Here is a 65,954-nt window from a genome sequence, read left to right as displayed (position 1 = left end):
GCGTTTCCCCATCGTGATGATAATAGTCGGGTGTACGATTTAAAATCCTCCCCGTGCACTGCGACGCAGAAAGTGGAAAGCTAACGCTCACGTGCTAGACTTGCTATGATAGCTTATTTGCCCACCCTCCGTCTCGAGGAACCCGCATCGCAACTTGCCAGCGGCATACTGGACGCTATGCTAGACGGCCAGCCAGACAGAGTGCCAGCGACCTATGTCAACTATGCATTTGGGCATGAGTCGCTGGAGTCCGTGTACGGCTACGAGGCATGGCGGTTACAGAAGCTGCGAGCCGTCAAGACCGAGTACGATCCTGACAACAAGTTTTCCTATTATGTGCCCATTGTCCCAGTTGCGGAAGATAGTGCATGAGACTGCTACCTCGTGTACATCTGAGCTTTGGAGAACCTGGAATCTTGTCATGGAGGAATCGCTACCTTGGAAGTGGAGTTTCATTGGGAAGCGATTATCTTACTATACGCTAAGCACCACCGAGCTGGGTGGATAGGGATGGGAGGGGTCTATGGAAATAAAGGCTCGACTATTCCACTAGAAATCCTTACCCACCTCTTTCGCAGTCTTGTTTATTTGCTGAATAAGTTGATCGATATCTTCCTCGCTCAGTGGTCGAATTGACTAAGAAGGGGGGAGGGGTGCAATTTCATGTCCACCCAATATATACTGTTGTAAACTGTGATCTGGGGAGGAGAATTAGTAAGCGAAGAGGCAGGAGGAAGTGGAGATGATCGTGCGTGTGGCCTTGTGGGCAGCTCGCGCTCTGTTGACTACAGAGTTCCAACAGAATACTAAAATATGTATGCATTCAATATCAATTCCTCGATGGTCTAACGGTCATGATTTCCGCTTGTCACTCCTGCCAAGGAACAAGCGCGGGAGACCTGGGTTCGACTCCCAGTCGGGGAGATCCTCGTTTTTTAGTTCCCCGTGCCCTTCTTTGTTTTCTCCCTCTTTCCTGGTCCCCATTGTTTTCATTCCTTTGTTTCCAGTCTACCTACTTATCCACCGTCATTTCCTACCTTTCTTGTTCCCAAAGGCCTCAATACCAGGAAGCCCATGCATCACAACAAGAATGGATTAACGACATTCCCACTGTCCCTATCTACTATCTAGCGAAACCACAGCCAAGGGAACGGGCTTGGCGGAATCAGCGGGGAAAGAAGACCTTGTTGAGCTTGACTCTACGGGCTGACGCTCAGCGACTCGTAGCAACAAGGTGACGCCTTGACCTAATCATCACGGGAGGCACAATCTGGACAGTGAATAATAAAAGATACGCGATCCTTTGTCTCTATCAGCATCAAAGAGCAAACAAACATTGTTACCCTGACTGATGTGGGCTGACGGGTGAAGTTCGGAGTATATAAATGAACATCCGGATTGTCAGGTCCCCCCCGGCGGTCCCCGCAAGAGTCCAATCACTCCTAGCCTCGACTAAATAGTATACTGGGTGTAATAATGTCTGTCCCCGACTGTGCTTCGTCTGACGCGCCTCTCGACCTGGCTGCACTTTCCGCCGCGCAGGATGTCTTCATCGAACTCTAGTTCTTTCACTATTCCCAGCTTTATGATTCCGGGGTGGTCCGAAGGGAAATACCCTGGATCCGCATGTGGGGTGGGCCCCAGCAAGATCTGGCCTGCTTTCTGGAAGCCGTGATGTGGTCGCTGATCGGGGTTGAAGAAATGGAAGAGCGCCCGATGGATAGTAGTTCCGCGTGGGGGAGATACCCGTGGGGGCCTCGAGCTGGTCTCCTACCACTGGGGTCATTACGCGCCCACCTTGGCCCGACTCCACCGGGAGGGGAGGGAACGGGCGCGGAAGCTCCTGGATCCCGATTTCTGGCAGACCTCCCCTTGGAACGACTGGAAGCCGACTGCCACCTTGGCCATGGTCTACCTGGAGCAGGCCTTGGCGGCCCTGGGCGATCCGCAGATTGAGGCAACTATCCGTGCTATGATCCGGAAGTACGTAGGTGCCGCCGCCGTCGCTCGGATGGACACCGATAACACCCAGCAACCGCGCCATCCCACCCCGTTCAAACATGGCCACGAGTGCCAGGTCTGTTGCCGCCCGCTGGGGGACAATCTTCAGGCTATCTTCTGGTGCAAGCGATACTGTGGCTACGCCGCCCATGCCGTCTGTATCCGCAAGTGGTGTCGGGGACGGGCGAGCCCTGTGGCCCCGTATCGAAACACTTGTCTGCAGTGTCGCCAACCCTGGCTGAGTCCCTGGGGGGGGTTGTCTCAGGAGGGCCACCCCCGATGACGAGTGTCGCTGCCGTCGCAGAAGGCGTAATGACGCCGATCGCCAGGCGTTCCTCGCCGTTCCTCCAAATGTGCAGCGCCAGATCTCTCAGTGCCTGCGCGAGCAGCCTCGCCAGCCCCTTGAGTGGCATAGTTTGTATTAGGGCTCATGGTGGGCTACCGGTCGCAATTTGGCATAACCCCAACTTGGCTGGCGGATTGCCTTGCCAGTCATAGGGAGGCAAAAGAAGGAAACAAACTAGTGTTTTCGCAACGCCGCACGTAGGAAGGCGGGTGAAGTTCGAGAAGACGGAGAGGTAGTTGACTCATGTAAGAAAAATGTGAGCAGCGCCCAATGGCTCGACCTCTACATCAGTGGCACAGTTTGTATGAGTTCCCATTAGGCCCAAGGATGGGCGAGGGGGTCCAGATTACACTCTACTCTCCGGAGACAGTGTTGGAAATTCATAGGGACAATTTACCAATCGCTTGACCCTGGTCCAGTCCAGACTGAGATCTTGCTGCCCTCTGAGGGCAATTCCCCCTCTCACCTCTCCAGTCGGAGTACTCCATTCCCCGGACCAAGGGTGATCCTGCAATCGAAGGAGGTCAAGAGTGGACCGCATGATTGCTCCAAGATTCCAGGCTATTGGACCGTACTTCTTCGTAAACCGCAATTGCGCCGATGGTTATGGTCGAAATTCTGGGGGACTTGCATTACAAGCTCTAAGGTCAAGGTTCAAGGTTCCATCGTCCCCTGCCATGCCAATCCCGTCACGGGACGGTGCGTAGGTGCGGCAAACGCAGATCGCGGGCATCCGCACCTCATCTCCCATGCCCCCTTCGACAATCCCTTTGCCCTTTGGCACAATCTCCGGGGCATTTCCAGACCCTTCTCCCTCTTTTCGAAACATCTACTCCTTCTTTCTCCGATGCAACAGTCGCATTAGCTCTTCAATCCGTCTTCCAACAATTCTTCATGCTCTTTGTTGCTTACACAGGCCGTGGATGTGATCGTGCCCACTAGCCCTACTCACTGCCGAAAGCAGTGGGCAGTAGTGTGTCTGGCCAGCAATCTTCATCAATCAACTAGAGGCAACCATCTCTTCATCCATCTCGTTCCTATCGTCCCCTCACAATGCTACCTGAACACTAATGTGCCTGTTGCTTGCAGAGAAGCCCGCGGACGCCGACCGACCCGTTTATCTCAGTCGCAGAAGGGTATCACCGCCATATCGATGCGCCCAACAGAAACATTACCACGCCCGTAAACCTGATCCCCTCAACGCAGTCAGATCTCTGCCCAAGCCACCTACAAGGTCGGCATCATTTCACGGTATTCCGGTGCATTTCCGCAAGTTGTTGATAGCAGCTGCCATACAAGACCTCTCTATTCGACCAAACTACCTTCTGAGAAGACACACACACTTACACACATACACAAACAGGTCTCCTGCCCTTCAGAACCTGTACCCTCTTGATGCTTTGACAACAGAGCTGGCTCGATAGAATGAATAGATGGATGGAAAAGTACATGGTCCCGAAGGGCTATTGTTTGCGGCCCTGCAGCCTCAGTAGCCAGACTGCCGCCCACCGCCCGCCCACCCCGATGTTCTCGGTGGTTCTTAGCTAGTTGTTCAAATAGCCCCACGTAGTCTGGATTTATCTGAGTAAGTAGGTACCTAGTTGGCAGCGCTCACCACTTTGGCCACTGTGTAGGAAGTTTCTCCCGGATAGCCAGACTGTCCCCCATGTACATGCCCCCCGGCATATTGCAGGATGACGCACCTTGCAATAGCTATTGGGCGTCCGTATCCGATGATTACCTAGGCAGTTGCAATCATTCACGAAATTGTGTTCAATATAACTATACCTAACTTGTGGAATAAGAATAAAATAATGTGATGGGCATTCATGTACTTGTTTAGATAGCCCCACGTATAAGGATCGCAATTTTACCATAGAGATCAAGCTGGTAATCTGCATGGTTTTCTCGGCCTTTTACTTCTGAAGTATAATAGTTATTTTCTCCATAGTGGACGAGGTCCAGCCATCCTAAGCTTAGAATAGAATATTAACTGACTTCCGCCATTTATTGTTCTGGATTGGTTCTATTCCTCCCCACCCAGCTTCCGGCATGAGCACGAACGCTGGCAGGGCCGAGGAAAGGTAATCCACAGGGCCCGACAGTATGGGCAAGATGGCATATCCCGCAAACCACCCCTGAGCACATACTGTTGCTCAAAACACAGGGCGTGAAAGGTACTGCCACACTGCGGTTTACACCAGACAAACTCGCCAACACTGTCCGGCTCTAGCCCGCCCCAGCGAATGGGGCAAGTGGCGTCCTCGGACTGAGTCACCTTCATGAACGGGCGATCGAACCGGTGGACCGGTGGCCGGCGCTCGTCGAGTCGAGATACCGCCGCAGGGTCTAGATAAGGATGGACTGCAGCTCGCATTGTGGAATGCGCCTCTGGACTCGTTAATTGAGAGCAGGCAATGCAGTATTGGTGCACAAAAGCCTATGGAGTAGGCCTTCCAGTCCGGTCGATCCCATGACGGGCGATCCCAGGCATTCCGATGTATCACTCTACGGATCCCTTCGGTCAACATCTCTTGCAGCATTCCCCTATAGTAGCCCCAGTGATGGGAGACGAATTCGAGCTGATGCCGGTGATCACTCCCAGCGGTCGCATCCCAGATGTACACGCCGCGTTTGAAGTCGACGTCGTTCTCTTGCTTCGCCCTGAGCCTTTCCTGATAGAGGATGATATGCAGCGTAAGCCCGCCTAAGTCCATGAAGCCGAGCATATCTCGGTCCATGCCGAGCGCATGCGCAACCGGAGACCCCCCTTTCACCAGCCGCCAAGAAGTCCAATCTACATGGAGATTATGAGCAATGTTTTCCATTTTTTGAGCAAGCATTTCCAGTACGACCATGTCAAGAGTGGGTTCCGCGGACGGAACCATCTTGGCTTCTGGGCAACAGGGACGGGTTGAGACAGACATACCTTCAGCGTGGTAGTGGCAGGGAAGAGGAACTGTGCTTGCAGACCGGGGGCAGGAGGATGCGGGAGAACAAAGGATGACGAAGATGTTTGACGGGGTGGTGCTGATCTGCAGCTATTTATAAACCACTCTGACAATGGGAGGAGATTGATAGAGCGGGATTGACGGTGTGACTTCTCATTGTCTGATTGCTTTAGGAACTAAAGATTTGAGTCTTCCCGGTGTGGCCTTGTAAGGAACTATAAGAGAGAGTAAAAAGAATCAGGGATTGCAACAAAGGTCACATAAAGACAAGGTGTAGAGCAGTGCATCCCACCACTGCCAGCAGTCTGCTTCGCATCAAAGGGCTGTCCGGCTGCTCAACCAAGCGCAGAGACTCTGTGACAAAGCAATTGTCGAGTCACTGACTCTGTATTGCAAGCATCTCTTTCCACGTTATGTAGACCTCTCTGCCTGTATTCAGAAGTCTCAAAAAAGTGGCGGATGACCGCACAATGAAACCAAAGGGAAAGGATTTGGAAACTGTGAACAGACCGGGCACAGAGCAAAGATGCGTGGATCTATCATCATGGGTAACCTTTCGGGTGGCCTGCCGAAGAGATTGGAAGAAGCTATGTGATCTGTGCTCGTTCCTCAGTGCTGCTGTCCACTGCTTACCTAGCTGCGAGGGCTCGCAGCTTGCGTGCAAGAAGAACCTCGCTTGCAAAGAATCCTCCCTTGTATGAATTGCCAAACCTTGCATTCTCCATCATCCATTGTACGAGTATCTAACTACCATTGAACCAGCGTGAGTGGGGGACCATCGGTCCCCTACACAGTCTGTGTTTGGATGGGGTGCGGGAGTCCGTGCAGAGGACGGCAGAACAGCCTTGTAGAAAAGGCGGTAAGGCGGTAACCCCGCAAATCCCCATTGCCCTTGCCTACGGAGTACACATGGAAGAGAAAGGGATGGAAGAGAAGATGCAGTGGAAGAAAAGACATTGTCTGCTATATATATAGCAGAGCGAAGAGAGGAGAGGAAGAAAGAAAGATGTAGAGTATCCATACATTGTGGCATCTCGGGCCTCTTCATGCCACCTGCTTTGCTCCGCACCATTGATGTCGGGAGGATACTTACATATCCATTTCGAAGGGAATACTGACTACCACCGGCCACCTCATATGCAACCATTGCACGTCAAACTCCATCGTGTCGTCCTCATGGCCGAGTCTTCACCCGGAAAGAGCTATTTCACGCCAAGCAGCACCATTACCCGTGGGACTCTCATGACGAGCAGTGCTGCCTCTCTTGAAACCACGAGCAGTCGACCTTCTTGAAGGATGAGAATCAGGCTATCGTGTTCTCCATTCTGGAGCTTGTGAAGAGTCAGGGGTTCAGCATCTTATGGGTGTTGGGGGGAAAGGGGGGGGAGGGGGCGCGGTCAGCCAGCTCTCGTCCTGTCCATGGCTTGTGAACTAAGTGGAGTCGTTCTCTTGATATCCCGAAGGAACCACTCTCGTATGATGCCATTGTGCTTAGGGACCTTTCAATCTAGACACTCGTCCGAGTTCTACTCTTCCCACTGTACATTAATGGGCGTGGTGACCCAGAATTTTTCTATTGAGCCATAGAGACCAGATCACAATGAAGGTCCCAGAATCTCCCGATCGCGCACATGGTCAAACTCTCTGCTGCGCAATCTACAGCCAGGCTTTGCTGAGTGTGTGTGAGGCATATTGCGGTTCTGCGGACATTATCCAGTAATGCTAGCTTCTGACAAGCTCCGAACAAAGGAAGTCATTGCAAAAGAGATTCGCCGCCCTCGATGTTTAGGGCTAGCATCGGAGCTGGGTTCCGCAACGCGCCGTGCCGCCGACCGGAAGTCAATCCTTCCTGAAGGGCTACTGTAATCACCGCGGGTCCAGGATCAGATTAAGCGGCGCACATGATGCAGGTGATGCAGAATGGGCGGAGTGGGCAAATGTAACATCGGTCGGAATAGCCCAACTCCCCTTGCACGACCCCGCAATTCTAGGTGATGAAGTGTGACTGGCATCCCTGTTTATTTATCCGCCTATCATGGAGTATCATGACGCTCCCTACCAGCAGACCACCACACCCCTCTGCGGACGACAGAGGGGTATAAGTTGGTCTGCATTCTTCATCAAAGCCCACCAGCTAGTCTTCGCCTCGGTCCTCTTTTCATGAATCACGCCGCTTCGTCCCGGTCGCTGAACCAATATGTATCGCATTATCACGTTCCTGGTCGGCCTGATCCCCCTCGCGCAGCTCGTCCACGCCTCGCTCGACATCGTCTCCGGTGCGACGTGGACTGCGGCGGGGACCAACAAGCATATCCAGGCCCATGGCACCGGTAGGCAGATTCGTTTCAAACTATCGCCGAGAGCCCTCGCGCGCGCAGACTAACCTATGACCGCATGTGCATCTCAGGGCTCACCGAGGTGGACGGGGTGTATTACATAATCGGCGAGAACCACACCTCCGGCTCCAGCTTCCAGTCGATCAACTGCTACTCTAGCACGGTGGGAGGCCCTAAGACTGAATGCAATGCGTGGTGTCGTATGCTGATTCTGCTCTCGAGAATCTCCGGGACTGGACGTTTGAGAACGAGCTCTTGACGTTGCAAGCTTCCGGGGATCTGGGGCCTAGCCGCGTCGTCGAACGGCCCAAGGTGATTTACAACGACGACACAAGAAAATACGTCATGTGGCTGCACATCGATGACTCGAGCTATGCGGAGGCCCGCGCAGGCGTTGCTACGAGTGATACGGTGTGCGGAGCGTATACCTATCTGTATGTTCAATGCTTTAGCTGGCGATGATTGCAGGGTTCTGAGGAGTGTCAATTCAGCAACGCGTCGCGGCCGCTGGGGTTCCAGTCACGAGATCTCGGTCTCTTCAAAGGTAGGCGCTGCTCGACTTTGGTATGATGCATCATGGATTGATATTGTGGGCATCGGGCAGATACCGATGGAACGGGCTATCTTCTTACCGAAGACGTAGGTGTTGTTGCACCATGGGCCGCATCCCCCTTCTAATGTCGCCTCCAGAGGGCCAACGGTCTGCGCATCGACCGGCTGTCGGCCGACTACTTGACCGTCGAAAGCAACGTTCATCTCTTCACGGCGGACTACGAGGCGCCCGCCGTTTATAAGACGGGAGACACGTATTTCATGTTTGCCAGTCAGCTGTCAGGTTGGTTCACTCACCCAGATGATTGGTGATGATGCTAATTGCAGACGAGAGTAGGGTGGAGTACGTATATGCCATTCCGTGACTACTCGTATTGACGCAAGCACCAGGCCCAAATGATAACAAGTACACTACGGCGACGAATCTCTCTGGGGTATGCTACACCTCGAACACTTTTTGATGAATATAGGCCACGATGCTGACACCCCCTAGCCCTGGTCGGACTGGGCGGACTTTGCACCCTCGGGCTCAGATACTTACAGCTCACAGACCAGCTATGTCGCCGATGTGGACGGCCTGGTGATGTGGGTTTACTCCTATACACCGACGCGCAGAGATCCATCGCAGGCACTAATCGTAGGGCAGGTACATGGGCGACCGGTGGGTGTCGACCGACCTGGCCTCGTCCACCTACATCTGGCTCCCGTTGACGATCAGCGGAACCACCGCCACAATTGTACGCACTCCTCTGTTCATCCTCCCCGTCGCTCGCCTCCGCTTAACTGAGTGACTCTCGATCTAGACCTCCGACGCCGCCTGGACCCCCTCCTTCAAAGACGGCACCTGGACTACCGTCTCTAACACCACCACATACGGCGCCAAATCCGCCGGCACGATCGCGGGGTCCGCCACCTCCATCACCTGCTCCGGCTGCAGCTCCGAGATCATCGGCTGGCTCGGGGGCCCCGACAATGGGACCCTGACATTCGGCGCGGTGGACTTCGCCGCCGCCGGAGAGAATACCCTGCAGATCTCGTACGGGAACGGCGACAGCACCCAGCGCTACTGCTCCGTCACCGTCAACGGCAAGACGCACATCGTCGCCTTTCTGCCCTCTGGCGGGCCGCAGACGCTGCGGACCAGTGTGCTGAATGCGGATGTTGAGCAGGGCAGTGGGAATGTGGTCACCTTCTCTGCGTACAACGGGGGATACTGTAGGGATTCCTGCTCTTAAGCGGTCGAGCTTTATGGCTAACGTTCTGGGTGCTGCTAGGTCCTGACATTGCTGGCTTGGTCATCTCATAGAGATCGGATTTGGCTGGGGTGCGTTGACTGGCTGGAATTTGTCAGTGTGGGGTGTATGCTGGAGCCCTTGTCGATTGTGCGATTGCAGCGGAATAACTGTCGTCAGTTCGGAAATGCGTGGGGTTGATCACGATTCCTTTTTCTCGGGTGCGGAGTGTATTCACAATAACACGGGAGTGATAAACAGCAGCTTCCTCACAACCTTGATTCTGTAGCTCTGATGCTACTAGCTAGGGCAGTTGCAATTATGAGAATCCTTTTGAACGATTGTCCCACAAGCACGTGATAGCCAGGATTACCGTCCAGCTTAACTAGAGAGCTTCATCTCTCGATCATCTCCTATGCGATCAGGTCCAGACCACCAAGTCGTAGTGGGATAACTTGTCCAGGTTACAACAACTACAGAGAGACTCCAAAGCTAACCTTATGTACTTTCAAAATGTGTACACATGATCAACCTCTTTGTTGTTCCATGACGCTACTGACAACTAGTCAAGTCTTCACCATATTACCATAACAGTACCCTCGCCAATATCACACATTTCTTCTGGAGTAAAGCTCATTCACAGAATATTTGCCACCGCGCCCAGTCCGCCTAGCAAAATTCCACCGGCCGCAATCTCTCGGGCGTGTATAGCGCCGCCAGTGAACAGTCCAGTCGACGGGGTGGCGGTGGCGGTGGCGGTGGAAGACACAACAGGGGTGGAAGTCGGCACAGAGGACGGAGCGCCCGCGGAGGTGGTCGACGTTGTGGTCGGGATGACAGGAACGGAGGTCGAGCTGCTGCTGCTGCTGCTGCTGCTTCGTGTCTCATCGACGGACGTGGAGGAAGAGGATGGGGCGGAGGGCGCGGAGGTCGGTTGAGCGATGGTGGTATCGGGCACGTCCGCGGCACTCGACACGGTCGGAGTCAGGGTCACGCCATACTGCTGGGCGCAGGTTTCGCGGTCCAGACCCTACACTGGTTCAGTCTCGATGGTCTTGCATGGGAAGAGGAGTGGGTGAGCGTACGGTGGGACAGCAGTAGGGGTCCTGAAGGCAGAAGGAATCACCGGGGCAGGCCCCTGCATGGGTGTCGGTTAGCTAGCTGACGGTGGAATGGAGGAGGCTGATGCTGGGCGCATACAGGTCCCGCCTGGACAGCAGGTGTCACCCCGCGAGGGGAAGTAGCAGGTGTTGCTGGTGCCACACAGGATTGAGCCTTCCGGACAGTCGGAGACGGTCGTTGTACCGGGGATGAAGGCGCCGTTGCCGCTGCTTTGGCGCTTCAGGAGATGCAGAGCCTCCAGCTGAGTGAGGCCGTGCGCGGTGGTTGTGGCCACGAGAGGGGCAAGTACAAGCAAAGAGGGACGCATGTTGACCAACAGAGGGATACACGGATTGAACGAGTGGAGGTGAAGACAACGCAGGGTGGACAAAATCAATGGGAACAGGAACAGCAGGGGGCGTAGTGCCCAGCCTTTATAGTTCTCTGCCGTTGGCCTTGTTGGTCGTGCCAGTATATATCTCCAGCACCAGGATACGAGGTCCCTGCATCTCGTTTGCTTGTTCCTGGCGGCTAATCTGCGAATACGAGTCTCCTGGCCATTGAGGGTTGTGGCCAAGGAAGTCGGTTTGGCGAGTCCTGTCGATCCCCTCGTGCCAAGACCGGGGTGACTGGGTTGGCAGTCGTCGCAGAGTACGAGAAGCACAGCTGTTTGGCGGAGAGAAGACTGGTTACGTTAAGCAGCGTTTTGACGCCTGTCTTGGGCCGATGATCTCAATCAAGCATCGACGTGAAAGGGTGAATGGCTGTCTCATGAGGGGGGAGTTAGAGTTATCGGTAGCGGCGCATTGGCCCATTTTAGCGGCCTATCAGACTAGAAAGCCGGTAGTGCAATCCTTAGCCAGGGTCTCTAGTGCACCTCTGTCGTATGTAGGATCATTTGCCGCCTCGCTTCCTCGCTTTGGTCCCGAACTATTGAGCGACTATCCCACTGCCGTGCCAGCTATCGATGACAGCAGTTGCCTGCACTACTCAACCCTATGCATTAACCGAACTATCCTAAGTAGTGAACACATTCAAGATCCCCTGAAATATCCTGGTTGGCGGTGGAATGCGTGTATGATGCCAGCCACGCCAAGGATTGTGGAAATAAGGCCAGCCTCTCAACACGAGCCGGGGATGCAGCCCCAGGCCACGATTGAGAACTTTAGTGCCAGTCCTTCTGCACCCCGCATTCTCTACCGCTAGCCAGGCAGAAGACCCACACTACTCAAGGCAAATTCACCTGTAATAACACTACTCTGCATTTACTCCCCGTGACAGATCATGGATAGGGCAAGAGGCTCGGCTCGGATGAACTTCGCCCGCATGCCCGCCCCCACCAATGGCATCATAGCTTACTCACCCATTCACCATCCACCCATCAATTATTCCATCAATTAATCATTCATCACTGAAGTAATAGCAACATTAAACCGCAGTATCATCTCATCCACACAACACAGTCCATCATGACCATCACTAAAGAACTCTCCTCCTGGCTCGCTCCCTCCACCGTAGAGGTGTCCACCCCGCCGCAACTCGGCCACCCCGCCCCCTCATCGCCCGAGCTCCCCCTGCCCAACCCCAACCGTCAACCCACGATCATCCTCTTTCTCCGCCACTGCGGATGTCCAGGTTCGTCTACCTCCTCCCCTTCCTTCCGACCACGTTGACGAGATCACCAGTGGCGGAATCCGATTTCCGCACCCTCCGCCTAGCAGCCGCCCACCACCAGCAGCTCGACTTCGTCGCGGTCTCGCATAGTGATGCACCCTCCACGGCGCGGTGGCTGGAGGCGGTGGGTGGGGCGGCAGAGCCTGCGTCGGGGTCTCAATCCAATCCGGTGCGGGTGATCGTCGATGTCGAGCGGCGACTGTATGCGCGCTGGGGTTCGGGGGTGGCCTCATGGAGTCACGTGATGAACCCGAGCGCGCTGATGAATATCGTCAAGTTGGGCCGCGAGAAGGGGATCTGGAACCGGCCGACGGAGAGCGGCAGTCGGTGGCAGGAAGGGGGGTTTTGGGCCGTGGATGGCGAGGGGATCGTGCGCTGGGGCCGGCCGGCCAGGCGGGCGGATGATTTCATGGATGTTGAGGCGGCGATCCAGGCTGTTAGCTAGATGGTTCGATCGGATATTGGGTTGGTGTGGTTATCCTAGTCTAGTTGTCTAGCTGAATGGTTCGTACGTGGAATGGAGGTGCGTGGCTGGAGCTGATGTTACAGTACTTCATTGGTCTAATTTGGGTGTTTGTGCTCATCTGTGCACAGCGACAACGGGATACACCTCAAAAACAGCCCGCAATTCCGGTGGGAACTGCCGGCGTAGCCCTACGCTGGCCCGGTTGAGCAGTGCCCACAGTCGTTGGTCATCGGCTGCATCGCTCAGGGGTCGCGTGAATCGGTCCCGAGTAAAGTCCCACGAAATGCGCACGCCAGTGGTACGTTCGAGTTCCCACCAGTCCTGAAGCGTATCCTCCATCGGCTGTTCCAGATCCGGCGGTACGTCTTCGATCACGTAGACCGTTTGGATGTGCCGGAAATGCCGGAAAATGTCGTGGAATAGGCCGGCGCAGTTGACGAACAGCTCTCTGGCCAGCGCGATCTGTCGGACGGCCGGCGGTATGGTGGTGACGGATTGTCCCTCCAGCTCCTCCAGTCGCTCGAACGGCTCGAGGATGAAATGAAGGTAATCCTCGGATGCGCCTGAGGAGATGTACAGCGCATCGTGCATGGGGTCAAACACCCGTGCTGCCGTCAAGGATTGCTGCGCTGGATCGACTGTAATCGTTGCTCCTTGGCGCTGGAGCCATCTCAAGGCAATGGCCCGCGCCTCCCGATTCACAAAGACCTGTGGGAGGTCCATTTGTACGTTCTGCAAGAGCGTGTGGCAGAACTCGAGCTTAGGCTGCCCAGCCCCGGTGGTTGGGTCGCAGGGGCTCAACTGCCAACACCCCTTTTTCCACCGGTAGATAGGACGGCCAAATTTCTGCGGAAGACTGTCCTCCCAGATTTGTATTCGCAGTTCTGCTGGGAGATAGGAGAATTTGTAGAAGCCCATGATGTGGACTCGGGGGCATCGTATCTGGACGATAAATGATAGACAAGGAAGGAAGTCATATACCCAGGAATCTCAGCCTGGCTGGGCACCAGCAACAGATCATACTAGTACCGATGTCGCTTAGCTAGTGGGCCCGGGATGTGTCGATACGAGACGCTTCTATTACCGCATCAAATAGGCGTAAAGCACAACTACAACTTCGCCTGCGCCCTCCGCCGCAGACTGTCCTGGACCAACTGCACAGCCTCCGCCGCACAGCCAAACGAAGCCTGATATCCAAACCCGCCATGCCCATAATTATGCACCACCGCCACCCCTCCTATTGACTCCTGCTCCACCCGTGGTCCATCTTTCCGTGTAGGGCGCAACCCCACCCCATGCCGAATAATGTCCAGCCCCTCAATGCCCTGGCCTTTAGCCACGAGCTCGGGACACGCCGCAATCGCGCGCCGCATAATCCGTACCGCGAGATTCGGATCCGGCAGCGGATCCCACTGGTTCTGCTGGTAGCAGCCCCCCAGAATCGTTCCGCCCCCGGCGGCGCGCGTCATCATGTAGCACAGTTCCTCTTCCCCGTCATCTGTTCCGGACAGGGCGGCCATCTTCCCGGGCGTGTTGCGGACGACGACGATCTGTCCGCGGCCCGGGTGGAGCGTCTCATCGCGCACGCCCCCGAGGGTCTTCGAGGAAAGACCGGTGCAGTTTACCACGATGTCTGCTTGGCGTCCGGAGTGGTGGGCCTGTGCTGCGTCGGTGATGTGCTTGAAGACGGCGCGCTTGAATATGGTTCCGTTTTTGCGACACTGGCCCACGAGCCACGGGAGGTAAATTGCGGTGTTGACGCAGACGGAAGTGAAGGTCTGGGCGCTGTCAATGCCAGGAGGAAGCTGGTCTTTAGGCATGGATCGGAACTGTGCTGTGGCTTAGTGGACTGGTGTAGAAGAAAGGGGGGATGGGGGGTCAAATACACACGTTGGGGACGACGTCGCGGTACCACGGCTCTGCGTTCATGAGGGCAGCGAAGTTCTTGCCGGTCGCTGTCTCTTGATCTTTGATGCGGTTGTAGATTACATTGTCTGGGGATTATACTTAGGTCTGGACCGACACTGGCGGGCGGACAGGGTGGGTGAAGATACCTTGAAAGTGAATGCCGGCTTCTGGGTACTTCTCCGTTATCTCCCGCAGCGGTTGCCAGGTTTCTCGTTCCCATCTGGCTTGGTTGCTACCAGCTGCGCCCATTCTATGATGTGTCAGTAGTGTAGTAAAACCACGAGAGGGGGATTCGTACGGAGAGTAGTTGGCACCGGCCCAGGGAGACGCGTATTCAATGTCATAGTCCCCGGGCATGTGTTTGGCGGCCACCGTGATGGAGTTGGTCGGGTCTTGCGATAGCAGAAAGGCGGTGGTGAGTCCGGAGACGCCGGCTCTAAGATGGCATCATCAGCATAAGGCTTCCAGTAGGGCCCGAGAAGCGCACCCAACAATGACGATAGTGTTTGTTGCCATGCTTTTCGTTCCTGGGTGGATGGATGGATGATTCGCGTGTGTTGACGAGACCGATTACGGCGGGATGGATGGAGATAAGCAGCGTGGGTGGAGATCGACGGCAGGCACGTGACCAGGCTGCAGTCTGATAGAACACGTGACCTTATCGCCCCGCGATCCTTCTCCCGGCCTACGTACAGTACAAGTACAGTACTTCAGTCAATGAGATGGACAAGTTAAATACTCGAGTAGCTTCATCTCCTCGCTGCCTTGGTGTGAAAAAGTCTCTCCCGCCAACACCCGTCATCCGAAACATCTGCCATGACCACAACACAGAGTCCTACCCAGTGATCTACGGGAGAGCATCATCCACCCCCGTTGTCCCCATCGTCGTCGCCGTCGTCCCCATTCCCGTCCCCATTCCCAGGACCATGAAGGATATCCGCCGCGATCTTTTCCGCCAACATATCTAACCACTTATCAGCTTTGATCCACAACAATTTTATACCTTCAATTCACCCCTTGCACAGTTGAAAGGCAACCAGTGGTGTAACGAAAGAAACAAAACTCACAACAAGTGGCCTGCGGATGCCCCGGCGGCAAGATAGCGAACGCACTCGCATCCACGACCCGCAACCCGGTCACCCCAAACACGCGGGCCCGATGATCCACCACCGCCATGCTGTCGTTCCGGGTCCCCATCTTGCACGTGCACGCCGCATGGTAGATGGTCATGACCGTCTGCCGGATGACCGCCAGGATCTCCGCGTCCGTCTGCACTTTCGGCCCCGGGAAGTACTCCTCCCCGATCACGATGGGCGCCATCGCCGCGCTGTGCCACGCCTCCCGCATCCGCCGGTACATGGCCACCACCGTCTGCGCGTCCGCCTCGGTCGACAGCCAGTTCGGCTGCACGATCGGTAGGATGTCCGTGTCGTTCGACGCGAGCGTCACCGTCCCGCGCGAGCTGGGCGCCACCAGCGACCCGATCATCGACGCGTACATGAATCCGTCTTTCGGCTGGTCGAACAGCGGGTTCGCCAGATCGCCGAGGAAGATGTGGAAGGAGATGTACTGTCCTCTCGAGCGCGTAGAGGGGAGAGAAAGAGTTAGTTGGTGATGGAAGAGAGCTGAGGGAACGGGGCTAGGGGTGATGATCGGGAGACGCACCTCTGCTTCCGGCCAGCTGGGTGGAAACCATGACAGGTTGCGCAATGTATCAGCGGAGAAGCGCTGGCGCAGGGGATCTGGGATCTTCTCCCAGGCCAGGTAATCGGCCGATGGGTTGGTAAAGAGACCCCGACGCACGGAGAAATACAGGGCGAGTTGCTCGGCCGCAAAGGCGTAGTTGTTGGCAATGTTTGTGCCGGTGATGAGTCGAACCCGGTATGACGGACCGAATAGCAGGTGATCCCACATGTTCTGGCCGACTCCGGGGAGATCGACGAGCTGCGGGATGTTGTATTGACTCAGGGCTTCCGAGGGCCCGATGCCGGAGACCATCAGCAACTGAGGGCTCTGGAAGACCCCGGCCGAGACGATCACCTCCCGATTGGCGTGCAGGGTGTACCTTGAAGTCCCGGTGCGCACTTCCACCCCGGTCGCCTTTCTGTCGGGGTCAAACAGTATCCGCTTCCCCATGGTGGTTTTGTATAGAGTGAGGGTCGCCAGACGGTCACTGTTCGCTGCTGCGCTCATGAATGCCGCTTCCGAACTGCTCCGTATTCGGTCTGATGGGCGGACGGTGAAGGGGCACCATTGCGCACCTAGTAAATGCCCACTGCTGAAGTCTTGTGTCTGGTTGATGCCAATTGCTTGCATTCCGCCAACCATCCAGCTGGAGAATGGGATACTGTCGATCGGGTAGGATACTTGGAGAGGCTCCCCGGCCGGAGAGTATGCGGCCGGGTTGTATTGCACGGAGGCGTTGGGGGGTCGAAGCTCGTTCTGAGGAGGGTAGAAGGTGGCCGTTCGTTGGTAAAAAGGGAGGACCTGATCGAACGTGTAGCTCTGATCCTCGACGAGGTCGGCCCACCGTTGCATGGAGCCGTTATCAAGTCTGCGATCGGTTAGCTTTACATGGCTTTATGGTATCAATACTCTCTGACTCGGACCTCTGGTATATCATCACGTTGCACACCGAGCTAGACGGAGTCAGTGCCATGGAATCATACTTTCAACAGACAGTCGGGTGAAAGAGTGCCTTCTTACCAACCCCCAAACGTCTTGTGTCGGCCATAATGTACCTGGCGGTAGTTCGCGCCCGGGACGGGGGCTGTGATGAAGTTCCAGTCAATTGGAGTGGTCGCAGTCGGACTCGATCCCAGGCCGACAATCACTGCCCCTGGAATCTTCGCCAAAGGCCAAACCGCCTCATAGAAGTCGCCGGCTTCGACGAGAGCCACGCTCAGCTTCTGCTCCGCGAGTCGTGCTGCCAGCGTGAAGCCGGACGTCCCGGCGCCAACAACGACATAGTCAAAGCTAGCATCGACCCCAAAGACCCCCTCTGTCAGATTATGTGGTTTGGTTTCCGCTCCGTAGTACCCTGCAACGGCGAGCAGTAGAATGGTTAGGTGGTCTCTGAGCGAGAGCATGACGACGATGCGGGAGGTCAGGTCTGTGGGCCTCGGTGAAGGATCCGCGGGGTTGGATATTGACACTCACGCTTTGCACGTTGCCTAGTAGGAGAAAATGTGATATATGGTACGTCGTGTGGAGATATCCGACATCTGGAGACACCATGGCAACTGTGCCCGGCTAATTCTTCGAGGCCTGAATGGCATATGATACACCCGGGGCATTCAAGGCTGTGTCACCTCTATCGCACTGGTGGGACAACTGCACATGCTTGATCAGTCTGAAGCATCATAGTTCTAATGGCAAACTGAAGAATCATGCCTTTCCTGGCGACACTCCCTGTGACCCAATAGATGCTTCTTGATGGTCTGAAGCTCTTCTCTCGTCCAATGTAACATCCACGTGATGGTAAACCCATTACTGAGACGATATAACAATCCGAACTGCACCTCCTATCCTTGTATCTGTGTCAAGATATCATGAGCAGAAGTCAGTATGTGAATTGTCTGTTTACTGAGTGTACGAGTATAACATCTTCGGTAAGCCCGTCAAAGCGCACAACTCATTCTCGCCAGAATATTCCCCCATGCTCCCCAATTCGCGTTTCTTCTAGCTGCAGACCTCTAAAAATTCTAATCCACCGCCTGAACAGCCACCTTCAACACATTCTCCTGACCAAGGGTATTCTGAGTAAAGCGAGCATTGAACTTCAGAATTCGCTTGATCTTGTTGAAGCTCGTCACATCCAACGGCAGCGGTTCAGCGCTGATGTACCAGGCCACACCCTCGGTACACGGAGGCGTCGTGAGGGAGCTGATGTATCGGTAGATATCGTGGGTCTCGAGATGTGCGGTCAAGTATTTGAAGTCGAGATATCCGGTCTCCGTGGATGTTCCAGGGCTGTCGATGTCATCGAGGTGGTTGAAGATGGAATCGAACGGGTGAGCGGCTTCGCTGGTGGGGGAGAGCTGGAAGAGGAAGGCTACCACTGCTATCTTGGTTTCTAGTGATGTGAGGCCTGGTTCGAAGATAGTCCATGTTGGGGATTTGGGTTGGGCTGTAGCTTACCATAGTCCTTGAAGACGAAGTGCACCTCCAGGGGAAAGTATTCTTGGTCCACGCGATGCTCGCTCGGGGTGTGGAAGTGAAACTGGGCCAGCTGGTACTGGTGGTCCTCGTTAACAGTGAGACCGCCCTGCGCCAGTGCTACCTCTAGACCCGAGCCCAGGTTCGAAAGCCTGGCTTCATCGGCGGCGGGGATATCGAATATGAGGCTGCTAGATGTGACATAGTCAATCTCCTCGCTGAGGACGTCGATTGGGGATTGATGCTTTCCTTGAGAGCAGGCAGCGTTAGTCTTGTTTATATGGTGCCATTTGAACGGTCCCCCCAGCTCGGTGTAATTAAAGAGGTTGTTGGCGGCTAGATCACCGGCAGCGCGAGGGTATAGGAAGGTGTCGCTGAAGCAGGAAGTGTAGGCTGTGATCGCCACGAGGAGAAGGGTAAGATGCTTCATGGTGGATGCTTTGTGGACGAACGTGTAAGTGTGGCATGTTCCAGGCCGTGTGAAATCAAAGCTCTTATGCCTTATGTTCGGAAGATGATTTGGAAGAACTATACTTCCGGGTCTTTGTGTGAATATATATAGCCCTTCATCAAATTTTCGGTATTCTGATCTCTTGGGTCACTGTAGATGAGTGAATGTAAGTCCTGGGGCGATGTGGAACTGCGGAATGGTGACATTCTTCATCAGAATATTCACACAAGGGGGGTGAATTTCAAGGAACTTTGTTGTCTACAAAGTAGCCTCAGCCGGTTCCAGTTTTTATGATGTTCCTCTCAAATCAATCTAATCATGAGCTACATTGCTTGCGTACCGGGACCAGCGTCAAAGCCCAGTGAGAAATCTGCCGAAGACCAGACAGAGCATTGTAGTCACCTTCAGATCAAATCGTTCTCAAGCCGTCAGAGATTATGTGTCTATAAATCGAACCAAGCAAGTTAGTCGGAGGTTCCAGCCAGCAAGACTCCAATCGCTCCACGGATTTCAACCACCGAAGAATTTACAAGTGCACTCAAATGACCATGTGCTCAATCATCCAACGTCAGATCTACGAAGTCCGCCTCCTCCGCCGTCCTCTTCATCCCTGCCAGCGATGCAGGGGTAAATTCAGATCTCGATGCCACAGGCTGCTCAGACGGAACATCCAGCGCGCGCATGCGCACGATATCCTCGTAGTAATCTGAAAGCAGGATTGCGAGACGCACCGGATCAAAGTTCTGGATCTGCTTACTGGCCTCGAGTTTCCTCTGCTGCCAGGCGAGCTGGGAATCCCTCACCTGGGCAAAGGTCTTGATCACCACCAACCTGGGATTGGTAGCGCGAGAATGGTCCGTCTCGTTAGTGCAGTCCACGCGCGCCTGGTCAAGCTTCTGATGGATATGCGCGCGACGCCTTTTGTTCATGGGTTGTACCCATACTCGACTGGCGGGGTCGCGGAGAAATCTGTTGATATCGTAGCAGTCGCCGCAACAGGATTGTACCGTGGGGTGGACGAGATTGCTGGTGGCCGGGCTGGGCTTCAGGCCGACGTAGTTGCTGATGTAGGCGCGTAGGATCGCCGCAAGCGTCTGGCTGAAGCCTGCAACAGATGGGTGAGCAGGATTCTGTTGGTAAAATAGCAGTAAGGAGCGGAGAAAGGGGAGCCAGAGGTAGCGGAATGTGGATGAGCTTATGCTGGGGGCTCCGGTGACGACCCTGTGCCAGAAGGTCTAGATCAGATCATTGTCAAGGCTGTGACGAACCAGTGACTCGACAAATGTCACTGTCTCTTCCGGTGTGAGCGGGCCAGTCTTTTGGTCTAGTTCCACAAGCCTGTTATTCTGGAGATCTCGGAGTCGTCGATAGTAAGCTAGCGTATCAGATGGGTCGACTGTTTTGGGCTGCTTTGGCTTTTCATTAACGTTAAAGGTGGAGACATGCAGTCGACAGAGCAGCCCGCAGGCAATCTCTCTGTAATGTTCGAATCCTTCTTCCTTGGGAAACGTGCCGACTTTCAATTGCTGATCGAGCTGGGAGAGGAAGCCGAGGGCAAAGAATGGGCCCCTATCGGTGGCCTTGACTGAGGGAGCAATGCTTGTGCCAAGTCAGCACCAAGCTAAGGAGCGAGAAAAGAAGACTTACCGCGTCAAGAGGTAGGGAAAATCATAATACATCATGGCCATGCCCACTACAGCATGACCATCTTGCTGATTCAGCTCCTGCCGCGGCATCATTTCTAGCATTTGATCGTGAACACTGTGCACCCAGCTCCGAACTTCGTCGGACATGAACTGAGTCCGGGGAACCAAGCGTGCTGTTGCTGTATGTCTTTGCTTGAAGTCTGGGAAGGCGAGGACCGCAGAACGCAACCTATAATTGTTAGACGAGACCGACCGGAAGCAGAATCAAGCCCTACCCGTCTTGCACTTTAGCGAAGGAACTTCCTTCACAGGCGAATTGCTCTTGAGCCCAAGCGAAGAAGTCCATTGACAGCTTCCCCTTGTGGCACCGGGCGGCTTCTTTGAAGAACGCAGAATCCTGGGTTCCGAAGGCGGCCTTGAGGATCTTAAGCATTGTCTCGTCGGCGAAGATTCGATCGCTGGGGTTGGACGGCCTTGGATTCTCTTCGCTCTTTCTCCACATCTTAAACACGAGCTCTTTGAGCGTCTTGGCCCACAGCGGGTCAGCATCCGGGGTTAACACAAGTTTAGCATAGTACTTGATAATTGACTCGATGTTATCCTCATCCTTCGCATACAACATGCCGCGGCCACTGTTCAGCTTCTCCTGCAGACCACCCAGAAGAAACGACGCGGTCGAACGTCGAGCTACCACTGCCACTGCCTATTGCAAAGATCAGCACAGCACGTCGTGTCTATGCAGTGAGAGAAGGTTTAACCGTCACTCGATACCAATGCGTCGCTTCCGGGCCCTATTCGAGATACTATCAGCGACGCCAATGATGGAGAGATGAGAGGAACCCAGTCAGCGTACCCAGCTTCCTTGGTAGCCTTGGTAGGGTTCTTTCGGGGAAACATCTTCGAAACAATCTGCCTGGAGAATACTTTCGGTATCTAGCGTCCTTCCCCGAAGCACCTGATCGCCATCGAGGTCGACCAGCGATTTGACCTCATAGGTGGTGCTCGTAACATCCTCCGGGGGATGAAAGTCTTCTCATCTCATCCTCCGTGTCGGGGTCTGGAAGGTTTGATGCCATCTCTGCCACAAGTGATCGCCTTCTGCCTTGCGCGAGTATTCCAAGGTCCTAGAGATAGAATTGGACAAGTTCTCGTGGAAGAAGACGGAGGGACGCGGGTCACGTGACCGTGTCGAGCATTCACTTATCCTTGTCTACCCAAGTGTAGGGGGAATGAATCAACAAATAGGTGAGATGGAATTATGATCGGACAGCCAAGCATGAGTGAAGAAGAGCAACGATGCAGGACAGAGAACGTAGGGAGTACAATGTACATCGGTTATCAATCTCTCCCACCATCTTCCTTTACCGCCTATTTTCGTTGGATGACTGGGTGAATGTGAACAGACCATTGGGGGGTAGGATTGTGTTAAATTCGTCACCGCAGTATAATATTTTGGAACAGGAAGAAATAAGCACATACGACCACAGGGTGTGGAAAACAGGGCTTCCCGTCCGCTCAGCCGTACTTAAGCCACACGCCGGGAGGTTAGTAGTTGGGTGGGTGACCACCAGCGAATCCCTTCTGTTGTATGTTTTTTGGGCCATTCCAATGTTGTCTTCTTCTTGCCTCAGGGAAGGGACGCAGGAGGAACCTCCTTTTTCCTCCCTCCCCAAAGATTGCCTGCAGTGTGACTAGTGTCTATCGCGTATCAAGAATACTGTATGATGATTATCATCAACATGGTCTGCCTAACCTTAGCTGTGAAATAACCCTCCCCAAGAAAGCAAGCCGGAATCTTCCCTGGTTCAGCTTCCTGTTACACGGCCCGGATCGCGTTCTGCTGGCATATGACAGTGGAACGGTGATGTTGCCCGGATGTATTTCCGCATCTTACGTGCGCTAATCAAGTTAAACATCTGAATCCATATTTCTGCATTGAGATATCCGACAATTCTGGAAGTCAGGGATAATTGTACAGCACCGACAACTTCGATATGGCGGTAGTCACCAACACCACTTGTCTGCTGTATCCACACATCACGCAACAACCCCTTCATCATCCGATCCCAGACTCGCCGGACGTGCTTTCGCCCTCCGCTCATCCCGCCGAACAAGCAGCTGTATTACCACCACACTAATGATGGCCGCTATCACCAGCCCAAACGTGGCAGGGAAGCCGTACCCTAGCCAACACAACACGATTAGATCTAGGACAAACCCAAGAAGAAGATTGAGAAACACTCACGAAACGACGGGGCCATGGTCTGCGGAAATATGACGATCGGCAGCCAGGCAGCGACCGCGTACTGGAAGCCATTCATACTGCTGATCACCACCGCGCGCTGCTCGTTGTTGTCCGCGCAGACTTCGTTGGCCCATGAGTAGCTGGACCGTCAGTATCCGGTGGAAGGTGCGAGCTTGTCGGACAACTTACAACACCGCGGTCATGAGCTGCATCCCGATGGTCAGGAAGGCGAATTCCTTCAGTGCGAGGCTGTGGGGCCAGACGGCCAGGATACCGTTGGGGATGAGGCCCCATATCTGTTGTTCATATTCGGTTCTCATCAGCACCGTGCACAGGTTAACTCACCAGATGGGAAAGGCAGTCCACTCACCAGCGGGATAAGCACCCAAGCAAACCGGCTTCCGGTATAATCGGACAGAAACCCCCACAGCACCACACACGCTGCGGAAATCAACGATGTCCCCGTTGGAATGAGGTTGCGATCAGCCACCGAGAAGTTCTCAGACTTGAGCCAGATGGCGAAGTAGCCGTTGCCGCCGCAGGATGAGCCGTACAGCTGTGACATGTTAGCATAAATACACCATCTCATCAGCTAGCGAGGATAAGAGCCGAGTACACACCACATAACCAATGACAAAGGCATACCACTTCCACGAATTCAACACCCCCGTGAACGTCTTCCAGGTAATCTTCACCGGCGGCGCCACGCCCGCTCTGCTGACGCGCGCTTTGGCAAGCTCGCGCTCCTCCTCCGCCAGAAACCACACCCGGGTGGTATACGGTGTGTCGGGAAGGAACAGAAATGTCGCCAGACCCACAGGAACGGTCATGCACCCACAGACAATGTACAACCAGCGCCAACCGTCAATCCCCCTCGCCCCATTGAGGTTCTTATACACGGCCGCCTGAAGGTACCCCCCGAACGCGGTGCCGAGGGGCGCGGTCATGTGGAATAGCGCCACTCGTTTCGCGAGCTCGGTCTTGGTATACCAGCTACCCAGCAGGTACAAGAGGGACGGGAAGAAGGAACTCTCGAAGAGACCGATCAGGAACCGGAACACATATAACTGAGGAACGGTCCGGACCCCTGCCTGGGCGAAGGTGAATGCGCCCCAAGCGACTTCCATCCCAGCGAGCCATAGACTCGGGCGCACGCGCTGGATGATGAGCGTACTGGGGATCTGCATCACGGCATACGCGATCGTGTACAGGGTCCCGGCGTAGGTATACTGGTTGCCATACATGCCGAGTTCCTCCTGCATCCCCGAGACGTAGGCGTTTGCCAGGTTTCCCTGGTCGAGGTATTTCATGAAGAACCCCAGGCATCCGATGCTGAGGATGGCTGCGTCCAGTTTGAGCAGCAGGCGTCGCTCCTCGGGGGTTTTCAGGTGCGTATCCGTGTCCCAGATGAAGGAGCGGAACGTGCGGCGCGGTGGTGGGCTGGAGTCCACAATCTGATTTATCTTGGTGTCAGGCTGCTTTGTGGCACTCGAGGTTGAACCGTGGTCCGCCATGTTTCTGTCTGGGTATTTTGGCCGTGCTCCTGGTGTTGGGAGGTGACGATGTTGCGGGGTTATAGATATTTATCAGTGGCGGCTCAGGCCAAGCCTTGGTGCATCACGACATGTTGGCGTGATCTTTGCGCGATAAGGCTCATTGATTAACACCAGCACCACCCAACCACCCAGCTTCGACGTGCATTAGGGGTATTAATCTCGTGGAGATACGGGATGAAACCGCGGGGAGCTCACTTGTTAATTCAATTACAGGTCAGGGTTAATGTGAAGACCCCGAAACTAGGGCTGGTTCGGGAAACACCCCCGACCACAGCCCTATAAACCTGGTATTATACCCCTTGCTTTCTACTTCCCCTCCTCATGCTCATCACTTCTGCTATCTCATGGCCATGTTCTAGGTAATCCTTCACTCGAAAATCGCACGAAAGACGGGTAAGCGACTGGGTCAGAGCGTCTGTCCCCAACGAGCCACCACTAGGGGCTGCGCATGATACCCCGTATTCATATGATTTGATTCCACTTTCTTGTACCCGAAGAGAAGGGCTTTAGTCATACTTTGAACATGAGCTCAACGAAGATACGAGAAGATCGCTCGGTACACGGGTATATGAGTATATATTCACTTTGATGTTCATCAACTCGAGCGGTCAAGTCTCCGCATCGCTCGACCGCGCAATCAAGGCAACCATGTCCATTCCCACCGCGTGTGCGCTGCCCTGGAAATGAAGCTTCAGCCGCGCAGTCAGGATTTTCTTGATGACCTCATAGTTCGAATGCTGTCGATGTGTGATCCCGGCCAAACATTCCGCAGCCACCGAACATCGGGTTGGCAAGTCCTCTTCGGGGAATGCATAATGTGCACGAACACGCTTTAGGGAGACGTGCCCGAACCCCTGTTCTGTCAACAGTTGCGTCGCTTCCTGCAGAATCTGGCCTTGGTGGCGGATTCGAGGTGAGCGCGCGGCCGCGTTCAGGTGCATCACCGCCTCATTTCCAGGAGCTCCTTGGAGGATGACAAGTTGTGAACCCTTCCGACGTGCCACATGGACCATCTTCTTGATGGCCTGATTGAGGCTCGGAAGCTTCTCGAGTGTCCAGGGGGCAAAGATGACATCCAACGAGTCAGGTGCATATGGGAGGCTATCGGTGATGTCTGGCAGGGCCTGTAATTCCCCACAGCGTGCATAGTGACTCCAATTGTCTTGCCCGAGGACAACCATCTTTTTGCCATCTACTGCGACCTGTTTGCAGAGGCTCTTGAGATCCTCGCTAACGAAGCGATCGGTGAAGATATCAAGATGGTCGACATAGTCTGAAGGCGTTTCAACAATTGGAACTGGATACGGGCCCAGCAAAGGCTGCGGCTCAGCTTTCCTTGCGAGCAGGAAGTGCTGAACCTCAAGGCTCGTGTAGTCCTTGTGGCCAGCCGGACAAAAAAGGTGGTCAACGGGCTCCATGTCGAGGACTAAACCGGCCGCTTGCAGCAGGCGAGCCCATCCATCCTCTGAATGGAATACCTCGTCGGTGTAGTTTCCCATCCAGTGCTTCCCGAGCATCCTAACACAATTCCAGGTGGGATCGTAGGTGCATTTGTCCGGCAACAGTCCGGTGCTGGGCGTCACCGCGAGGGCCAAGCAGCCCCCCACGTTGAGCCACTCGGCAAATTTGAAGATCATCGAGTACAGCTCTCCCGGAGTGAGCTGGAACAGCGACAGAATCGCAAACACACCATCAACGGACTGGCAAGGGTGGAAGGTGTTCATGTTGGCCACTTCAAACTGACCTCAGACTTGCGACGTGGCAATCTTTACCATTCCTGGGGAGATGTCGATTCCATGCACTTCATGGCTTGCAGTTGCGAGGATCTCCGCGACGGGCTTGCCGGTGCCGCATCCAACATCTAGCACCCGACTGTTGGGGGGTAAGTTCTTGCTGGCCTGGTTGATGAAGGCACAAAGCGGCGCATTGTCTGCAAAGGCAGCTTCATAGCTCGCTCCTACTTCGTCAAAAAGTGAGCTCGCTGAGATTGTCATGCTGGAATATTACAAGCAATAGCGAGGCTAGGTTTGCGGTTCATGACAAGAGGAGGTAGAAAGGGATCTTGGAGATTTTCTTTTAAGTATCTCGAGTCGGACTTTAAGGTTCCTGACGTGTCTTTGGTATTCCTTGTTTGTTGTCCCATGCAGGGTGCTTGGGACGAATCCTACGCTGCCCTGCATGCATCACACGTCATACTCCAGGGTGCGACGCCCTCACCGCATTTTGTGCAGGCCTTGGTGCCTATGAACATATCTTGGAACTGAGGAATGATTGTCAAGCCAGATCATCATGCGCCTCCTACAAACCCCCAAGCTCGCAACTTAGTGTACGAAAGATCAATAGCTGACGAGAAAAGGTTACATGTACCAGCCGAGGTCAATGCAGATAAATGGCCTTGCATCTTTGTTGGATTGATTATCACTCCAGCTAGGCCTAAGATTCTCTGGAGAATAATCTCCGCTCAGAATAACGTGGAGAATATTTGAGCATCATGCCGATAATCCGACAGCCGGTTTTTTACATCCTGGAGGCGGCAATGAGCAGTCGAGACGCTTTTATTCATCACATACTGGGAGGAATGGACGATGGTGGAATTCCTTGGATAAAACTACCTGCGCTGGTGATTCCGTATCTTTATCTTATTTAACATAACTTTACGCGTATAGAAAGCCTACGCATTCCGAAAGACCTGTCCATAGTCAGGGATTCCCCAAGCCACCAAGTCCTGATGGCTCGGAGCGCCGCGCATTACCTCATTTTTGAGCCAGTGCTGCAGGATTGGGCTATCCTCCTCGACATGATAGCTCCGGGTCTGGCCCGAGAGCGTTTCCCCGGGCATACAGAACGCCCCCTGACACGGGGCGGGGATGAACCGCACCTCCGTGTAGAGGACGACGACGGGCCCAATCTGAATGAAGCCATGGAAGGGCCCCGCCATGGGATGCTGGGCCCGCAACTGGGCGAATTTTCCGCACAGCGTGCTGACCAACCCACCGACTTCCTCCCGAGTGGGATCGCGGAGCGCCCACTCCCATCTCACCCGCACGATCAAGCTGCGTGGTCCGATCTGAAGGATTTGGGCGGCGGCGGGAATGGCAATATATGGCGACTCGGCTTCGAGGAGGGCCCGCGTGGTGTCGCGGATCCCTTGTACGCGATCCACTCGATGGCGCCTCCCTCGGACATGACGGCCGTCGAGTCGGAATCTGCAATGCTGGCCATGATTGCTGGTACAGTGAATCTATGGTGGAAAAGCACTGGGGGTCTTCTTTAGTGTCAGGGTTGAGGGACCAACATGGCTCTGGATGGCTAACTTGGATGGATGCGCAGGTTATGGTCTATTTATAGATCCCATGTTGGATGCCATAGAGGCATGTTTTAGGGACGAAGTGAACAAAGATGCTCATCAAGTTTATCCTTTCACACGGACCAACACTTGGGACATTGCGACTTGCTGGGATGTTCCATCATCTTGCTTAGGAATGTCTTTGTTTTACTATTGTGGGACGGTACTGAAAGAATTCTGCCCAAACTTCCATAACCGCAAAATAAAGCGAGCTTACAGTCATGGCACCGTCTGCGCAGCACGATTGGCAGCCTCAATTCGAGTTGGCCTACCTCAATTCTGTCTCTGTTGATGTACCTATCCATACCCCCGATGTGATGATCAACTAGGCGGCTTTTAGGCGATGCGTGCGACGACCATTGTTACAGACTTCAACACCTGAAACCGCGTTGGAACAAATTTATGGAGCTGGCTGATCAGCCTCACAGCCCTCCGGCTCTCCCGTACCTCTCACCCAAGGTTTCTGTCAACGTACTGGAGGGCAGTTCATCACGCGGGTAAATTTGCCTGCTGCGAGGTGGGAGGCGTTCGCCAAGGAGTTGTCTTGGTTGTGGCGGCGGACAGTGGATTGGATCCCCGGATTGTCAATTTATTTAGATCAATATGACAGTTTGACATCGTGGGTGACTTCTGTGGGAGTGAGAAGATCATGCGACATGATATTCGGGATGCGATGAGCGCAGGTTGAGCAACCATCAATTGCATCCCAAGTCATGCTGTATGTCATTTTAAGTTGTAGGGAAATAAGGGACTGGGTCTCGTCTCGGGGTATTTCCCCACTTATGCTGCGTAAGCTGCATAGCATAAACTATTCTCAGCCAGCATCCGTGGATATTTCCTCCTCGGGCGGCCAACTGCTGGTTCCCTGGTTCAATGCCCGCACATGATGCAACTTCGACTCGGTCGCATCTCGAGTGTGAAAATCTTGTCATTGCCCGGGATCGAAGTTGGAATTCCCTGGCTCTTGGCATGTTTGTAGCATGCTGAAATGGTATTCGAGCGTAGCGATATATAGCAATCCACACGTTCTGGATGACTTGTCATTCTCACCCTCGATGTTGTCTGATTCATAGTGATTCTTAATTGCAGACTACATCTTGTGGCTCAAGAAAGCTGTGTCATTTCTTAGATGGCATTCTTCGTTTTGTTTTTATAATGATAAATAGTGTCAAATCCTCAAATTATGTGCACTCGCATTGGGTGGTTAGGAGAAGGCAACCTAGGAATATATATCTCTGCCACCCGGACACTCCGCATGGCTCACCAAGATATATCTCAGGCACAGAATATACTATCTTCTCCTTTTATCTAATTTAATCAATAACGCTGAGATACTATGTCCAATTTCGCAACTAAAAGCAACTACATCGATCAATTGAGACTCTGTGAGGGCGTCCGATATGCAGCAGCAGCTAGCAGCTGGCTGCGACCGTGGATGAAGCCGGATACTCGTCCGGTCGACCAGGCAATTGTCTATCCTCCCCAAACGCCCCTATTCAACTCAAGTTCATCTCATAGCACTAGTCTGAGAATTTACCAAGGTGAACTATCATTGTTCAAGCAACTACATAGTCTTGGCTAGCGTTCAACTCCCACGTGGGCAGCCAGATCTCGGCAGATCATCCGAATATGACGAGGTAGACGATCAGCAGCAGATCCTATCACTCAATCCTTCAGATACCACCCAGATAGCACTTTATAGCACATTCAATTAGGTAAAAACAGTCGCCGACTAGTCAGGAATCCCAATGGATTGCCCGGTGCCTGCCTCGTTTCGACCATTTCGTGCTCCAAGAGAGGATCCTCTCGAGAAGAGACTCCGAACCCAGCAGTCAGAATGCAGCAAAACAGCCACCACCACGAGGTGAGATCGTACAGTCGTACATCCTGCCTGGTTTTCCGATGGGGGACTGACTCGAAAAATCGATAGTCGAAAGCCAAGCTCATTGCACCACGTGTGGTGCCATGTGGGAACCTCCACCCGAGGGGAAGTCATTGGTCTCGTCTTCGCGCAGGTGAAGGGACAGACGCTGTTACCATGGTTTGGGTCGTACTTTAGCGTTCATCGAGAAGAAGTGTAAACGAGACTAAGTTCTTTCACCAGCTAATTTGGTAGCCTGGATCGGGCTGGCTCGGCAGTCGATCCGGTGTGCCGTCTGGCGAGCTGGCGTGCATTCCCCCCCTGGCCCCAAAACTCCTTTAAATACTCCTCCCACGGGCCCGGTCTTGAGCACTCCTTCCTCCTGACCAAGCACAGTTCAGATTCTTTGCAGATCAACTGATTGATCTTTGCCACAGTCATCATGGGTCTTCTGCAAAAGAGTGCCAATCTGGCCTTGAGTCTGAGTGCGACCGCCTTGGCTCTGGGTTGTGCCGCCAAGGCCTCTCCCAGCGTCACCACCAAGCAGGGTGTTGTCTATGGTTTCTCCCAGAACGACACCAATGTCTATCTGGGCATTCCCTTTGCCCAAACCACCGCTGGTGAGAACCGGTGGAAGGCGCCCCTGGCTGCCACCGCCTATGAGGGGGGTAGCTTCGATGCCTCGGCCTTTGGTCCCTCGTGCGCCCAGGCCATGTCCGGCACGACGATCGTTGCCCAGAGTGAGGACTGCCTCAACCTGAACATCTGGACGCCCACCAGTGGCACTGGCCTGCCCGTCTTTGTCTACGTCTACGGTGGTGCTATGGTCACGGGTGGTAGCAGCAACCAGCAATGGCAGGGATGGAACTTTGCTCGCAAGGATGTCATCTACGTCAACTTCAACTACCGTGAGAGCATGTATGCCTCTCCCTATGCTCCCGAGCTTGAGGGGGAGTCGCAGAACTTTGGCATCCTGGATGTGGAGCACGCCCTGCAGTGGATTCATGCCAACATTGAAGGTCCGTATTTTGACTTTTTTTCCCTAATGCTTAACATTCCTCATTCCCCCCTCTCTGCCAAGTGGTAACTGTCCCCACTGACTTTGCGTTGAACAGCCTTCGGTGGTGACAAGTCGCGCATCGTGCTGGGAGGTCACTCCTCCGGTGGTGTCCACGTCGATGACTACCTCTGGAACCACCCCGACACCTTCCTGGCAGGTGCCATTGAGATGTCGGCCAACGCTCAGTCTGGCCCAGCCAATGCCCCCGTGGGTGTCGCCCTCAAGCAGGTCGTCCAGGACATGATCGATGCGGGTGTCTCCTTGGACTGCACTGCCGACGATTACACTCTGGACTGCCTGCGCAAGGTGGATACCTATGCCTTCCAGACCAGCTACTTCAACTCGACCTCCAACACGTGGTTTGGCCCCGTCGTAGATAACCTCACCCGCTTTTCCAACTACTCGGACCGTTTCGCCAACGGCCACTACCCCAAGTCGTTGCCGCTGATCGTCGGTAACTCGGACGAGGAGGGCAAGATTTTCGGCATTGTGTATGGGTCGGAGAACACGAACTTCTCCTCGTGGATCCGCACCTACGATGCCGACTTGGCGTTTGTGCCTGCCGATGAGCTGCTGGAGGCTTACAACCCCGACGACTATTCCTCCATCTCCCGGATGAGCGGTGCCTCGTATGGCGATGCCCGCTTCCACTGCGCGACCGACTACTTCCTGGACATGCGCTCGGAGGAGCAGAACACCTGGATCTACCGCTGGTTCGGCAACTACTCCAACGTCCTGGGTATCGCCGACATCGGCCCCTCCCACGGCAGCGAGGTTCCCTTCTTCCACGGTGGCAACGAGTGCTTCGCTAAGCTGACCGGAGTTACGGCTGCTGAGCAGGACCTGGCCGACTACATGAACGACTGGTTTGTTGCCTGGATCAAGGACCCCAGCGCTGGCCCCTGTTGGGATCAGGCCACGCCGGTGAACGGACCTCTGGCCCTTTTGGGTGTGCCGGGTAACGAGGAGGCCATCGAGACCGGAGAGACTGGCACCTACAACCAGCGTTGCCAGAAGGTCTACAAGCCCAACTACCCCAACTACCCGGTTGTCCAGAATCCCGTGGAGTTGGCTGCGGCCAGCTCTTAAGTGGGGAGGCGCGAAGCAGAGGAATTGAAAAGTAGGGGGGGGGGGGGGGATTCTGTTCAGCGCAGCATAGCGAACCTCGACATTTCATTCGGCTTCAAATTTTAATAATTAATTTTTTTCTTGTTATTAGACTTTCGCTTTCTATTGTGGGATTTGTCAGCGGGCTCGTTGCATGATTAAGCCTAAGTAGCAATTTCTAATCTACGTGAACCATCGTCACTCCATAATCCGAATGCGTCCAAATCGCCGATAGAGTTTGATCGGTACAAAGCTTACCCTCCCATCCCAGCCTGTGATCTTTCCAACGCACAGCTGGCTGCATCCGGGTGATCCCAGCGTAACGGTGTGAATTGGTTAGTGGATTCTAGACTTCTAGAAATCAATAGTTCGCACATGGCGTACCATGTTGTGCAGCATGCAGAAAGGTGTTCTGCACAGGGGAGACGGACGATGTCCGAAGAATGTTTTACATGGGTGGATCCGCAATCCTCACTGTGGGCCGCCGAAGTTTTACCTGGAGCAATCACAGCCAGTTCCACCAACGTTCTGAGAACTATCGATTTCCTTCTCCTACCCCGATCTCCGATGCCCCATCACGCAGGGTTATCGAGATGGTATGGTCCACGAGGGTCCCAATGCCTCGGGCCATACTCCCCTCCAGTGCTGGTCTGCCCACCACACCACCCCATCCTCCCCCCCTAAGCAGTGGCTACACCACGCAAAAACTACACAGGCAGGCAAAAACAACCGCACACCATTGAATCCAGATCAAGATTCTGAGGGAGGTCCCTGCGGGCCTTCCCCGATCCAAACTCGTGGGTTTGCTGGTTCCTCCAAACAAACCGCCACAACGAGCTTTCCAGCATGGGATAAGGTTTTCCCAAAATCCTCACCACGTAACGCTCCCTGGCAGGCTGCGCTGGTCGATCACGGTTTATTAATATTGACTGCCAGCAGCTGCAGCTGCTGCAGAGATGCCCTCTCGTCTCCGTCTGCTTTTGTTGTCGTGAATTTCTGCCCGCATCGTGGGTTGTTCGTCGCCATGGGTCGTCCAGATACCGGCCAAGTGGTAGGTCATCGTCATCAGAGATTGTTCGGAGCGGTATTTTCTTGCTAACGCACTACTTCGCGGTGGGCAGGTGTCGTGGTACATTGTCACTATCGTCGCGTGCATCTTCCTCGTCTGTCGACTCTGGGTGCGATGGCGGTTGTTGAAACGGTTGTATCTCGACGACTTGTTCGTCATTGTTGCGGCGCTCTGCCTGATCGGAGATTTGGTCATCCAACATTATATGTTTAACCTGGGTATGTACTTTACTGTCTATCGCTGCTTCCCCCGCTGTTCAAGTCCACCTGTATGCAGAGTGATCCGTGCGAGAGAGATCTAACGGTGGGCTTCCTCTAGGCATGTCGGATGCGGCCAACATGGACTCAGAGCAGACGATCAACATGATGAAGGTCAGTTTACGGACAGCATTCGGACAACGCCCGAATCCTGAGCCCCTCTTTCTCTGTGCCCTGCCCCGATCCAAGGCCTGCAGCCCGCCCGAATCCTCTACACACCCACTACGCTGAGACTAACTGCGGCTACTATCGATCGCTCTGTGACAGATGATCATCCCCGGATCCACCCTCTATGTGACGACGCTCTGGCTCATCAAGGCCAGCTTGGTGATCTTCTATAAGCGTCTCGCAGATCGCACCCGATACCAGACAGTGTACAACATCACTCTGGCCCTTCTGGCGGCGACCTGGTTGGTCCTGTTCTTCGATATCGTCTTCAAGTGCTATCCTCCTTCCCGACAATGGCGGAGCGTGGTTGATGCGGAATGTAAGTGGATGCGAATGCGGTGGAGGTGTCATGAATACCAGCAATACTAATGGGACTGGATGCAGTGGCGTGTCCAGAGAAGCCATCGACGATCAACTACTGGTTGACGATTCTTTGTATGCAGCCCCTTGTCCGATTTGCGATTGCTCGAATGCTAACCATGTTGCAGTCAACATCTTCACTGATGTCTTCAGTAAGACACCACAATTCAACTACGACATACTCCTTTGATTCTAACCCCATGAACAGTCATCTGTCTCCCCATTTCGCAGGTCGCCCGCCTGAAGATGCCCAAGAAGCAAAAGTGGGGTGTCATCTCCGTCTTCTTGCTGGGTGCCTTGGTCGTTATCTCGAGTAGTAAGTTGTACCATCAGCTCCAACAAGCAGTGCACAGTGCCATGTCTAACGATCGTTGCAGTCATCCGAGCCATCTACTCCCACCTCAACGAACAAATGATCACCTGCACCGTCTCCATGATCGAGGCCTCCATCGCCATCATCGCCTCCTGCCTTCCTGTCCTCCGCACCTTGGTTTTTGGGAGCCACTCGCGCACCGGGACGTACAGCGGGCGGCGCGGCTACGAGCTGTCCAACTCGGGGTACAACACCACCGGCGGCCCCACGAGCAAACAGCGGACCACTGTCTCGGTGACGCAGACGGCCAACACCCCGGATGATCTGTCCCGGCATGATTCCGAAGACGGCTTGGTCAAGGATCATGGAGCCTTGCCGTTGTCGCTGGAGAATGGTGCCGGAATTGCCGTCACGCGCGAGTACTTTGTGCACGAGGGGGAGTCAGATGGACGGAGCTTTCGGTAGAGGCTGAACTTGCCTCATAACAAGGCCTCTTTTATCTTGGGGAGCTTGACCCGCAAGGAAAAACAAAACTATTCATTCTTTAGTAGAAATATTTTCATTTAATTGTGACCCATGGAGTTTACGTCGTGTGATTCGCGTAGGGCTGTATCGGGTAGATTGTAGATTTGCCCATGTTATTCGGGTTCAGACCACCTCAACCGTACGTTGAATCTCTTTCAACTCCCAGATCTGGCTCCTCGGTGGATTTTGCTGCGCATTGAGCGCCCCATCAGCCGTGACGACGAGATGCATCGATTCTTTGGTGGGCAATTGACAGCAAGAGCAACTGGAATCCTGATTTCACTAACGTGTAAAATATAGACACCAAACGAGACATCGAGACCGCTGATACAGTCGACTTTTCTGCGATCGGAGATGGCTATTAAACGCCCGCTGTGCTCTTAATCCACAGTCATTGTTGGACTCTGAAAGGCGACGGGAGGACTTGAACAATCAATGGAACTTCTGTATATGGCATAATTGTTGAATCAAACTTGACAAATACATGAGACAAACTATTGCACCCTTGTAGTCCTTCATGCCTCCCACACGGCCTCAATAATAGCCATCGATGCTCCCTCCGGCGTCCAAACACGTAAATTGGCAAAGCGAGAATCAGCCCTCCGGAACAACTCAACCCAGTCTCGCCTCTTCTCGCTCCCTGGAGTTGAAGAGTGTAAACATGATCATGTCCAGGTCCCTGGGTAATCATATCAGCAATTCCGTCCCTATCGGCTTCGGAACGGAAGGCATGTACATACCGGACAGCACGCTCCTTAAGCAGGGACAGTAACCCTGGCTCAGGGAGCAGGTAGTCGTTCACAATAATCCGAGCTCCGGGTCGCAAGGCGGGAATAAGCGCCTGAAGAATCCGGACGCCATACTAGTCCGACCAGTTGTGGAAGATGTTCCGGAATAGATACGCATCGACCTGCACGGGTTGCGCTGTGAAGAAGTCGTGCGCCTGAAATGCCACTCTATCCCGCACCTCTTTTGACAAACTCTCTGCTGCGCCGTCGATCATAACCCGCAGGTCCTGGACGAGGAACTGGAGCTCAGGGTAGTCCTGGGCTACCAGACTGCCGACATTGCCCTTCGATGTGCCTACATCTACGACTGTTCCTTGCCCAACTTGACCTCAATCGTACCCTTGTACCAGGAAGGACGGTGCATTGTGGTGGCCGTAGGCAAATGTGAACATTGCAGAGGCAAATCGTCGAGCCATTTCAGGGTGTGATGAGTAGTACTGCCAGGGAGGCATGTCGGTGTTGTGATAGTCAGCCCAACCCCGGGTTACATATGAGTTAGCATAAATGAAGAGAGGAGTGGGGGGAGAAGACCGATCACCGACCGTTCGCCCAGGATCATCGCTGTGATATTCTCCCAACGCAGGAAGTGTTTAGGGCCGGTAAGAATGAGAGCATGACAGATCAAGTGAAGCGAAAGGCGTGCATACGTGGGCAGATCCCTGCCAGACCTCTTCAAACATGTACCCGAGCCCAGCGCGTGCGGTGGGATCATCTACCAGCCTGCGTGAGGCCGCGGTATGAGCGACAAAGCCCTTGCGGGGCTCTTGGGAGACATGATGGTAAGCCATGGCAAATCGCAGTGTGCGACGCAAGTTGGCCTCGTCGAATCCACATTTTTCAGCGAGCTCTCTGAAAGAGATTTCTCCGTGCACGGGGACGTGGCGGGCGGTGTCGAATCTATAGGTTGCCTGCAGGCTGACTTTATTCAACTGCAAACGAAGATCAGTGGTGAGAGTAACTTTCATCTATTAGATGACTTACCACCGAACGAAGGCAATTTGACGGCCCCAAGAAAAGGTTGTGAAGCTCAAGAGTAGACGACAAGACTTCTTCGCGGGCTGCTAACATGTGTCCCGAGAGGCCCAGCTCAACGGGACCGTTTTCGTCAAAACTAGTAGCCTGGAGGTCATTTTCCCGTAGATGACTGTCGATCTCTTTCGTCAATTCTTGAATGCGTGTTGCTAGCTCCACAATTCGACTGGGGTTCATGGTGAACATGAAGGAATATTCGCGAGAATGAAAAAGGTTGAGAAGGAGTTCGGTGCGTACGATTTTGACCGGATGAAGGTTGAAGATACCAGTGAAGCGGAATCCCGGGAGAGGAATGGTAGGAATGATCAATCTGAATTCAATTCAAGGAACGAAGATGACTCATTTCGCAAGCGAGGACAAGCAAAGGCGGCTGATTTGTCTCACCAACGTGCCTTGGTCCTTTCTGCGGTAGTTCACTGGCCAAAGCTATATTTTGCCAGACATCCACTGGCTAGGGCTTTGTAACATACTGTTGGTTGAGTGGCATTGTGACTAACAGTTTTACAAGGTGTTTGATCCAGAAATTCATGTTTGCTTTACCTAAGATTCCACAATTCACCAAGAATGCGACGACGAAGAATCGATCTGTCGATCATCGTGAGCAATGGATGATAGTCAGGATCATGTCAGTCTCCCATCATCACCACGGTCAATGGGTTTCAATGACTGGGTCACTTTCTATACCTCTTTTATCCTGGCCTTCCTGACGATGAGTGCCCTGTTCATCAAGAATGGCGAACGTTGTCGAGGGATGAGCAGCTGGGGTACATCGAAGCAGTGCAATATCTGAAAGATCAACTGTGTTGACTTGCACATTGACATACCCTCTACCATAACTTTCCCCACGTACACATTCACGCGGGGAACTCATGTAGGCAATTGTTGCCTGGTGTGATATACCCACTAGGACAATCCAGGCTGACCAGTGACTGACCAGAACACCACACCATCGAATTTCTAGCCTGGCACCGCTATTTGATCCATTAATGAGCAAGCACTCCGCGATGTTTGTGGCTACACGGGCCATGCAGTGTACTGGGTCTGGACTCTGGCTTTGGCGAATTGAACTGCCAATCCCGTGTGAGATCAGCAATGCGGGTTGGCGGCGACGGCAACCCTAACGATGGCCGCCAAATCATCCAGGGATCGTGTGTGCCTCCGGTTACTTTGCTGACCTCCAAGTTCTTTTCCTCGACTAATTCACACTCTCAGAATGCCTATCGCGTAGCTTTGCCGAGAGCGAGGCATTGAGAGACCAGGGGGACATCATACATACTTGCTCCATCGAGCAGTTGCTACTGATCGAAGACGAGTTGGACTTTGGTCTGACCCTGAAGGATGGACTGTATCTGAGCATCCCGCACACGGTGTACGATGACTTTGGGACGATCACTGCCTTTGCAGGTTTGTTCGTCCTCATTCTGTTTGCCCTACTAGTCTATGTTTACCGCTGTTTTGTTTGTCTTGACTGTCAATCATTCCACGTTTCGGAGACCGCTTTTAACATGGACAAGGTACATACAGATGGGACCGATTATGGTGGACGTGGCAGCAGACACTCCCTGAGTCACTTTCTGCCCGTCTTAATGAGCGGCTTTGCATGGAGGGCTTGGACCAGATATGTGGGTGGCTGCTTTCATTGACACCAAGCATGGTCTGCTTTGTTACAGGTACTAAGCGTGCTGCCTGTGAGGTTTGTAGAAGAGTACTCATGTTCTGAATAGATTCAGGGAGGTTCGTTTTGAATCTCGATTACGTTTGTATTGGATGGGTTAAAGAAGCGCCCACATGAAAAATGTGTCTCTATTCTATACTTGATAGAGAGAGAACGAATAATGCCAGCGACAGATCTTCTCTCCAGACACTTCCAAGGAGACCGATCATGGGAGCGAGCCACAGCTGGCGACAGTGTGGACATCTGGGCGCAGCGTGCGCTGAATGCGGGGACGCGAACCATTCTATCACGCATTGGGAATGGAAGGCGTAGCCACACTGGATCCTGCACCACTCGAGAGGCCCTCCATGGCTCTCCCCGAGCGACTGGTGGCAGATCAGGCACGTTTCACTTCCTTGGCTTGAGCGAGGTGCCGTGGGGAGATTGTCGATCCCCATCCGGTCTGCTACCTCCGCGCCAAGGTACTGCTGCACGATTCCGCGGACAATGCGCTGCACAGTGGCATCCTGCAGGATGACCAGTCGAGAGGAACAATAGCCCGGAAGCCGCTCTCTCTCCAGCGCAGGCAGAATCTCGGGCCCGAACTCGGCGACCCAGCTGTCGGTGTCTGCAACATTCCGTAGTCGCTCAGCACGCATCTCATCATACATCGGACTAAACCGGGCCCAGGTCACTGACACCACCTCGAGCTGGGCGAGAAAGAGGTGGCTGGGCCGGTGATCCATATTGCGAGATTGTCTCAGAACGTACACACATAGCCCCAAGAATCTAAGAAGATCAAAATCGACTAGGCCCAGCCGGTGTGTGATCGGCGAGTCTCTGATCTCCGGTCTGTAGACCTCGCGGCTAAGCTCTATATACCGGTGGGTCAACTGAACACACAAGTCTCCTCGGGCCTCGAAGACCTCGGGAGTAAGCTTGGGAGACTCGTAAGCCATCGCGATGACAGTATCAGATAGCAGGATTTCGGTGTTTCCAGCCCCAATATGGTGATGGCTTACGAGTAAGTCCTAGGTCTCGTTGGACCTCGAAGGTCTTGAAACTCGAGTCCGTTTATATAACAGGTTACCAAGGAGTGGTTGAACAAAGACGCAGAACCCATGCTTCTATTGGAAAGAAGACTTTCAGTATGATATCTTTGTCAATAATGAAGACTACCAGAATCCAACATTACGTGTGTCATTCTCCTTGTCGTCGATGCGTTATTCACGTGAAATATTCCCGACCAAGAGTTTTCATCGCAGACAAGTGTTGTTTGCTTTTTAGGATCACGGATTTTGTTACAACGGATCTACATCGTCTTCCAACCCGTCACCGCCGTCGTCACAGAAACCAAAATGATCTCCCATGGGAATCGGCTCGACACTATCTCAATAGCAAGCGGTATGGCTGGTGCCAAAATCGCGAAGTTCATGCCACTCCTGCATCGATGCACCTGACCATCACCAGCCGTGAATTTCCCAGAGGTGTAGAGCGGAGTATTGTCCGCGTAGCACTGGATGGCCTGGTAGATACAGTGGTCAGCAAATCTCATGTTTACTTTTTAAGGTTATCATACCTGACGCAGGGCATCGAAGCAATGCTCAACATGCCCCAGACCGCTTGGATGGCTGAATGGTCGCTTCTCCACGGCTTCCCTGTGGAATCAAGGCTCTTTACTCTCTGTTCCGCGCCACCATATCGGAGTTACTTACGAGCCAGTGTAAACAATGGTAAGCGTCGAGCAGATAGACTCCCTTGCTGGTGTCGTTAGGCATGGACATAGTGTCCGACCAATTCCGAGCGGCGGCCCATTGGCGGTCAACTGCAACAAAGCCATGGCAAGGGAGAATGGTGTCCCAGAGACCATCAGTTTCTGGATGCGCTTTTACTGATCCGCTGTATTCTGTGTGCCAATATATTTGACTGCAGATAGTGGAGAGAGGCTGTCTCAACGCTGCATGGGAAACTAGGGTTAGAATTCGCCTCAGTGACAGTCTGGTGGAGTATGCTCGTTGGAGCCCGCATATTGGCTCAATCGGATAAGGCGAGCAATGTAGAGGAAGGGCAATAGGTACACAACTGCTGCGAGGATATATAGGAAACGTCTGAAATTGGCCTTCTGGCCTTCTTGATGGCACCCGCCGAGGGAGAGTGTGAGGTAGCCTGACGTTTGCATCTTATTGGTGAGTGTCTCTCAAACTTTTAAATCAGCACTGCGGTGAAAGACGTCGTTCCTCCAATTCTTATGCGGCGAAGTTCACCTGGCAAGATTCTTTCCTGGCGCGGACAAGCTAGTGTCATTGTGAATAATGCGTCTAAACCTGCAGCCTGCGAGTAACCACAAGCGACTGCGTCTTTTTCTGGACCTGATTGTCCCAGTCTTGCAGACGTAGCAGACACCGTTAGAAAGCCTTTCCTTCCAAACCGCGCCCGAATACCAAGATCCAAACTCACCTAACAAGCCCTGATTAGAGTGCTTTCCAACCCTTTTCTCTCTAAATGTGTACCCTTCCCACAATGCTCTGTGGTCTTAATGTCTCGGTGGTGCAAACCCAACAAAGTCAGCAGTAAAGTGAGATTCAACAAAGAGCGACAAGAACTTCAGGTGTGGTGGTAGATTCTGGGCTGTTTCTCGCAATTAAGGGTCCGGTTAAGTCAACACCAACCTCAAACTCCGCATGGGAGCACAACTTAATATTGAGCTTGGGGGCTAGCGTGGCGCTGACTGGCTGGGACCAACAAAGGCAACCATAGCCCTCGATTCGGCCCGTTCTTGCCAGGGACTAGCTCTTACGCCAAGAGAGCCCGAATGTTGGAGATGACATTGGGAGTGGTTTGCGCGATGGCCCCCACGCTGCGCCTCTGTATGGCGTTGCGGGAGCGGATAGGGCTCTTCAGTCTACCTACCATCCTGAAACGGACCCCATATCGAAGAAGGCTTTGCCAGCTAATAGAAACTAGCTTGACTATGTTACATTGTTGCCCGTCGCTAGTTTACTACTTAAGTCACGAACACCTCTTTGAGGACCCGATTCGTCCACTTGAGAGAGTTATTATCGTGAGCAACCGGCACCTAGCAATTTGTGTGTCCACGAGGTCGGGCCTCCTAGGTCAAACTGAACCCCTTCTGCCCTATACCAATCTGAACTCTGTGAGTGCTTTCATTTCATATCCGCGGCTCGCGCATCGCAACTCCAGAAATGCACTTCCAATGTTACCTGTAACAAGCTGCTATTTAGCTGCACAGCCTCATTGTGACACTGCTGTCCTAGTGAACTGTGGCATTTGGGCCCCGATCACCCAGTTGGGAGTTAGTAGACTTGTTACATCTTTTTTCTGAATAAGCGCGAATATTAAGTTCTTCAGGAGATATTGTCCGACGACCTAGAGTTGCTCCATTATCTCCTTCATGGAGATTAAGGGTGTTCATGACCCGCCGAACCCTTGTTCACATCACACAATCCATCGTGAGTCTTTGCCGCGTGAATCTTTAAAGGCAATCAAGGCTCCACTCCCTACTTCTAAGCTCCCTCCAAGGGATCTAATGCCCGTCGAGTTGTTCCTGCCAACCAACACCGATGTTTCATCATTCCTAATGATATCTCGGCATTTTCACTTATGATCATGAATCACGTCTGGACTGCGCAGTATAAGAAGGGTGGGATGCTTGGTCACTGAGTATGTCTGGCATCAAGCGAGCAGATTCAAAATCTCGAGCCGATTTCGACTCAGCCATTCCTTCTTTGCTCTTTTCGAAGCTATCAAGTAGCTTAATCACACTCCTTTACAGCAGCAGCACATCCGACTGTCACTCATTCCTTACTTCAAATCGTGATTTACTCTCTGTTTAAGCCTTGAGCACTGCATTTGAAAATGCGTTGGACACAGATCCTTAGCGTGAGCAAAGGGAACGCATTCCCCATCCCCATACCAGACCTAATTTCTGTGAATAGTTTATGGCAGCCGGTTCCCTGGCTGGAATTACTACTGCAGCTCCGGTGGGAGATCGCAACGTCGAACTCGCTGAGCGCGACGATAGCCTGAGCTCCCGGTCTACCAGTGCGACGGTGACTGTCAGCGGGCTGGCAGTTACCTCTATCAATAACAAGGATGGCAAAGGGGCTGGCAAGGACTCCTACACTATGTACACCGGGGATGGTTCGACCAGCGCTGGTTGGCCCGCCCAGTCTGAGTGGTAAGCCTGTCCTCAACGCTGGATCAATGTGCCCGTGTTAACCGTTCCTCTAGGGTCTCGTTCGAGAACATGTAAGCCAATCCACCCATGCCTACCGGAAATGTTCTCGCAATAGCCAGCTAACAAAACCTTGAAAGGTGGAGTGCCAACAAGGCCACCATCGGCAAGTCCTGTGCTCAGTTCGGAGTGGCCGACAACTCCGCGACTGAGACCCAGGAGTTGTACGATGCGATCCAGGAGGTGGCGACCAGCTCGAAGGTTGACCACCGGTTTATCCTGGCGGTGGTAATGCAGGAGTCTAAGGGTTGTGTGCGGGCCCCGACCTCGACGTACAGTGTCAGCAACCCCGGGCTGATGCAAAGCTACAAGGGCACTGGGACCTGCAACAACGGGGGCAGCGTAAAGAACCCCTGCCCCAAAACGGAGATCGTGCAGATGATCAAGGATGGAGGTATGTTTCTCGCATCGGCCATGTCTCTCTAGGTGACCCAGCTAATGCCTTGCAGCTATTGGAACCAGCGACGCTGATGGATATGGTCTCGCCTCGCTGCTCGACAAGTCTGCCCGGACCAATGCTGCGGGCTTCTATCGTGCGGCCAGAATGTACAACTCGGGAGCCTGGTCCATCCCGTCTTCTGGTAATCTGAGTGGGGCTGGGGCGACGGCTTGCTACGCTTCTGATATTGCTAATCGCTTGACTGGGTGGGTGGGTGCCGCCACCAAGTGCACTGCCTGAGTATGGGATTCGGGTGTGTGAGCTGTAGTGCAGTGGGGGTGTCATAATTCGGTCTATGTATTAGTTATACAATCTGCTGTTCCCGTTCCTTATCCTATCACACTATCACATGCCCTATATATATACCATTTTTCTAAATCTATAGCACCACCTAATAATCAGCGCTATGCAGGCTATGAAGGGTCTGACTCAGCAATGCATGCACAATTTCCCCTCTCGGAGACGCCCGTTGCCAATGACTTGTTTCTTCGGATCGTCTCTGCATTTCGACACTGATCGGGCTGCAATCGTTTTCGAAAAGTCCTAGAGAAGGGCCACAGCCTGCCCTATTTGCAACCGGAGATCTTGGTGGAGGAAGTACAGTGGGTGGTGGATCAATTGAAAGGGAGAGTACCAGGACATTGACGGAGATGGCAAGGTATGTTTCTTATTTGACGTAGACTCTATGCACTACACTCATTATGTGAGGTGTTTCACCTATATTACTAATGAAACATTCCTTCGAGGTGCTGTTCCCACTCAGCCAAGGCCTCACAGCTTGGGTTTCACTGGATCCACCTCGTTGCGCTTCTTCACAATTAGAGGATCTTTTGGGGTGTGAGGGAATTTGGGGAGGTTCTTGACATCCACCCCAAGGGTGGCAGCCATACTCTCCGGCGTCAACAAGGTGGCAGCATTCCGGTAGCCCACGTCTTGAGGCATGGGCTGATCGAAGAAGATCAAGAAGTGGATTTTACCATCTCCCACTGCCTCAATCTGATGCGGGTAGGCCACAGGGATGTAGTACACATCACCGGGCTTCAGGATATAAGTATCGACTGACCCGTCGGGGTCCATGACCGACATGCGCCCCGTACCCTCAGCCACGTATCCCATCTCGGCCGTCGACGGATGCCAGTGCGGCTCCCGCATGCCGTCCTCCTCTACTCGCAGAGAATACATGGACATGTTGGGCAGGGCGGGCCAAAACTGACTCTTTGCTGTTCGTGCGGTGCCAAAATCATGGGAAGTGGGTGGCGTCATTCCTTCGACGTCGAACTTGTGGCGGTTGGGCAGGAGAGCAGTACGAGGCAGATCGACCTCTCCCTGCCGGCGGACCATATACTTGGTCTGCGTATCCCGGGCGATGTTCTTCCAGTCAGACGCGTGGTGGTCGTAGGTGTTGCCCAGGACCGTATCGCTCATCGCCCCCAGGGAGGCGGCGAGGGAGAAATCCGTCGGGCGCTCGTGGCGAAAACAGATAATCATCTCTGCTTCACCTTCGCCGATGTTCTCGATGTGATGCAGCGAGCCGGACTCCACAAAAAACATCTCCCCCCGGTTCAGGGTGAACACAGAAAATTCGTTACCGCTGTCGAGGATGGAGATGAGAACTTTGCCGTGCAAGCAGTAGGCCAGTTCGTTGGCGTTGGCGTGCCAATGGGGCTCACGGATCGCATTGTGCGCCAGACGTAGACGCTTGACGGACAGGTTCTTGAGGATGGGGAGATCGTCGGCAGTGATAGCTTGGATGGAGCCCAGCTCGGAGTGGTAATGCGGTTTCTTGTGCAGGAGAGAGGCCACGTGGGGCGAGCTATCGGAGGTTGTTGCCATCTGGACTTGTGTAGAGGATGATATGAAGTGGAAATTGATGGTCTGTTGAGCGAGTCCAGGACCTACCGATTAATCGTTTTATATGCCGATGAGCCGAGCACTGACGACAGGCTAATGACATCATGTTAGTGGCAGTCATGCCGGTTGAAAGAAGTCTCCGAAGTGTGCCTTGGGTAAAGATTGCACAAGCCTCGTGTTCGGGACCTAGCTAAGGCTGCTAACGCGTCTGCCTGATCAAGCTTTCCCGTTAAGTCTGCCAGAAATATTGGTTTGATTTCCCATCCAGATTGGCGAGCGGACCAGGGAAGTGGGGCCTGTGCCTTGTAGGGCTGAAAGCCCCGGTTTTCCGAGTGGACCAAAATCCGTCATCCCTCCTTGTAGGGCTTTCCACGAGTATGACATAACTCAACCCCCTGCCACCAGTCCTTCCTATCTTACAGATACGTCATGGGCTTTCTGAGAACCGTTCACGTGCAGTCGGCCTTCCGGTCGCAGGATCAGCCATCCAAGAACAGACTAGGTCCCTCTCAAGCAAGTTCGCTGCGTACCGTGTGTCCAATAATCAAGGCCAACTTATTTTTTTCATCATCGATCACCAAATTAAGCTTCTAGACTGACACCCTGAAAGAGGTCGTAGTCGCCAATTCCTCAGGGAAGTCTCCGGTTTTGCCGTGATATCCGGAGTGGGGGAAAACGGGTGCGCGACATGCGTTTATGCACAACGCAAACTGAGATCGCAGCTCGTCTGATTACGAATAACAACACATCAAAAAGATGGAGATTCTCTATTCTCCCGATATTAGGATCCACGTGGAAAGAGCATCAGAACTCGTTTCCACCACTAAATATACATTGAACTCGAATTCATGGCCAGCACACGACTGGGTTAGTAAGGTTGATGAGTTATGCATTCATACTGACTCATCCAGAAGATATGCTTGCACATAAATCCATATCGATACTAAGCAGTAACCTAAACGAATAGCAGATCTACAAACGGCCATGAAGATGAGGACAGGGTCTTGATAACCGTAGAAGAGAACGCAACTGCAGGAGAAAATGAGAATATGATCTTAACCACGAGTGTCAAACCCCTACCACGGCTTCGTACTGCTTCGTACTGCTGGTTTGGTGATCGGGTTTCAATCGGACACGTCCATTCAGTGCCTGCGGGGATACTATCTTGAACTGCCAGTCGAGTTCCGAGCCCGACAAACCTGGCCAGGCCATGGGGTCTGTAATACGAGGGTCGGTTGTTCGGTCAGGAACACTTTCCAACACCAAAACAGACACCGAGGGGTCCTCCGATAGGCGATTCGCTACCACCAGGCCTGAGGTGCCCCACCGACGATGATGTAGTCGGCTAGCTTGAGAAGAGGTGAAGTTGAATCCATGATGCCGTTGCGAGGGGCAATGTATCGGTGTGATTTGATAGGTGTTTCAAGCAAGTATACGCAAGTGCGCTGGTGAGTACAATGGTTTAGGGCCAAAGCAGCCTTCTGCCGCCACATTCTTATATACCTGATCTCAATCACACCCAACATTTCCCCAACGCGATGACTGGCCAGTCAATGAAGAGTCACCAACCACAAACACCACAAGCGCCGAGCTAAGGCATCCGCCACAGCTGATTATTTGAAGAAGAAAAGCTGCAGCCCCACGCACATCGCCATCCCCAAGCGAGCGAACAAACCGCCGGCCCATGGTGGGAGCTCCCAACATGAGGTGGTAAGCCGGATCAGGCAACTTTCCTGCCCTACAGTAGGTACGCCCAGCCACCAATTCTGCGCCAGAGTGAGGGAAATGGCGGCTAACAGCAGCTGCCGGAATGCGTTTTACGGGGATGGGACGCCATGGCTTGTTAATTTTGTCTTCTTGCACTGGCTCGAGTAATCGCTGGTTGACCGGATCGAAAATAAGCATCTGCTCGGGCTTGGGATTCAAAATCCAACTGATATTCCCTCTAGTGTGGTTGCTCCCCTGGCCTGGCGCCTACGCATAATCCTGGATGAGACGACCAACATCGACTTTGTCTACAGGTTGTTTCCCGTCGCTCTCGTGAGATTCTTGGAGTTTTGGCTGATGATGATAATTGTTTGTTTGTCTGTCCCAGTTTCCTTGTGATTGTTTTTACGTTGAGCCCTGTTTGTATCGCATTTTGGCTCCTGTGGGAGTGCAGAGGCACCACCACTGGCAGCACACCTTCGGAAAGCTCGATACACCTTCGGAAGCAAGCCAGTCAGCTGGCATGAGGATGAGCTGAAAGTCAAGGCACGGGGAAAGACAAACAGTGTGTGTTCACCTATACAAGGGTAGGAAAATCTCTTGGGTGACGACTCGCAGACAGACAGCGTTAATGTATGTGGTAAAAAGGAGTTTCGGGGGCGTGAATCCCCATTCAAAGCTGCGAACACGTTTTGCAGCCAACCATCAAGGGTGGCTGGGCCCAGACCGATATTGTGGACCCCACTGGCGCTAAATGGCACAACAATCGCTTCACAGCAACCGTATCCGGTTGACGCCGCGCGTATCCTATTGAAGGGATCTGCGTAGTCCAGTCCCAGACCTTGGAGAGTATTGTACCATTTAGGTAGCTGAGGGGCCTGTAGTTCGCTGGTATCGATTGTGGCGCTGGGTATAGCTGTCCCAGTCCACTAGCCATGCTCAGGACTTTGGTCCACAGACCCCCGGCAATTTCTGACAACAGTAATTTTATCGACATACGAAGAATGATGAACTCGGCCCGGCGAGCCAGGTCTTCCCCCGCCAGCTCATATGACGGTCGTAACGAAAGCATAATTTCCACTGGGGACCCTGAATCTGGGATTGTCAGGGATCTACCGATTGAAACCCGAGTGAGTCTCATCTAGCATGCACCTGTATCGCCTTCGGAGTGTGCAGTTAACAAGTTCGACCCTGTATTATATGCTACACAAAGCTACCCGGCAGCGGGAAACATGATCTATTTGTGAACCTGATGCCTTCCGAGCCATAAGTGCGCGAAGAATCTAATGAGGTTCTTCCAACAAGTTTTCAGCATGCTTGATTCAGGAATCTGACTTCCCAGTAGCACGTGTGGAGCCTCTGGTTGATTGCGGTAGTTTCGACTCGGCCGACCTTTATGCCAGTAGGCATGGAATGATCCTATGGGTACGGAGGTAGATCCGAGGGATATTGTACTGGGTGGCTGGCTGCTTCCAAACCGCTGTTTACTGCCTCAACATTGATGCCGATTCTACGCGTGAAAAGGTTAGAAGTAAGATAATAGAATGGTCGAGTTGCTGGCTGATTGCGCAACAATGTCCGGATGTACAGAACATCTTTCTTGCCCGTCTGTATGATCTGCTTGAGTGGCCCCTTCACCGCTCCATTTGTGCAAGACACATGCTGGTTGGTGGATGATCTCGATCTCATATGAGCTCGGGGGCTCCGTAGATGCATAATCATCCACCGAGTATCGTATCCGGCCCGATTCACAGTGTGTTGTGGTGGAGAGGGCTTCCCGCCGGCAGTTCTGCGTGTGCCCCTCTTTAGACCCTGGTCCGGCTCTCTACATGATCTCAAGCCTTAAAAGCCTTAAGCAGAAGATAACTACCCCGCTTTGAAGTCTGCCTATTAACTGTTTTCATGAGTTTGTCCCAATGTAACTACACTTCGCGAGAGTGTGTGACAGTGGCGACATTAAAACGGTGTCAGCCAGCCTTGTCAAAAAGAGCGCAGGCGCGGATTGCGGACACTGTGGGTGATGGGAGTGTAAATCTCTGCATTTCCGATGACACGCGCGATGTAGTGAGATCTACCTCCGGGCCCTCAGAATCAACTGACTGCCACGAAGTAGCAGGATCTTGTCACCAGATCTTTCAAGTGATCATTTGTGGGCAGGCATAGTCAAGAATCTCCGAGGACTAGCACTTTTGCCCAGAGACCATTAACCGCGTTTCGCGCTACACATTTGCTAGCCAACTATCTTACAAACTCCATCTCTTGAAAGCGAGAGGCGACAGTTAATACAGCATTCAACATGCCTGGCCGACCGAGCTAAATGCGAACCATGCCACAGCTTGATGAGATGCCTCAAGAGTTCGAGTGGTTCCACACACAACCTTTCGGGATGTTCATACTATCTCAGAAGACATAGCTGGACTCCTGGCGATCACGTGTGCCTGCACCTACACTTCTGACACCGGACAATGCATTCGTCGGGATCAACCGAGCACCGAAATTCAGCATCACAGCTCATGTTCCTGCAGCAGGATGTGCTGTTTAGTATTTCAAAACACTGCTCCATGCGAAAACATCGTCCGACCGTCTCCTCATGCCGACGTTCCTCCTCCAGAAGTTCAGCATCCTTGTTCGACACAACACACCTTAGTGTTCCAATCTGTTCCAATAAGCGATCCATTCTCTCCAGGCATCCATGCATTAGTCTGATAGAAAAGCCAATCATGAAGTCAGAGGACTTGAACTCGTCCATCAGGATGACAGTAGGTAGTTCCCTGGCAGTCGCCGCAGCCAAGAGGTCAAGCAACCCCTCGTTTGCTGTACAACTTAGGGCAAGTTGAATTGCGGCGGGGAGACTTGCGACCCAGGACTTATCATTCTCAGAGCTCTGGAGCAGGTGCCTAATTTTGGCATTTGTAGCAGTCACGAGTCCATCGATCTGATAATAATCACCAATGGAGTTGACTCGAATATGGTCAAGGATAAGTGTGGCGGTATCTGGGCTCGTGGATGATGGTGATTGGACATCGCAAGGGGTCTCGAAAACGGCTATGGCGTTATTATTTGTTGGCAGGCTGTCATACCCGCCAGTGTAGAGATACTCAACCAGAGCCTTCACAGTCCTGGGCTGGAAGCCGTCCATGTCGATGGTAGCAGATTGGGATTCCTGGATAAGTCCGGGCTCATTAGCCTAATATCTTTGACACTCCCCGGGAGCAAAAATAGTACCTGAAAGTTCCCCTCCACGGCTGCTCTGATTGGAGGAGACTGCAGGCAAACAATGGCCTTGTGAACATTGAAGTACTGTGCATTGCAGACAAACTGGAGGTCACTAAATTCGCCTGAACTCATAATCCGAGCTATGGTACTTTGCAGGTCCAAGCTATGGTTACCGGTCGTGTAAGCCATTTGCGCTGGAGTGAGGAGTCAGTAATCGCGCAATGCTTCTATGAAGGATCAGGCTAGATGAGCTTTGGAAGGGAGCTCTGGTTTTTGTTGGGACATATATAGAGGGGTATCGACCGATCTGACTCGGAGTGCAGGCCCGATAAGTGAAGAAAGGATTTCGTCACAACCTCGTGATGCCGAACATCGTCATATCTTACCCGGGATGTACGAGGTCGGAGAAAAGCCATAGTATACTCACGATACTCCGTTGTGTTTAGGGGCTATTTCTCACCCCGCCATATGCCGCCAGTCACCCCCTTTGGGGGTTATTCTTAGAATTATCAACCCGACCGCTACCTCTCTCATAACTCAGTCACGATCACGATGTCCGAAAGTTGATCACAAGGGAACACTACGCCTCAGTGTTTCTAGCCATCGTTGGCGCCGTCTTCGATGATGCGTCCGTCAGCCTTGCCGAGCAGAGCGCAGGCACTGTTTGCCGTGGCAGTTTGGCCGTGGAGAGTACGGCTTGCCCCGCAGTGCATTAGCTCTAACTACCCGACGAATAAGCCATGCCAATTGTATGGGCAGCGATCCTTCCAAAGTATGATAGGATCTCGGACATATTTTCTCACTGCGGTACTCTCATTTAGAATTTTCTTATATATCATTCCCTATCCACCCCGCCAGCTTACAACGGCGTGAAGTATTCATACCTGAGATCTCTCCGGCTATTCATCGCGCTAAGTCATCCTCATAACCGAGATCTAAAAAATGCCCACGAATAACCCCAGCTACGACATTGTCATCATCGGCGCCGGATTTTCGGGCGTTAACCTCCTCTACAGTCTCCGCAAACTAGGATACACCTGTCGGATCTACGAGTCGGGCACCGACCTCGGCGGCGTGTGGCACTGGAATACTTACCCAGGTTGCCGAGTCGATACACCGGGCTTCATCTACCAACTATCCATCCCGGAAGTCTCGGAGACCTGGTCATTCACCGAGAAGTATCCCCCTGCGGAAGAGCTAAGGGCGTACTTCACGCATGTAGATCAGGTGCTTGGGATCAAGCAGGACGTGGATTTCGAGATGACTGTGACTGGAGCCTGGTACGATGTCAATGCGGAAGGGAAGAGAAAGTGGAGGATTGAAACTGGCGATGGACGGGTCACACAGTCGCAGTTTCTCATCTCGTGTGTCGGCTTTGCCGCAGAACCATATGTCCCCGAGTTTCAGGGCCTTGAGACGTTCAAAGGAGAGGTGTGCCATTCGGCGTCTTGGCCGAAAGCTGGGATCGATGTGAAGGGGAAGAAGGTTGCAGTAATTGGAACAGGGGCGTCCGGCGTGCAGATTGTGCAGTCCTGGGCCAAGCAAGCAGAATCGCTGGTGGTATTTCAGCGGACGCGGAATTTGGCTCTCCCTATGCGGCAGCACACTTTCCCCGTCACGGGGCTAAATGCGCTCAAGGAGGATGCACCACTCACCTTCGCGCAGCGAGAGAAGACATTCAGCGGGTATCTGGATCAGCCGAGTCCGCACGCAACCTTTGACGTCCCATCGGAGAAACGCGAGGCGCTTTTTGAGGATCTATACAACCGAGGGGGGTTCGCCTTCCTGCTCAGCGGCTATAGCGACCTATTGACGAACGAAAAGGCCAACCGACAGGCTTATGGGTTTTGGGCGAAGAAGACACGAGCGAGGATAGCCGACCCCTCAAGGAGAGATATCCTGGCCCCTCTTGAGCCGCCACTCCCGATCGGTGCCAAAAGATCGTGCTTCGAGCATGATTATTACGAGATGTTCAACAGACCAAATGTGGATTTGGTGAACGTGCGCGAGGCTGGTCACGGTCTTGCAGCTATCAAGCCACACGGGGACGAGATCCAAGACAGTGGATTTTATCCTGTTGACGCAATTGCCTTTGCGACGGGCTTCAACAGCTTCACTGGTAGTTTAACCCGCATTGCTGGGCTTCGCAACACTTACGGTACCTCTCTCGCAGACGAGTGGGGTAACAACGGCGCCAGTGCATACCTGGGCATGACCTGTAAGGGGTATCCCAATATGTTCTTGTGTTATGCTGTGCATGGCCCAACAGCACTGAGCAACGGCCCGGCTTCAATTGAGATGCAGTCCCGGTGGATTGTCGACGCGATCCAAAAGATGAATGCGACTGGGTTGATCTCTATGGAACCGACAAAAGAGGCGGAGAGAAACTGGAAAGCTACGGTGGATGCAATTACGAGCAGTGACGCTGTTCCCCAAGGCGGATTCATGGTGGATTGGGGCAAACATCCCGGACAAGAAGCGGGAGATGTTGGTTTTCCCGGGAGGGCTGCCATTATACGAGGATCTGTGTCGCAAGGCTCTGCAGAACTGGGATGGGTTTATCATCCAATAAGGGCCGCTGTGCACCGGGCGTGCTGAGAATCAAATGTATCTTTGCCTTTGTTGTGGAGGGGCAAATGACGTCTGCACCTATTGGGTAGAAATACATTCTCGCTGGTTCATGGCAGGTGACGCGGTCTAGATAGGTAGGTAGGAATGGACCAGATGGCAAGAGAGCCGTTTGCGGATCTTCACTTGACGGGGGCCAGGCCGGGGAAGAGCCACGTTTTCATCCATGCGCCCGGGAGTTTTCACCTTATTTCATTCTTGGCGTAGATTGACAAATACTACCCATAATGTTGAAGGCATATCCAGACTCCGGGCTTGACCAGAACAGACCTTTCGAGTAAAACCAACGCCCCTCAGATGCTGATTGATCAAGCACCAGACAATTTCGACAATCCATGGTGCTGACTTCGCAGGTTACATGGGAACGAACAGTAAAGGTTTGTGGTGATGTGGTGAGTCTCTGGTGAGCTCCGCTGAAAAGCATGAAAAGCTATTGTGGAACAACGCAAGATTAAGCTGGAGCTATTTGCAGCGACTTATTCTCCACGTGTGCGTTGTGGACCCTTTGCAACACAGCGAGGTCAGCAGCCATATCGGACATTCCTGCATATCACCATGTCGCCCAATTCTGTCTTTGAGCCCTAGGTCGCCAAATTTATTTCAGCTGGGGTGAGTGGTCCCGATGGCCAGCAGAACTACAGTGCTTTCGACTAGAACCGAAAGTTGTTCTACCTTTGTGATGTTGGTAATGTGATACATAGACGGGGATATGCCGGGGGATGCCACCGACTTGTGCCTCCTGACCAAGACTACTCACAAGATAGTCACAAGAAATATTTAGAGGCCGCAGGGGTCGGCAGTATGTTCAAAACAATAACCCCAAAGACGCCATCAACATAAAGAGGAAGGTACCGACAGTGTACTGGGGCTGATATCGAGCTGACATTGGCTGAGGTAATCTCGGAAGCGAACGTTGTCTGGTGGATCCGAGACTAACTCAGTACTGTCCGTCAACCAGACTGGCTCCTTCGGTTATCTCCCGCCGCACTATACGAAGATGGATAATCTACATTCGACATTCTGGCAGTAGAGCAACCGGACTGAGACATTGAGAATGCCAGGGGGAGGGTGTGTTCGTGTCAGGGTGCATTGGTGCTTGTTTCGCGCCTCGTGTCAGCGGATTCGGGGTTCTTGGCACCCTAAAACACCCAATCACCGGGGATGGAACCCCAAGAAGGATTAGCACGGCATCGGGCGAGGTCGTATTAATATCAGAAGTTTCCTGACCTTTCGATCCTCATCTTTGCTGTCCTCGGCTTTCCTCGTCACTTGCTAGTGGCCTAAGCCAATCCTATAAATGGGTCCTCATAAGTTGACATGAAGAAGCGAAACTATTAACTGGCCATCTCAGCTAGTTACTTGTCGCTGCAGCTATGGCCACCGCCTCTCTCTTGTCCTTCTTTTTCCTCGCCGCTGGCTGCTGGGCGCTGCCATCGCAAGGATTGCCAGCGTGTCGAGAGGTCAAAATCCCCATCACTGTGCAGGAGCCGCGGTTCATTATTAACACCACAATCAACAACGATTGGGATGCAGCATCGTTGGTCTTTAATTTGACCCGACGCGACTCTGGCTCATCCACCGACCCTATTCCGATCTCTGGGTCTACAACCAGCCCCGTGGAGAGTAATTATACCATTGGAGGCACGCTCTGCGGCACCGGCGAGACGATTCTGGTTCTCACTCATGGTATCATCGAGTCCAAAGCGTACGTATCACATCTAACGAACAGGAGTGAAGTGCAGTAACAAATGTCTGTGCAGTTACTGGGACCCTACTTTCCCCGGGTCTGACCCATATAACTTCGTCAAGGCCGCAATTGCAGCCGGGTATTCGGTGCTGAACTACGATCGCATCGGCGTCGGTTCCTCATCCCGCGTTGACGGTCTGTTTGATGCTCAGTTCCAAGTGGAGACAGCGGTACTAAACAGTCTGGTGGACTATGCTCGCCGAATGCCGCATGTCACCAAGGTCGGGCTTGTCGGCCACAGCTACGGAAGCTATCTGGCAGCTGCATCGGCCGCCTCAGTCGCCGTGGACGCCCTCGTGCTAACCGGCTTCAGCAGCGCCTTCGACTATTTTGGGTATTTCTTGGCCGGGTCGCATCTGCGCCAGGCGCGGGCCTTGTCGCCCTCTCGGTGGGGCACGCTGGATTCGGCCTACTTGACGGCCGGTGACCAATATGCCGTGGCCTACTACGGCTTCGCTGCTCCCCACTTCGACCCGCAGGTGGCGCAGTGGGCAGCGACGGTAGAAGGAGAGCCCTTCGCGGTGGGGGAGCTCCCCTCACTGCTGGCCTCCCCGATCCAATACTCCCGCATTACTGCCCCCGTCTACCTCGTTCAGGGCCAATTCGATCTGTCCTCTTGTGGCGGCAATTGTAAGGGACAACTGGAGAACAGTCCGGCCACGTTCAACAGTTCGCGGGTGGTAAGCTGGGTGGATAATCTTCCTGCCGGGTGAGTCTCTTCTGTACAGTACACTATCCCGATATGGTTGTCTCTTACTAACCCTAACCCTCCGCAGCCACAACCTCAACCTTCACACGGTCGCACCCCAGGCCTTCCAGTTGATATTCAAATTTCTTCAAGCGCAGGGATTGTGAGGCTAGATAGGAACAGTACAGGCATATGGAGGGACAACATGCATGTAGGTGGGCCTTAAAGCGAGCGCGGGAGTCGGACAATGAAGAATCACATCTACCAAGGAATACCCCACGCGATCTATTTCTTGTGTCTCCGGTATTGCATGCATTACTGTGCCCAGATCGCTCTATCCATTCCCGTAGCCTCGATCTCTACCTTTGGCCACGCCCAAGGGTAATTTTGCACCATCTCCACGGCATTTCTCAAACGGAACCCCTCCGCAAATAGTCCAACGAGCTTGGCTTCTATTTCATGCTCTAGAGCCCTACCCACTTGATCTGAGCCACGCGGATCTGATTTGGCTACAATGCCGAGGAATGAAGGGACAGCGACGCGATAACTTGCAACTCATTGTGCTTGGGGGGGTTTGGCATTATGAGAGTAGCACCGATGTATAAAATAAAACATAGGCCACAGAACAAATGGTTCTAAGAATTTGAGACATAGATATTCTCCTCTCATGTACTCATATGACACATTCCGGATTCTCCTTGCTGTGGCCAATGGAGATGAAAAACAACCCTTTACGCACTTAGAGTGACCTGGTGGTGGCTTTCATCTCCTGAGACACCAGTCGCAGGCTGGCAACACCCTTTACTTCAAGCCGCTCTGCGATGACCAGGAAAGCCTCTGCGGGAATCACCGCGATAGTCCAAGGCTCATGAGGAGTGAGGTTGCGATGCTACGATGTTGAAGTTCACATGTAAATAAAGGCTGAAAACGAGTATGTAACTGGTAGAAGGTAGATATGTTGATAATAGGGCTGGTGGCATTTTCTGGTACGTCCACAGCCATAGCAACCAAGACTAGCATTCCAGCGGCAAGTCCCCTACAAGTCGCAGCTTATCCCGGAGGGGACATTCAAGCACTCCGAGCTGACCTTACCACCCGTGACACTCACGCTGGACCAGCTCCAGTCCGAGCAGGCGCCACTGCCGCACGCAATGTAAACCTCGGTGCAATCGTCGTCCGCACAAGTGCCAATTACGTTCTCGAGGGTGAAATCCGTGATCGGGACGCCAGTGGTTGGGGTCTTAGAGGTATCATCGTAGTTCTGCTCGATGACAATACCGTAGTCTGTGGCATCCGAGAAGGCTATCTCATGATAGGTGATGTCGCTAATGGAACCAGTGTCTCCGTAGATGGCCTTGATACGGATAGCTGAAGGACTAGTTAGCACAGGGCCCGCAGTCTGGAATGCCGAGGGAAGTACCTTGCTGAGACTTGAGAACATTGACGTCGTAGAAGGTGACGTTCTTCACCGTGTTATCATCCCGACCGCCGACGGAGCCAATGGACAGCCCATGGCCACCGGAGCACACACCGGCACTGAAGTAGATGTTCTGCAGGATGGTTAGGATTGGGTCTCTCCATAAAAGGAGGTGGGGAGTGTACCTCGCCAGAGTTGATGGCAACACAGTCATCCTGGTTGTAAACCTTCGCTCCGGTGATTGTAATGTCGGTGCTCTCTCCAATGTCGAAACCATCGGTGTTAGCAGCAAGATCATCCGTATCACCATCGGTGTTGTCAATGGTGATGTCCGTCAAAGTCAAATCGGTCGCACCATCGATACTGAAGACCTGCACCGGGGAGTTCTCGATATAGATGCTCTTGATCGTCGAGGAAGTCAAGTCGTGGGCCGCAAAGAATTTAGGCTTAGTCTTGCCACCGTTACCTCCCTCCCCGTCCCACCAGCGGCTGCCATCGCCGTTCAAAACAGCACCACTTGCGCCCTCGACGGTGATGTCGGTTCCGGACACGGAGACGAGCGGGCCCTCCCATTCTTCGTACCCAAAGGTGGTCTCGCCTTCGAAGATGACCTAATTGACTCCGTCAGCGCAGCCCTTGGTACTTTACGTCGTGCGATTCCTACGTGAGTTCCGTCGTTCAGGTCCTTCAAGTCCAGGGTGGTACCGGAGGGGACAGCCAGGGCGGACAGGTAGATGGTGGAGCAAGCCGTCTTGGACTTGCTCACTTTGGACGCTCCCTCAGAGCCTGAGAAGGTGCAAGTGGTGGCTCTCTTGTGGAGGAGGCTAGCGTCCGGCGCTTCAGTCACCATGGGGTGAGCCGGTTCCGCGGGCGCTGCATGCACTGCCACTGCTGCCAGCAGTCCGCAGGCCAATGCAAGCCGACAAACCATTTTTGTTGGTAGGAAAGAGGAAAAAGAGTGACCGAGGGTGAGCAGGTGTAAAGTGAGACTATGAAGGAGAGTGGATGTTGGTGGATAGATGGGTACAAGGGGTCAGCCTGACTCTATCTTTATACTCTTTTGGACAGCCCGCCAACCCCGACAGCTAATCTCGCTTCGGGGATGGAGGGATGTCCGCGTGGCGGAACCAGGTCCGTCCTGGAACGGCCGCACCGTTGGTGGTGCCGGATTTCGCTGCCAGATGGGGACTAGTTACAGCCTCCACTGCATGGGGAGTTACCGGGATTTCGCTATACTCAGGACCACGCCCAGGCCTTCTGCATACGCACGGCTATATTGACCGCAGTTATGAGTGGGGAATCGACATGACAACAGTCCCCGAGCGAAGCCGGCCATCAACCAGTGCCAAAGATAAGCTGAACCGGCCAAGGCTGGCAAGTTCGGCCGCAAATGCTTAGAATTATCCGGTGGAGCTCCGAGAATGCTTGATTGGGGAGAAGTGGAGATGGCCAGGATCACCGCTCAGGGGAAACCCGAACCTCCAGCTGTTTCAGCCACACTCGAGCAGAGTTGCTGCACCAATCATCGCATCAGGTAACCCCATCTCCCCGAAGCTCCTCGCTACCATAAGATCACCTATAAAGCACTTAAATATACCTGTTACTACCGACGCCCTCATAATGAACCCTGGCATGCGTCCACGGTGGTTGTTGCTCTTCCCTTTCAGGATCGGAATCTTACCCAGTACCAGTTCGGTACCGCTCCGATACCTGCACAATACGCCCTTGTCTAATGCAGGAAATGCAGGGCATTCGACATAAATTATGGAGGAATTGGGCTTGCTTATCTTAGTTACTTGGCAGACCTGACTTGCAAAGTGCCTAACAGTTTGAGAAATTCTCTTATCGATGGGTTGCGCCGTCCGAATATAAGAGCCAGCTGTGATTGGGTCAAAGCGCGGAGGTCCACAGTAGCCAGTCGCGCTGCACAGCCATTTGCGCTAAGCTCTGAAGAATTCTGCTCGTATCGAGGACTTGATAGAATTAACATTCAAAAATCATTGGACAAGAGTTAGTGGAATTCATACTTGATCACACTGATCCACGGTGAAAAGATTCCGTTATTTTGCTGAGGTCTGATCCTAAGGCATTGTTTACTCTAGTTATAAGTGTTTATAAAAATCAACCAGCTGGTGCCCTTGAACAAGACAGGTCACTCAATGGGGGCGAGCCAAGTCATACACGCTAATTTTATTTGCCTCTGAACTTGCTTATTCATGGTGCATTGGAAGCGAGAGGTCGGGGCCTAAGGTTATATGCGGAACTCTTGACAAGACAGCTGTTCGAGCCGCGGTGAGCATGGCAAGAAGTGTGAATTTTGTTGATCCCTTCTGATAGCCACAAGTTCAGAGAGAAATTATGTATGTTGGTTATTGCTAGCTGAGCTGTATGAGGATCCAGAGTATTGGGTCTCGTTATTGTTCTGATAATTTCTACAAATGGAGATCAACACTGTTAATCGGTCCTGTTTAAAAAACAATCTATACATCCCGTTTTGGGAATATACCCAGTGCTAATTACTTCCCGCATGATCTGTACAGACTTACCTGTCCACAGAGCCAAGAAACTTTGAGGAGGTTAAGTCATGTTTCCTACCACAACGGCTGCATGGTCTTGTATAGAATACCTCTATACTAGTGAGTAGGATTCGCCATTCTGCAGCGGAATAAACACCAGATAATATTTACAACTTGGCCTCGATAAGCTCTAATCTGCCAATTAAGTCACATACAACTCAGTTGACGGGCTGCTTGCTCTCGTCGCGCCCTCAACTCTGAGAATAAGAAAGACAATAGTCTGCCAAAGAAGAATTATTAGGGTGTTAAGCTCTAAAATCCCTACAAGAATGAGCGGGGGCCCTTTGGCCCCCCCTACGCGATATGTAGCACTGGGTTCGAGGTAAGTCGGCCGCTTAGTCTATAGTGTAGAGCTTTCTTAATAGATAATAGCAGCAGATATCGCAGAAATAAAATAAAATTATAGAAAGGAAATAAAAATAGAATCACAGACCAAAAGGAAGGATGTTGTCACAGTACCAGCCGAGACCATAAGTGAAAACCAGCTTAGGGTTAGAGCCACTACTGTAAGCAAAGGAGATAAATTTACACCGATAGTAGGAGCACACAGGGTTGACTTCCTACTTAAAGCTTACGGTGAAGGCTTTGCACTAGTTTTGGACTGTTATTTAAGTATGATTATAGTGATGACTTACAACTGTCTAGGCCTCGCCAAAGCCCGCGGGTTTACAGATCGGGTTCAAACCCAATCCGATTCTTAGCGGGTTTTGGGTCGATGGTAGAGTGGCTTAACCTGACTGTTATATCTTAACCTTAACCTGGCCATAACCTAGCGGTCAGGTTAAAATATAAAAAAATTTTAACTGTACAGTTAAAATCAGATTAAAATATAACTATTACTTTAACTACTTATATCTACAGATTAAAAAAATCCAGATATAATAAATAGATTAATAACTATAAGTTAATTTGTAATATATATATTCTTTTTATATAAATAATATAAAAAATATAATATATTTTTAATTACGGTATAGTAATATTCTAACCCAGAGTACCTGGAGTATTAAACTTCAATGCTGCAAAGTAGAACCAAATATATTCTTATAATTAGCTGAACAAATTTTAACTAAAAATTTAATACTATTATTTTTTAAGATTAAATATCTATTTATTTAGTTTATTAAATAGGCTGAGATTAATATAGGTTATGTTTAACTCTAATTTCTATTTAATTAATTTAAAAAAATCCTAAAAAGTTCTTATATTACAGCTGTTATTTGAGGTCGAAGTTTTATAGTTTTGAATAAAATATAAATAACTAGAGTAGCTAACGGCCAGGTCAGGTCAGATTAATTAGAATTTTTATATCTAACTGCTAGATTATAGTCAGATTAAGAAAAGTTTCATATCTAACCGCGGTATAATTAAATATCGGACGGTTAACTATTTTAATTATTCTTAATATTAAAATCTACTTATTATATTTTTTGAGTATTAATATAGTTAAGATATATTTAGATTAACAGATTATTAATCTAATCGTTCTAATTATTATTTAAAAATATATAAAAGAAAGCTTTTTAAATTAAATAAAAATAATTAAATAAAATATTATCATTTTTTTATTTCTATTTTTAAAAAATAATAAGAAATTTCTGATAATACTAATAAATTCCAGCTTTTTATAAAATTATTATTTTTATAATAAGAAATATATATAAAAATATATAATTATAATTTTATTTAAACTGTATATATTATAATATAAATCTTTATAACTAATTTAATTAATTTTTTTAATTTTCATAATTTTATTTATTTTATTCATTTAATTAATCTTTTTAATACTAATAATTTTAATTACTTTATTAATCTAATTAATCTTTTTAATCTTTTTCATTTTAATAATTCTAAATATTTTATTAATCTAAATCTAGTTAAGATTCTATATTATAATATCTATTTAATTTTTTAATAAATATATTTTTTAATAATTATTTAGTTTGATATTAAATATTATATTTTTTATAATAGATTCTGCAAAAGCCTTTTTTAAATATAAGAATAAAATTTTTAATATATTTAATCTAATTAGTTTTAAATATTTATAATTTTAAGTTTTAAATATAGTTTTCTGTTTATTAAATTTATTAAAATAAATAAGATACAGCGGATGTTTTGGCTGTATATTAAAATATATTTTAAAATAAAATAAATTATTTTTAAAAAGTTTTTTATTTTTATCTTTCTGTGTTGACTGTGGAAGGTCGACCAAGGCGAAATTCTGATGGATCATGGATGCTTGTTCATTCTTCTATCTATGCTATATACGATACATCAAAGATCGCCCGAGGCGGCGGGAGGCAAGCGGTCAATAGTAGCAGAGACATGCTACCATTATTAACTGTGGAAGGTCGACTAAGGCGAAATTCTGATAAATTATAGATACTTATTTATTCTTCTATCTATATTATATACAATATATTAAAAATCGCCTGAGGCGGTAAAAAATAATTAATTAATAGTAGCAGAATAGGATTACGGCTAATACTCTCTCCAGCTTATAAGTAAAAATATATATAAAAATAAAATATATAAAAATAAGTAAAAAAAACTTAAGACAGTAATATTATTAAAATGTATAAGATTTCTAAAAATAAATAGATATATATATATAAAAATATAAAATATAATCAGTATAGATATATACAGAAGAAAATATAAATAATTTAAAAAAAATATATATATAATAAAAAATTAATATAAATAATTAATATTCGAATTTATTTAATTGCAGGTATAGATGATTAGATAAAGACTATTCTTTAAAAAATATAATAATAAAAAAATAATTTTTTTGAATAAAAAATTAAATTTTTATAATATTGAAAAATATCTGTATTGTTTTATTCAACAGTATCAATAATTTATATTTTAATTTATAGTAAATTTTAAAAATATCAGCAGAAGGATTTTATATATAAATATTATTAAATAGAATCTTTCTATATTTATTATATAAAAATCTTCTATCTGTTTTAGAAATTTTATTAAGATTAGAAACTGCAGGCAGATTATATATAGTTCTATATATTATGGGACCAAGGCCCTGATATAGAGCTCAGCTTCAGGCACCAGTTGGTGTCTGAGGCCTCGCACGCTACATACTAAACTAGCGCTAGCTTAGTATATACTTAAAAAAATTTTATATAAATAAATAAAATAACTCTTTAATTATTTCTTTTTATTTTAAGATACTTTTCGATTAGTACAATCCATCCGTTCTATAATATTAGAAATGGCTTATTAAAAAGTCCTAGACGGAGCCCGACTAGATATATAAATAGAATAAAATAAAACTAAAAAAATTATTAAAATAATAAAATAAATAAATTAAGAAGAACTGCGGCCGACTGCAGCGTCTGCAGTTATATATAATAATATATAATTTTTTTTATAAAAGCTAATCAGCCTCCATACAAAAATAGTAAAATAGAAATTAGCCTTTTAAAAAATAAATAAATAAATTATAAAATTATAATATAACTTCTACTATTAATAGTAAATTAGAAAAAAATTCTTTATAGTATTTGTATAAACCGAACTACAGACCCCGCCTTTAATATTTTAATATAAAACTATTTAATAAAAAAAATAAGCGCAATTATAAATTATTTAAATTAAATATATATATAAAATTTATAATTAATAAAAGCTATTATTCTATTAAACTGAAATAAATTTTTTATATTTACAGTCAACTATACGGACGGGCAGTATAATAAATACTTTTTTAAATTAAATCTTAAAATATTAAAACAATATAATATAAAAATATATTTATAGTAATAGACAAAGTATTTAGAGATCCCGACGTATAATAAAAAGCTTTAAATCAGATAAATATAATAAAATAAAAAAGAAAAGAACTAAAAAAATTTTTAAATAATTTTAATAAAGCTCTACTATAAATAAATAAATATAATTAGTCGGACGAATAGAAGAAGACTATATTAAATACTACAGTAAATTAAAAATTTATTAAAGATTTAATTAGAATTTTTTAAAAGCTTATATATAAAGATTATTATAATTAACTGTATTATATAAATTATAATCTTAATAGAATATTTTTTTTTAAAAAAAAGCTATACTAAAACCGTGCCGGTGCAATATAAACCGAGCTCTAAACCGATAAAATAAAAATCTATTTAAATAACTGCTGTATAATAAAAAAATACTACTTCCGTACAACTACTAATAACTTTTAAAAACAGATTTAATAAATAATATTTAATAAAATATAAAAAAAATATAAAACAGATTACTGCCTCTGTTGCGGGTAAGATAAATATTTTATCTATTAATATTTTCTAAAATCTATTATATAATTAATAAATATAGCTGCCGCGATGCTTATTTTTTAGTAATAAAAAAAATAATATATTTCTTTAAATAAAAATTTTAATTCGAAAAAAAAGAAAGTCTAGTACGAAGTTGTATATTTAAATAAAAATTATTAGATAAAACTAAAAGAAAATAGAAAAGTTTTAAAAAAAAAATATAATTATATATTTTTTTTAATAAAGATTATTTTAAATCTTACTGCAACTATCTGTACTCTTATTAATTTAGAATATCTAATTTATAATATTATAAGTAAAATATTTATTAAAGTAAATAATTTATTAATTATTAGTATTAATTTAAGGCCGGTATAAGAAATCTTAAATAATAAAATATTAATCTACTTTATTATATAAATAAGAATAAATATAGAATTTTATATAAAAGAAAAAGCGTACTTTTATATAATATTTAATAATTTTAGATACAACTTAATCTTAGAAAAAAGCTGGCTGTCCCGCTACGATAGGATTTTAAAACCAGACCGAAGATAATTATTTCTATATATAATTAAAATAAAATTAAAAAATCTATTATATTTATAATATATAAATCTAAAACTTCAGCTAATTATAAAAACAGAATTTAAAGACTATCTGTAGAAAAAATTTAAAAAAATATAGAAATATTTACAGTCTTACTTACCAATATTTAGAAAATACTTTAAATTAAAAAAAAGATTAATTTATATATAATATTTTTTAAATATTATTAGAACTTTCTGTCTTTCTTTTAATTAGAGAATATAGAAAAACTACTGTTATATTAAAAAAAGAATATCAACTATAAAATCGAGCTTATATATTAAAATAAAAAAAAGTTAAAAGTCCTGTAGAGCCCTTTTTATAATATATTCTAAAAAAACTAATAGTTTTATAATCTGAATTAATTAAATTATTAAAAAAGAACTTTATACAGATCAGTTACTTCTCGGCGGCAGCTTCAGTACTCTTTATATAAAAATTAAAAAAAGTTTAAGATTTTGTATAGATTATTAAATATTTAATATAATTATAAAAGAAAACTGCTATCCGCTTTTTCTAATCTATAAAATTCTAAACTAAATTAGAAAAGCAAAATAGTTTACTAAATTAGATATTTTATCTGTTTTTTATAAAATTTATATTATAGAAGATTAAAAATAGATAATAGTTTTTTATATATAATATAGATTATATAAATAGCTAGTAACACTCTTTAAATTAATAAATACTTTAAATATTTTTTAAAAGTATATTAATTAAATATTATATAAATACCTCAACGAATTCTGTTCGGCCTATATTAATAATATATTAATCTATATAAATAGAGATGTTAAAAAATACCGTAAATATATACAAAAAATATTATAAAAATTAAAAAAAACCGGTCTGTTCTTAAATATTAAAAAATATAAATTTAAAAGAAAGAAAATCCTTTATCTTAGATTTATCGTACGTGCAGGATAAGATATTAAAATAGATTTTAAAAAAATTAAGATAATTACTTTATAAAAGAGCTCTAAATTAGTAAAAGCTGTTTAAAACTTTTTAAAACTTATAAATTTTTACTGTAAATTTATTTTTAGATTTTCAACTACTGTACGACTACTTACAAATCTAATAAAGAAAAATCAGTTCTTTTAATAAATCTAAAAATATAAAGCCAGCTTCCGAATATTAAAAAAAAGTTTATAATTAAATTAATTCTTTGTTTTTTTAATTCTAAATATATAATAATAGTAGAGACAGACTTCTTAAATTATAATATAAAAGAAATATTCTTTTAGATAGATAAGAATAAAGAACTATATTTTTATATCTATTTTTTTAAATAAAACACTCCAGCTGAATATAATTATAAAATCTATAATAAAGAACTGCTAGCAGTTATACAATATTTAAAAATATAAAATATTAAATTATATTTAATATTAGAATTTACAGTAGTAATTAATTATAAAAATCTGAAATACTTTTTCGAGCTATATAAACTTATAAAAAGATATATATAATAAAATTTAATTTTAAATAGATTTAATTTTAAATTAATCTATTAAAAAGAAATAAAAAACAAACAAACAGACGTCCTCTCACGACAGAAACAGAATATACTTAATAAATAAAATTTTAGAATATTATTCTATATAATTCAGATTTTTAATAGAATATTAAAAAAAGATTTAAAGTCTAAAATTAGTTTATTTACAATAGCTTTAATATAATTATAAAAATATAAAATAGAACCGGACGAAGATTCTTCAGAATAAATACAGCAGATTAATATAAAACTGCGAGAATTAAAAAATAAATCTAAAAAGAATTAAATCTATATTTTAATAGTAGATATAAATTATTAAAACTTAATAAAGCTCGTACGAGAAGAAATATAAAAATTCCCGTTTTAACTAAAATTAAAGATCTTTTTAAATAAATATTTAATAAAAAAAGCTTAAATATATTTTAAAGAAAGATAGTAGATTTCTGACTATAAACCGCTTCGTACGGATCTTATTTAAAATAATTATAATTCTTTTATTATAAAATATTTTAATTAAAAATAAATTTATTTCTTTTTTAGTAGAATATACTTTTAATCTAATATATCCCAGAATATAAAAAAATACATTCGAAACTATAATATCTGCAGTTGTATAAAATTATAAAAAAAATTAAAATACAAATTATTAAAACTATTAATAAAATTAGACCGATTCTAATAAAAACTAATAATAGATTTTATTACTGATTTATCTAAAAATAAATCGCGTACGAATCTTTTTATAATTATAAATAAACTAATAAAAAAGATAATATTTTATATAATAAAAAAGATTACTACTAAAACTACAGCTAAAACTTTAATTAAAATAGTTCTTAAATAATATAATTTTTTAAAAATTATAATCTCGGATCGGGGCATTCAGTTTATAAAT

The 65,954-nt window shown here is 49.5% G+C and overlaps 21 protein-coding genes and 1 non-coding gene across 22 annotated transcripts in view; 10 read left to right on the top strand and 12 right to left on the bottom strand.

The window, feature by feature from the left end:
• ASPACDRAFT_36907 (FAD-binding oxidoreductase) overlaps positions 1-372 on the top strand; it is a gene marked incomplete at both ends in the record, with an annotated part of 1,767 nt that extends 1,395 nt beyond the window's left edge. Inside the window, 2 exons of the mRNA XM_020200260.1 lie at positions 1-32; positions 99-372. The exon at positions 1-32 is cut by the window's left edge and continues 345 nt beyond it. Of these exons, the coding sequence (XP_020051367.1) occupies positions 1-32; positions 99-372 (306 nt within the window). The remainder of the gene's footprint in view (positions 33-98) is intronic.
• Positions 373-834: 462 nt separating this feature from the next.
• ASPACDRAFT_t309 lies at positions 835-924 on the top strand. The gene has a single exon. It is a non-coding gene; the product is annotated as a tRNA-Asp (tRNA).
• A 619-nt stretch (positions 925-1,543) lies between these two features.
• On the top strand, positions 1,544-2,426 carry ASPACDRAFT_48130 (uncharacterized protein; the record flags this gene model as incomplete). The annotated part of the gene is made up of 3 exons (XM_020202066.1): positions 1,544-1,633; positions 1,700-2,202; positions 2,267-2,426. The coding sequence occupies 3 exons, from the start codon at positions 1,544-1,546 to the stop codon at positions 2,424-2,426; spliced, it is 753 nt and encodes a 250-aa protein (XP_020051366.1).
• A 5,069-nt stretch (positions 2,427-7,495) lies between these two features.
• Positions 7,496-9,687, top strand: ASPACDRAFT_1860409 (glycosyl hydrolase family 43 protein; the record flags this gene model as incomplete). Its single annotated transcript, XM_020197740.1, has 12 exons — positions 7,496-7,628; positions 7,706-7,797; positions 7,857-8,068; positions 8,126-8,178; positions 8,239-8,273; positions 8,325-8,469; positions 8,524-8,529; positions 8,577-8,620; positions 8,680-8,771; positions 8,833-8,923; positions 8,990-9,401; positions 9,461-9,687. The coding sequence occupies 12 exons, from the start codon at positions 7,496-7,498 to the stop codon at positions 9,490-9,492; spliced, it is 1,347 nt and encodes a 448-aa protein (XP_020051365.1). The 3' UTR covers positions 9,493-9,687.
• A 136-nt stretch (positions 9,688-9,823) lies between these two features.
• ASPACDRAFT_127499 (uncharacterized protein) lies at positions 9,824-10,969 on the bottom strand. The gene is made up of 3 exons (XM_020197029.1): positions 10,619-10,969; positions 10,504-10,556; positions 9,824-10,448 (listed from the first exon to the last, which is right to left on the bottom strand). Exons 1-3 carry the CDS (start codon positions 10,845-10,847, stop codon positions 10,056-10,058), a joined length of 675 nt encoding a protein of 224 aa, XP_020051364.1. The 5' UTR covers positions 10,848-10,969; the 3' UTR covers positions 9,824-10,055.
• Positions 10,970-11,988: 1,019 nt separating this feature from the next.
• Positions 11,989-12,638, top strand: ASPACDRAFT_48127 (uncharacterized protein; the record flags this gene model as incomplete). Its single annotated transcript, XM_020202065.1, has 2 exons — positions 11,989-12,154; positions 12,205-12,638. 2 exons carry the CDS (start codon positions 11,989-11,991, stop codon positions 12,636-12,638), a joined length of 600 nt encoding a protein of 199 aa, XP_020051363.1.
• Positions 12,639-12,773: 135 nt separating this feature from the next.
• On the bottom strand, positions 12,774-13,577 carry ASPACDRAFT_64639 (uncharacterized protein; the record flags this gene model as incomplete). The annotated part of the gene is made up of 1 exon (XM_020204016.1): positions 12,774-13,577. The coding sequence occupies one exon, from the start codon at positions 13,575-13,577 to the stop codon at positions 12,774-12,776; it is 804 nt and encodes a 267-aa protein (XP_020051362.1).
• ASPACDRAFT_1883687 (FAD-dependent oxidoreductase) lies at positions 13,490-15,083 on the bottom strand (the record flags this gene model as incomplete). The annotated part of the gene is made up of 5 exons (XM_020198341.1): positions 13,490-14,488; positions 14,550-14,653; positions 14,714-14,817; positions 14,866-15,003; positions 15,055-15,083. 5 exons carry the CDS (start codon positions 15,081-15,083, stop codon positions 13,769-13,771), a joined length of 1,095 nt encoding a protein of 364 aa, XP_020051361.1. The 3' UTR covers positions 13,490-13,768.
• A 344-nt stretch (positions 15,084-15,427) lies between these two features.
• ASPACDRAFT_55385 (GMC family oxidoreductase) lies at positions 15,428-17,656 on the bottom strand (the record flags this gene model as incomplete). The annotated part of the gene is made up of 6 exons (XM_020202987.1): positions 15,428-15,531; positions 15,635-16,136; positions 16,233-17,121; positions 17,177-17,206; positions 17,274-17,543; positions 17,607-17,656. 6 exons carry the CDS (start codon positions 17,654-17,656, stop codon positions 15,428-15,430), a joined length of 1,845 nt encoding a protein of 614 aa, XP_020051360.1.
• Positions 17,657-18,271: 615 nt separating this feature from the next.
• ASPACDRAFT_1860403 (carbonic anhydrase family protein) lies at positions 18,272-19,155 on the bottom strand (the record flags this gene model as incomplete). The annotated part of the gene is made up of 2 exons (XM_020197739.1): positions 18,272-18,642; positions 18,708-19,155. 2 exons carry the CDS (start codon positions 19,153-19,155, stop codon positions 18,272-18,274), a joined length of 819 nt encoding a protein of 272 aa, XP_020051359.1.
• A 420-nt stretch (positions 19,156-19,575) lies between these two features.
• On the bottom strand, positions 19,576-21,719 carry ASPACDRAFT_1860402 (uncharacterized protein; the record flags this gene model as incomplete). The annotated part of the gene is made up of 6 exons (XM_020197738.1): positions 19,576-20,306; positions 20,445-20,775; positions 20,824-21,051; positions 21,098-21,521; positions 21,594-21,613; positions 21,676-21,719. 6 exons carry the CDS (start codon positions 21,717-21,719, stop codon positions 19,731-19,733), a joined length of 1,623 nt encoding a protein of 540 aa, XP_020051358.1. The 3' UTR covers positions 19,576-19,730.
• A 1,194-nt stretch (positions 21,720-22,913) lies between these two features.
• On the bottom strand, positions 22,914-24,500 carry ASPACDRAFT_5775 (uncharacterized protein; the record flags this gene model as incomplete). Its single annotated transcript, XM_020203282.1, has 5 exons — positions 22,914-23,005; positions 23,068-23,207; positions 23,257-23,363; positions 23,438-23,623; positions 23,688-24,500. Coding segments are annotated over 5 exons (1,338 nt in total), but the record flags the coding sequence as incomplete, so codon positions are not given.
• A 533-nt stretch (positions 24,501-25,033) lies between these two features.
• ASPACDRAFT_1860400 (uncharacterized protein) lies at positions 25,034-26,646 on the bottom strand. The gene is made up of 2 exons (XM_020197737.1): positions 26,396-26,646; positions 25,034-26,323 (listed from the first exon to the last, which is right to left on the bottom strand). Exons 1-2 carry the CDS (start codon positions 26,615-26,617, stop codon positions 25,232-25,234), a joined length of 1,314 nt encoding a protein of 437 aa, XP_020051356.1. The 5' UTR covers positions 26,618-26,646; the 3' UTR covers positions 25,034-25,231.
• A 3,626-nt stretch (positions 26,647-30,272) lies between these two features.
• Positions 30,273-31,979, top strand: ASPACDRAFT_64633 (uncharacterized protein; the record flags this gene model as incomplete). The annotated part of the gene is made up of 2 exons (XM_020204015.1): positions 30,273-30,849; positions 30,946-31,979. The coding sequence occupies 2 exons, from the start codon at positions 30,273-30,275 to the stop codon at positions 31,977-31,979; spliced, it is 1,611 nt and encodes a 536-aa protein (XP_020051355.1).
• Positions 31,980-32,779: 800 nt separating this feature from the next.
• ASPACDRAFT_127491 (uncharacterized protein) lies at positions 32,780-34,759 on the top strand. The gene is made up of 8 exons (XM_020197028.1): positions 32,780-33,048; positions 33,119-33,284; positions 33,385-33,437; positions 33,591-33,810; positions 33,876-33,926; positions 33,980-34,003; positions 34,060-34,167; positions 34,229-34,759. Exons 1-8 carry the CDS (start codon positions 33,022-33,024, stop codon positions 34,627-34,629), a joined length of 1,050 nt encoding a protein of 349 aa, XP_020051354.1. The 5' UTR covers positions 32,780-33,021; the 3' UTR covers positions 34,630-34,759.
• A 542-nt stretch (positions 34,760-35,301) lies between these two features.
• Positions 35,302-36,686, bottom strand: ASPACDRAFT_48117 (uncharacterized protein; the record flags this gene model as incomplete). Its single annotated transcript, XM_020202064.1, has 6 exons — positions 35,302-35,368; positions 35,430-35,551; positions 35,600-35,747; positions 35,817-35,914; positions 36,125-36,406; positions 36,459-36,686. The coding sequence occupies 6 exons, from the start codon at positions 36,684-36,686 to the stop codon at positions 35,302-35,304; spliced, it is 945 nt and encodes a 314-aa protein (XP_020051353.1).
• Positions 36,687-38,470: 1,784 nt separating this feature from the next.
• ASPACDRAFT_48115 (uncharacterized protein) lies at positions 38,471-39,122 on the bottom strand (the record flags this gene model as incomplete). Its single annotated transcript, XM_020202063.1, has 2 exons — positions 38,471-38,549; positions 38,650-39,122. 2 exons carry the CDS (start codon positions 39,120-39,122, stop codon positions 38,471-38,473), a joined length of 552 nt encoding a protein of 183 aa, XP_020051352.1.
• A 2,917-nt stretch (positions 39,123-42,039) lies between these two features.
• Positions 42,040-43,097, top strand: ASPACDRAFT_64631 (uncharacterized protein; the record flags this gene model as incomplete). The annotated part of the gene is made up of 5 exons (XM_020204014.1): positions 42,040-42,063; positions 42,120-42,361; positions 42,415-42,432; positions 42,499-42,812; positions 42,868-43,097. The coding sequence occupies 5 exons, from the start codon at positions 42,040-42,042 to the stop codon at positions 43,095-43,097; spliced, it is 828 nt and encodes a 275-aa protein (XP_020051351.1).
• Positions 43,098-43,444: 347 nt separating this feature from the next.
• ASPACDRAFT_127490 (cupin domain-containing protein) lies at positions 43,445-44,798 on the bottom strand. The gene has a single exon (XM_020197027.1). It carries the CDS (start codon positions 44,688-44,690, stop codon positions 43,629-43,631), a length of 1,062 nt encoding a protein of 353 aa, XP_020051350.1. The 5' UTR covers positions 44,691-44,798; the 3' UTR covers positions 43,445-43,628.
• Positions 44,799-50,573: 5,775 nt separating this feature from the next.
• On the top strand, positions 50,574-52,203 carry ASPACDRAFT_55380 (flavin-containing monooxygenase; the record flags this gene model as incomplete). The annotated part of the gene is made up of 2 exons (XM_020202986.1): positions 50,574-52,031; positions 52,069-52,203. The coding sequence occupies 2 exons, from the start codon at positions 50,574-50,576 to the stop codon at positions 52,201-52,203; spliced, it is 1,593 nt and encodes a 530-aa protein (XP_020051349.1).
• Positions 52,204-53,632: 1,429 nt separating this feature from the next.
• Positions 53,633-54,861, top strand: ASPACDRAFT_1860396 (alpha/beta fold hydrolase; the record flags this gene model as incomplete). The annotated part of the gene is made up of 3 exons (XM_020197736.1): positions 53,633-53,964; positions 54,020-54,715; positions 54,783-54,861. 3 exons carry the CDS (start codon positions 53,633-53,635, stop codon positions 54,859-54,861), a joined length of 1,107 nt encoding a protein of 368 aa, XP_020051348.1.
• An 869-nt stretch (positions 54,862-55,730) lies between these two features.
• ASPACDRAFT_36925 (glycoside hydrolase family 28 protein) lies at positions 55,731-57,042 on the bottom strand (the record flags this gene model as incomplete). The annotated part of the gene is made up of 4 exons (XM_020200261.1): positions 55,731-56,062; positions 56,115-56,244; positions 56,297-56,722; positions 56,776-57,042. 4 exons carry the CDS (start codon positions 57,040-57,042, stop codon positions 55,731-55,733), a joined length of 1,155 nt encoding a protein of 384 aa, XP_020051347.1.
• Positions 57,043-65,954: the final 8,912 nt, after the last annotated feature.

Source organism: Aspergillus aculeatus (assembly GCF_001890905.1).
Source record: "Aspergillus aculeatus ATCC 16872 unplaced genomic scaffold ASPACscaffold_22, whole genome shotgun sequence".
Lineage (NCBI taxonomy): Eukaryota > Fungi > Ascomycota > Eurotiomycetes > Eurotiales > Aspergillaceae > Aspergillus > Aspergillus aculeatus.
Note: the sequence above shows the minus strand (reverse complement) of the source record. Positions and strands in the feature narration are given on the sequence as shown.

Bases quoted from the DNA above. Each gene is read 5' to 3' on its own strand.
- ASPACDRAFT_127490 (XM_020197027.1), bottom strand. From the start codon at position 44,690: ATGGCAACAACCTCCGATAGCTCGCCCCACGTGGCCTCTCTCCTGCAC.
- ASPACDRAFT_127491 (XM_020197028.1), top strand. From the start codon at position 33,022: ATGGGTCGTCCAGATACCGGCCAAGTG. The intron at 33,285-33,384 runs GTATGTACTTTA...GGCTTCCTCTAG, and splicing joins ACATTATATGTTTAACCTGG to GCATGTCGGATGCGGCCAAC. The intron at 34,004-34,059 runs GTAAGACACCAC...CCCCATGAACAG, and splicing joins CATCTTCACTGATGTCTTCA to TCATCTGTCTCCCCATTTCG.
- ASPACDRAFT_1860400 (XM_020197737.1), bottom strand. From the start codon at position 26,617: ATGACAATCTCAGCGAGCTCACTTTTTGACGAAGTAGGAGCGAGCTAT. The intron at 26,324-26,395 runs GTAAAGATTGCC...CACCCTTGCCAG, and splicing joins TCGACATCTCCCCAGGAATG to TCCGTTGATGGTGTGTTTGC.
- ASPACDRAFT_127499 (XM_020197029.1), bottom strand. From the start codon at position 10,847: ATGCGTCCCTCTTTGCTTGTACTTGCCCCTCTCGTGGCCACAACCACC. The intron at 10,557-10,618 runs GTATGCGCCCAG...ACACCCATGCAG, and splicing joins CTGCTGTCCAGGCGGGACCT to GGGCCTGCCCCGGTGATTCC. The intron at 10,449-10,503 runs GTACGCTCACCC...GAACCAGTGTAG, and splicing joins ACCCCTACTGCTGTCCCACC to GGTCTGGACCGCGAAACCTG.